The sequence below is a fragment of the Clarias gariepinus genome, chromosome 19, assembly GCF_024256425.1.
Source record: "Clarias gariepinus isolate MV-2021 ecotype Netherlands chromosome 19, CGAR_prim_01v2, whole genome shotgun sequence".
Taxonomy (NCBI): domain Eukaryota; kingdom Metazoa; phylum Chordata; class Actinopteri; order Siluriformes; family Clariidae; genus Clarias; species Clarias gariepinus.
Window position 1 is genome coordinate 3,125,358 of NC_071118.1, and position 72,089 is coordinate 3,197,446.

Consider the following 72,089-nt stretch of genomic DNA (forward strand, 5'->3'; position numbering starts at 1 on the left):
GAACTAAAATGACGATACAAATGTAGAATTTAAATGAAATGAAATCTTATTAGGATAAAATTTAAACAAAATAAATGTTAACACAGTGAGCCTTTAAATTTTATCACGTGTAATTAGAAAAGACGCGTGTAGGGTTTTGTGTCATCTTATATCTTGTGTTCTTTAAATTTATAGTAGATTTATTAACTAAAATAAATGACCATAAAAATTATAACATTGTCAGGACGTTCTACTGCATCAGCTGATGTCGGTCATTCAGCCCCGCTTGTGTTTGTGCGTTATGATAAGAATGAAATGCAGTAGACTGTTATGATCTGTAAACGGGTTCGACCCATGTTGCATGGGCGGCACCATAAAGCACGGACACGAGGCGAGGTCTTACGGGAAAAGGGTAATTTATTTAGGCAAAATGGGGAAGGAAAGTGTTGAAGGAGGGAGAAAGGAAAGAATGGGATAAAGGTTGTGCATGTGCAGTTCCGGGGGCTGTGCCACACTGGCATGCGGGCACACAGCTGATGCTAAGTGTTGGTGCGAGTGGCAGAACTGAGCACGCGGAGGCAGCGCTCCTGCACGCTCCCTCGTGACGGCGCTTCTCCCGCTGTCGATGGCCGGCGCGAGTTCTCGCTGACGCAAAAACCTAACCACACTTTTCCTCTTCGGCAGCGGGGCTGCGAGGGCGGGCACGGTGCGGGAGTGAAGGTGCCGCGGGAGCTCGCGCAGCTCTTTCTCGCGCTGTCCTCAGCGCGGAGATCAAAGGGCGGAATTCTAGTGTCCTTGTTTAAAGTCCCTCGGGCGCGTCACATCTCCCCACTGACATGCTTTTTTTATATTCTCCATTACATCACGTACTTCCCAGACCTCAGACAAACCTCCGCGCCTTGCTTTTATAATGCGGAGCAAGCCCGAGATCATATTAACGTTAATTATCGCCAGCCGGCACAAATAGGCGGCTCCGTCCCCTTTGCCGCCTATTCAGGGAGCCTACGGAGTGAGGGAGTAGTTAAAGTAGATTTGGGCGTACACCCATCACACGCGCACGCCGTGGCAGATCATCATAATTGTCCTAAACTTGTATTTCATAAGGTTTTCCGAGCGGTGGTACAGCGCAACGGGGGTCATTATTTACTATTAAACATTAAACGAATTTACAAAACTTAATGCGTGCAAATAAGCGCTGATTCTACGTAGGAAAGTAAAGAAGAAGATCCTGATGCTCAACATTCCGGAGACCAAACCCCATTTAAATTAAATTAACAAATATTGCATGTAAATAACAATAGCCCACGTTTAAAAAAGCATTTTTATTTAGATTATAAAACAATAATCCTGCATCTGTTTTAGGTGTTCCAGCTGCCACTGTTCTAGAATTCAAATTAAATCAAATCTTCTTAGGATCAAATTTAAGCACAATAAATGTTAACACAGTGAGACTTTGGATTTTATCACTTGTAATTAGAAAAAAAGCGTGTATGGATTTGTGTCATCTTATTTCTTGTGTTCTTTAAATTTATAGTAGATTTATTAACTGAAATAAATGACCATAAAATTAAAACAGTGTTAGGACGTTCTACTGCGTCAGCAGATGTCGGTCTTTCAGCCCCGCTTGTGTTTTTGCGTTATTATAAGAATGAAATGCAGTAGACTGTTATGATTTGTAACGGGTTAGACCCATGTTACTCAAACAACTCAGTTCAGGTGTAAGTAAATGTCTGTGCTGTTTGGGGGAGGGACGTGCTAATGATTTGGTCGGCTCTGTGTGTGTGTGTGTGTGTGTGTGTGAGAGAGAGAGGGTGTCGCGGTCGTTTTCAGTAAAACAAAGGCTCAGCTGAAAAATGTTAGGCACATCAGTCACTTAACCCCCAATAAAAGGTATTTGAGTGTTATGATAGTTGTAATATAACAGATGCGCACTGAATACTAAACCTAAACCAGGCACGGAGATTATTGAACCAAGATAGCCCCCATACCCGTTAAAAAAAAATAATAATACCAAAGAATATTATTGTGTATAGACTGATGACTAAAAACAATGCAATTTATGCTATCATAAGGAAAATCTCAAATTCTTCCATTCCAATGATTAAAAAAGGTAACAATGTTAACTTTAGAATCTAGAATCCAGGAGATTAAAATTACACAAATTGAAATCACTGAAAGTCTTCAGAAGAGCCTCAGATTCAAGAGGTTTTTAAAGTGGGGAGAAGTGCATTTGAGTTCCTCTGAATGTATAGGTGAGAACAGCCGATTCACACCTAGGGAGGGTGAATAATTTGTATTTGAATGTTGTCTGGCATTGTAAAGCACTATAGTGACACTAAAAGAACAACCCAGGATTAATAGGAATTCTTATACTGCATAAACATTATTTAGCACAAAAAAATTCCTCGCGCTCGGGAAAACTATGCGTGCGGTTGAGCGCTGGTTAGACTATAGGAAATTAAATCGGAGGGTTTTTATTTAGACTATTAAAAAAATAACCTGCGTCTATTTTTAGGCGTGCCAGCTGCCACTTTTTAGTTAGAAGTTTTCAATACAAAGCTTATAATGCCCACATGACATGACGGAATAAGGCACGGCTGGTGATGATTGGGGTTTGTTGGGTTACAGTGGATTTTACTACGCGGTGTGAGTGCAATGGCCATCCGTCTGCTCGCGCTGACTCTGCTCTCCGCGGATGGCCGTACCGCCCCCCTCCCACCTCTCGCTCCTTTGAAGTTACTGGGGCGCGTTCCATTTGCCGCACTTCCGCGTTGTTGCACGCGCGCTGCATACACAGCGCGTAGTAAAATCCACTGTAGCCCAACAAACCCCGAGTATTTTAAAGCGCGGGGTGCAAGCCCGGGCAACGATAGCAACGATAGCTCACCAGTCATGTGTAATTCTGCGGTCCCGCTGCTTCGCATGTCTGAAGGGAAGGCCGCCTAACTAGTGAGCGAGGAGCGATATTGATTTGGGCGCACGCCGTGACAGGCTGAAAAAACTGTGTCAGATTAATGTGCAAAAACTATATAATAAAACTATATAAGACTACATGCCTTTATAAGACTCAACTTTTATTTAAGCGCACTCACAATAACGAAAACGTTGTGATTTTGTAAGTGTTGTGATTTTGTTAGTGTTGTAAGCTGCGCTGTTCTGTATTGTTTTTGGTGAACTTGAGCGCGTCAGAAAATGAACGCAAACGTTTTTTTAAATGGTCAGAGACAGTCTGCTTGCTGTTTTCCCGACGCGTTCATATTCATTAGTCTACTTCTGCCGGTGCGCTCTTAAAAACTTCATGCATGCGGCTGAGCGCTGATTAAAACTATGGAGTAAATTAAAGAGGAGAATCACGATGCCGAGTCGAAGTCCTGAGCCCAAACCTCATTTAAATTAAATCAACAAATATTATAAGTAAAAAAAACAATAGCCCACGTTTAGAAACCGTTTATAAATTCTTTTCGACATGAGTTGGCCCGGTGTTATGCGCAGAGCGCCGGGAGATTTCCTGAAGCTCCGAAATCACTGGGCATGTTTTCTAAATAGCCGCTATCTTTAATAACTGATGGAGGTTTTAAGCTGTATACACACGCATTCCTGCCTATACAACTCTTAAAACTACACCTGTAACACAATAAACAGTAATATTTCAAACATTCTGCAGGCTGATATTTGGAGAAAGGAAAGAATAATGAATAAACCAGTTGTTGGGTCAAAATAACCCAACCAGGTGTTCACTTGTAAACTACATCTCATAAGAGCCAACATGAGCAACCCAACAATGTGTTTAAAGTACCTGAAATAATCCAGAACTTAAATAACAATAAACCGATACAGAGATACGCTGTATAACGGTCACTGTTGTATTTACGGCAACGAGCGAAAATGTCACTTTGCGCCACCTGGCGGCCATTTTACGAATGACTTTGAAATGCAACTGATTTATTTTGGCCGCTGACCTTTTTACGCGGCGGTGAGCGCGACGGTAATAACCATTCCAATTGATCAACTACTGTAAGGTGCATTAATGAACACTGTTAACAATTTAATGTGCCTTAATGAGGTTAAAATTGTGTCAGATTTAAGGTGCATTAAAGAGGTAGAACAATGCTATCAAATAACATGAAGATGAAAATATTGCCTCTATGTACATGTGCATGATGTCTAATTGCAGTTCTCTATGATGGTTAACAGTGTGTGTAACATCCTTCTCTCCACTACAAGCTCCAAACATTACAAGGGAGTGCAAGAAAAAGAAGTAGAGTCTGCTCTGTCCATTTCTGTAGACAGCATCTTTGTTGCATTTCCAGTCCAATCTGTTGTCAATGTGAACAGTGTGAAGATTGGAAGGTTCTCCACCACCTCCACCTCCTCACCCAGAATGTAGACTATGTTCGAGGTAGACTTCGTCGTCCCCAGATCCAACACCATCTCCTTGGTCTTAATCACATTCCGGATGAGTTGGTTCCTTTCACACCAATATACAAAGCTGTCCACTAGGCCTTTGTACCCTGTTACCTGACTACCATTAACACCCCCCACAACTACAGTCATTGAAGACTTTGTCAAGTGACAGGTTTCTGAGTTGTACTGAAAGTCAGAAGTGTATAACGTAATAAGTAAATGAGTGAGTACTGTCCCCTGTGGTGCTCCAGTACTGCTGATCACTTTTTGGGTGTCCTTGTCTAAGAAAGAAAGGCAGAGGCTATAATTAGTTTGAGACAAATAATAAATAGTTTGCAAATTTTTGTATTATGTATTATATAGAAGGATGGAGGTTAACCACCACAAATTCCCAAAGGCGCTCTAAGTGAAGATCATCTCAGTGGACTACAGGTGGACTGGAAGCACCGGCACCTTCTCCAGGTTCTACAAACTTATTATGGGCACCATCTAGTGGAGTGAGCAATTTGTAACTGTAGTGAAATGAACCACCACAGGGTTTTTGTTTTTTTGTCTCACTGGATAAGATTATTGGTTCTTTCATTTGGGGAGGGAAGCCACCTAGGGTTCATAAAACTTTACTGCAGAGATGCAGATTTAGTGGAGGACTTGCATTACCTAATTTTCTAGCTTATTACTGGGCTGCTCACATCCATAAACTTTGCTACTGGCTAAAATCTTCTGGATCCTCTTGGTGTTAATTGGAGCTATCATCCTGTAAGAGATCTTTTATACCGGCTCTGCTCTATTCCTCTTTACCCATAAAACTCCTTTGTGTACTGATAGTCACAAACACGCTCAAGATCTGGTTTCAGTTTAGACGGCACTTTAAATTTGTAATGGCATCTTCCTCTGGTCCTCTAAATGACAACCATTTGTTTCCCCCATCACTCCTGGACTCGACATTCTCAGTGTAGTGCGACAAGGGTATAAAGCGATGTAAATATTTATATGTGGATGGTGTCTTCGATAGTTTTGGCAATTTGTCATCTTGTTATGGTCTCCCCATTACATTTATCTAAGTCTAGACTTTCTGAATTGTATCCGGAAGTGGAAAACAAATGTGATAAATGCCATGGCTCTCCCTGTCACCTTAGCCACATGTTTTTTCTGTGTCCTGAGCTGGAAGGTTTCTGGACAGGGTATTTTGCCATTATGTCAACTGTTCTTGGGGTAACTCTCCAACCTTGTCCTCTGACTGTTATATTTGGGATTCCTGATTGCCCACTTACACTTAATTCTACACAAAAGGATATCATAGCTTTCACATCCGTATTAGCGAGACGTCTAATATTGTTGCATTGGACGTCTGCTAATTATATCTCCCAGTGGCTTAAAGATTTCATGTTTTTTTTTAAACTTAAAAAACCTAAATACATGTTGAGAGGATGTAAAGCCAATTTTTTCCACAATTAGCAACCCTTTATTTCCTATTTTACTAGTTTAGAGGTATTGCCTGATAAAATGTATACCTGTTACTGTTATGTTTATGTAACATGTTTGTTGGCTGTGATGAGCCATGTGGGACGGGGGGTGTTCTTTGTTTATTACAGTAGGTAGACAACCAGAATGTGTATTACCGTCGCGCTCACCGCCGTAGGAAAACGGCAGCAGCCAAAAATAAATCAGTTGCGTTTCCAAAGTCAGTAATGATTATTGATTAATGATTTATGCACGCATAGTTAAAAAATGGGTTGGAGGAAAAACAGCAAGGAGACTGACACTAAACAAGTGAAGATTGAAGATTCAAGATGGCGCCGGTGAGGTCGGCTGCCGTCACGACTGCTCCGACCACCCTTTCTTTGTTTTTGTTCTTTAAGTTAGTTTACAGCGTTTTAAAACCGGCAAAATTACCACCATGGGGTACATTAGTTATGATAGAGACACTCTTGTTTCTATTGGTATACAATGTACTCACAATTCGACGTTTTTAACTCCGGATCCGAGCTGGCCGAGTGAGATCCTGAGGGACAACAAAGGACGCGACGCGAAGCGGCGGCCTCGAGGGAAACGAGCCGGCGTCAGGAACAGGCTGAGAGCCCGTGCACACCGCACACCTCTGCCTAGCATCCTGCTCGCAAACGTCCAGTCACTGGAAAACAAGCTCGATGACCTCAGGGCCAGGATAAAGTTCCAGAGAGACATTCGGGACTGCAATCTCCTCTGCTTCACCGAGACATGGCTGAACCCAGCGGTGCCGGACCACGCCATTCAGCCGGCCGAGTTCTTCTCGGTTCACCGCATGGACAGGACGCGGGACTCGGGGAAGTCAAGGGGAGGCGGCGTGTGTTTAATGGTGAACAGCAGCTGGTGCAACAGCGCGAGCGTTGTTCCTCTCACACGCTCCTGCACACCCAACCTGGAACTACTGTCCATCATGTGTCGTCCCTTTTACCTTCCTCGGGAGTTTACATCGGTCATAATCAGCGCCGTTTATATTCCACCACAAGCGGACACGGACACTGCCTTATGCGAGCTGCATGAGGCACTCACACAACAACAAACACAACACCAGGACGCTGCGCTTATTGTGGCGGGGGACTTTAATAGTGCCAACCTCAAACGCGCAGCGCCGAACTTTTATCAGCACATCACCTGCCCCACCAGGGGCGAAAGGACATTGGATCACTGCTATACAACGGTCAAGGACGGCTACAAGGCACAATCTTGTCCACCGTTTGGTAAATCCGACCACGCCGCCATCTTCCTCATGCCAAAATACAAACAAAGGCTGAAACAGGAAGTTCCGGTTCAGAGGGAGGTCGCGTGCTGGACGGACCAATCGGTGGCCGCGTTACAGGACGCACTCGATGACGCAGACTGGGACATGTTCAGAAACAGCTCCGATGGTGACGTCAGCGTGTTTACGGAAGCGGTTGTGGGATTCATCGGGAAACTAGCGGACGATACCGTAGAAAAAAAGACTATCAAAACGTTTCCCAACCAGAAGCCGTGGGTGGATAAAACCATCCGCGATGCTCTGAGATCTCGCACCGCTGCCTACAACACGGGACTCGCGTCGGGGGACATGGAACCATACAAGGCTGCGTCATACAGCGTCCGGAAGGCGGTGAAAGAGGCGAAGCAGCGCTACGGGAGAAAACTAGAGTCACAACTCCAACAGAGTGACTCTAGGAGCCTGTGGCGGGGATTAAGAACAATAACGGATTATAAAGCACCAACATCCGGTATGATAAACGCAGACGTGTCACTGGCAGATGAGCTCAACACTTTCTATGCTCGCTTCGAGGCTGCAGCTAAGGACGCTAGCGATGCTAATGCTAGCGGCGCTAACGGCTGCAGACAGGAAGTCACTGCCAGCACCGGAAGCGCGTTCATCATCACCGAGCATGACGTGAGGAGAGCCTTCAAGAGAGTGAACACCAGGAAAGCAGCAGGACCAGACGGCATCTCAGGCCGTATTCTCAGAGCCTGCGCAGACCAGCTAGCACCTGTGTTCACTGAGATATTCAACATCTCTTTATCTCAGTCGGTGATCCCCACATGCTTCAAAGAGTCCATCATTGTTCCTGTCCCAAAGAAACCTCATCCTGCTTCCCTCAATGATTATCGCCCTGTAGCCCTCACTTCAGTAGTGATGAAGTGCTTTGAACGCCTGGTCAGAGACTTCATCATCTCTTCACTACCAGACACACTAGACCCACTACAGTTTGCTTATCGTCCAAACCGTTCCACGGACGATGCAATCTCTCATCTCCTCCATACATCTCTCACTCACCTGGACACTCGGAGGGGGAATTATGTGAAAATGCTCTTCATCGACTACAGTTCTGCATTTAATACCATAATTCCCTCCACACTTACCACCAAGCTGGAGCACCTGGGACTCAGCTCATCAATGTGTCAGTGGATCTCCAATTTTCTGACTGGCAGACCACAGGCAGTAAGGATGGGCGGACATGTCTCAGCCTCCCTCACTCTCAGCACTGGAGCCCCCCAGGGTTGTGTTCTGAGCCCCCTGCTGTACTCTCTGTACACCCACGACTGCGTGGCCACCACCAGCTCCACCACCATCATCAAGTTCGCTGACGACACTGTTGTGGTGGGCCTGATCACGAACAACGATGAGACGGCCTACCTGGAGGAGGTTGGAAATCTGGAGAACTGGTGCCAGAGAAACAATCTCCTCCTGAACGTCAGTAAGACAAAGGAGCTGATAGTGGACTTTAGTACAAAGCAGGTGAGGAACTACCAGACCCCCGTCATCAACAGGAGCCCAGTGGAGAGAGTGGACAGCTTCAGATACCTCGGTGTTCACATCACGCAGGACCTGGCATGGTCCTGTCACATCAACACCGTGGTAAAAAAGGCCCGGCAGCGTCTCTACCACCTCAGACGCTTGAGAGACTTTAGACTGCCCTCCAAGGTGCTCAGGAATTTCTACTCCTGCACCATAGAGAGCATCCTGACGGGAAATATCACGACCTGGTTCGGGAACAGCACCATGCAGGACAGACGAGCTCTACAGAGGGTGGTGCGATCAGCTGAGCGCATCATCCGCATCGAGCTCCCTGACCTGCACTCAATCTACAGCAAGCGGTGCTTGACCAAGGCCAGGAAGATCGTGAAGGACCTCAGTCACCCCAATAACGGACTGTTTACTCTGTTGCGGTCTGGGAAGCGATTCCGCTCCTTGAAGGCCAACACAGAGAGACTGAGGAGGAGCTTCTTCCCGCAGGCGATAAGGTCTCTCAACCACAACCACACCACTATGCAGAACTAACAATCTTTTCATCTTTTTCATAATTGATCAAATCCATCAATCTTCTTACATCCATGAACACTATGGACAATTACATGCTCACCTTCCTTCATATATACACTACATGTCGTTTGCTTACATCCTGGACCATTGCACAAAGTCACTTTAATAACTTTGCACACCTACCTTCACAACTACACTACATTTTACAGTTTTACGTTTACATCCTGGACCAGTGCACAAAGACACTTTAATAACCTCTGCACAAAGTCACTTTATTCCATGCATATTTGCACACACAGCACAGTATATTTCAATTTGTACAGTAGATTTCTATTTTTGCACATCATATTTCTATTTCTATTTTTATTTTTAGTTCTATTTTTCCTAGTTTAATTTAATTTTTATTTAATTTCTATCGTATTTCTTTTATTCATATTTATTTCTTATTTGTAAACTTTAATTCTCTTCTAGGGTCAATGGCAGCCGTAAAATGCATTTCACTACATTTCGTACTGTGTATGTTTGTGTATGTGACAAATAAAATTTGAATTTGAATTTGAATTTGAACATTTAAAAAAATTATTTGATAAATTAGTGATTTCTTTGGCTTCGACTGTAGTAATGCAGGTAATCCTGTAATTTTGTCTCCTCAGCAGTGGATGCGCATATAATTCACTTTTCATATGAATTACATAATCTAAAATGTATTTTCCAAGTTTAAAAGCAGATATTTTGCTTTCTATAAGTATATATTTTTTCACGTCTGTGAGGCGAGTATTCACAGTGTTCAAGTTCACCGAAAAACAATACAGAACAGCGCACCCTGTTTACTTTAATTATTTTACAAAATCATCATTCAAAATCATTTTTCATCATTGTGACGCCTAAAAAATAAATGCAGGATTATTTTATATAGCCTAAATAAAACTGCTTTTCTAAACATGGGCTATTGTTGTTTATCTCCTCCTCTTTACTTTTATACGTTGATCAGCGCTCAATCGCACGCATAAAGTTTTCCCGAGCGCGGAGGAATTTTGTTGTACTTAATAATATTTATGCCGTATCTTCCAACCAAGATGGTGGCGCGTGTACACGCTGCAGCTTCTCTCTCCCCCAACACAACTGTGTTTTCGTGTTTTTTGTCTTGTAAGTCGCAGTGTTTTTGTATGTCTTTAACTCGTCCATCTGTCTTAAAATGCACATACAGTCAAGAGTTTCTGTTAGTTGTCTGTAAATCCACAGTTTTAAAGTTAAACTCTACGACAATAAACTGGACCACATTCACTACATCTCTGTAAACTACATCTCATAAGAGCCAACATGAGCAACCCAACAATGTGTTTAAAGTACCTGAAATAATCCAGAACTTAAATAACAATAAACCGATACAGAGATACGCTGTATAACGGTCACTGTTGTATTTACGGCAACGAGCGAAAATGTCACTTTGCGCCACCTGGCGGCCATTTTACGAATGACTTTGAAATGCAACTGATTTATTTTGGCCGCTGACCTTTTTACGCGGCGGTGAGCGCGACGGTAATAACCATTCCAATTGATCAACTACTGTAAGGTGCATTAATAAACACTGTTAACAATTTAAGGTGCATAAATAAGGTAAAAATTGGGTCAAACTTAAGGTGCATTAAAGAGGTAAAAAAATTCTATCAAATAACATAAAAATATGAAAATACTGCTTCTATGTACATGTGCATGATGTCTAATTGCAGTTCTCTATGATGGTTAACAGTGTGTGTAACATCCTTCTCTCCACTACAAGCTCCAAACATTACAAGGGAGTGCAAGAAAAAGAAGTAGAGTCTGCTCTGTCCATTTCTGTAGACAGCATCTTTGTTGCATTTCCAGTCCAATCTGTTGTCAATGTGAACAGTGTGAAGATTGGAAGGTTCTCCACCACCTCCACCTCCTCACCCAGAATGTAGACTATGTTCGAGGTAGACTTCGTCGTCCCCAGATCCAACACCATCTCCTTGGTCTTAATCACATTCCGGATGAGTTGGTTCCTTTCACACCAATATACAAAGCTGTCCACTAGGCCTTTGTACCCTGTTACCTGACTACCATTAACACCCCCCACAACTACAGTCATTGAAGACTTTGTCAAGTGACAGGTTTCTGAGTTGTACTGAAAGTCAGAAGTGTATAACGTAATAAGTAAATGAGTGAGTACTGTCCCCTGTGGTGCTCCAGTACTGCTGATCACTTTTTGGGTGTCCTTGTCTAAGAAAGAAAGGCAGAGGCTATAATTAGTTTGAGACAAATAATAAATAGTTTGCAAATTTTTGTATTATGTATTATATAGAAGGATGGAGGTTAACCACCACAAATTCCCAAAGGCGCTCTAAGTGAAGATCATCTCAGTGGACTACAGGTGGACTGGAAGCACCGGCACCTTCTCCAGGTTCTACAAACTTATTATGGGCACCATCTAGTGGAGTGAGCAATTTGTAACTGTAGTGAAATGAACCACCACAGGGTTTTTGTTTTTTTGTCTCACTGGATAAGATTATTGGTTCTTTCATTTGGGGAGGGAAGCCACCTAGGGTTCATAAAACTTTACTGCAGAGATGCAGATTTAGTGGAGGACTTGCATTACCTAATTTTCTAGCTTATTACTGGGCTGCTCACATCCATAAACTTTGCTACTGGCTAAAATCTTCTGGATCCTCTTGGTGTTAATTGGAGCTATCATCCTGTAAGAGATCTTTTATACCGGCTCTGCTCTATTCCTCTTTACCCATAAAACTCCTTTGTGTACTGATAGTCACAAACACGCTCAAGATCTGGTTTCAGTTTAGACGGCACTTTAAATTTGTAATGGCATCTTCCTCTGGTCCTCTAAATGACAACCATTTGTTTCCCCCATCACTCCTGGACTCGACATTCTCAGTGTAGTGCGACAAGGGTATAAAGCGATGTAAATATTTATATGTGGATGGTGTCTTCGATAGTTTTGGCAATTTGTCATCTTGTTATGGTCTCCCCATTACATTTATCTAAGTCTAGACTTTCTGAATTGTATCCGGAAGTGGAAAACAAATGTGATAAATGCCATGGCTCTCCCTGTCACCTTAGCCACATGTTTTTTCTGTGTCCTGAGCTGGAAGGTTTCTGGACAGGGTATTTTGCCATTATGTCAACTGTTCTTGGGGTAACTCTCCAACCTTGTCCTCTGACTGTTATATTTGGGATTCCTGATTGCCCACTTACACTTAATTCTACACAAAAGGATATCATAGCTTTCACATCCGTATTAGCGAGACGTCTAATATTGTTGCATTGGACGTCTGCTAATTATATCTCCCAGTGGCTTAAAGATTTCATGTTTTTTTTTAAACTTAAAAAACCTAAATACATGTTGAGAGGATGTAAAGCCAATTTTTTCCACAATTAGCAACCCTTTATTTCCTATTTTACTAGTTTAGAGGTATTGCCTGATAAAATGTATACCTGTTACTGTTATGTTTATGTAACATGTTTGTTGGCTGTGATGAGCCATGTGGGACGGGGGGTGTTCTTTGTTTATTACAGTAGGTAGACAACCAGAATGTGTATTACCGTCGCGCTCACCGCCGTAGGAAAACGGCAGCAGCCAAAAATAAATCAGTTGCGTTTCCAAAGTCAGTAATGATTATTGATTAATGATTTATGCACGCATAGTTAAAAAATGGGTTGGAGGAAAAACAGCAAGGAGACTGACACTAAACAAGTGAAGATTGAAGATTCAAGATGGCGCCGGTGAGGTCGGCTGCCGTCACGACTGCTCCGACCACCCTTTCTTTGTTTTTGTTCTTTAAGTTAGTTTACAGCGTTTTAAAACCGGCAAAATTACCACCATGGGGTACATTAGTTATGATAGAGACACTCTTGTTTCTATTGGTATACAATGTACTCACAATTCGACGTTTTTAACTCCGGATCCGAGCTGGCCGAGTGAGATCCTGAGGGACAACAAAGGACGCGACGCGAAGCGGCGGCCTCGAGGGAAACGAGCCGGCGTCAGGAACAGGCTGAGAGCCCGTGCACACCGCACACCTCTGCCTAGCATCCTGCTCGCAAACGTCCAGTCACTGGAAAACAAGCTCGATGACCTCAGGGCCAGGATAAAGTTCCAGAGAGACATTCGGGACTGCAATCTCCTCTGCTTCACCGAGACATGGCTGAACCCAGCGGTGCCGGACCACGCCATTCAGCCGGCCGAGTTCTTCTCGGTTCACCGCATGGACAGGACGCGGGACTCGGGGAAGTCAAGGGGAGGCGGCGTGTGTTTAATGGTGAACAGCAGCTGGTGCAACAGCGCGAGCGTTGTTCCTCTCACACGCTCCTGCACACCCAACCTGGAACTACTGTCCATCATGTGTCGTCCCTTTTACCTTCCTCGGGAGTTTACATCGGTCATAATCAGCGCCGTTTATATTCCACCACAAGCGGACACGGACACTGCCTTATGCGAGCTGCATGAGGCACTCACACAGCAACAAACACAACACCAGGACGCTGCGCTTATTGTGGCGGGGGACTTTAATAGTGCCAACCTCAAACGCGCAGCGCCGAACTTTTATCAGCACATCACCTGCCCCACCAGGGGCGAAAGGACATTGGATCACTGCTATACAACGGTCAAGGACGGCTACAAGGCACAATCTTGTCCACCGTTTGGTAAATCCGACCACGCCGCCATCTTCCTCATGCCAAAATACAAACAAAGGCTGAAACAGGAAGTTCCGGTTCAGAGGGAGGTCGCGTGCTGGACGGACCAATCGGTGGCCGCGTTACAGGACGCACTCGATGACGCAGACTGGGACATGTTCAGAAACAGCTCCGATGGTGACGTCAGCGTGTTTACGGAAGCGGTTGTGGGATTCATCGGGAAACTAGCGGACGATACCGTAGAAAAAAAGACTATCAAAACGTTTCCCAACCAGAAGCCGTGGGTGGATAAAACCATCCGCGATGCTCTGAGATCTCGCACCGCTGCCTACAACACGGGACTCGCGTCGGGGGACATGGAACCATACAAGGCTGCGTCATACAGCGTCCGGAAGGCGGTGAAAGAGGCGAAGCAGCGCTACGGGAGAAAACTAGAGTCACAACTCCAACAGAGTGACTCTAGGAGCCTGTGGCGGGGATTAAGAACAATAACGGATTATAAAGCACCAACATCCGGTATGATAAACGCAGACGTGTCACTGGCAGATGAGCTCAACACTTTCTATGCTCGCTTCGAGGCTGCAGCTAAGGACGCTAGCGATGCTAATGCTAGCGGCGCTAACGGCTGCAGACAGGAAGTCACTGCCAGCACCGGAAGCGCGTTCATCATCACCGAGCATGACGTGAGGAGAGCCTTCAAGAGAGTGAACACCAGGAAAGCAGCAGGACCAGACGGCATCTCAGGCCGTATTCTCAGAGCCTGCGCAGACCAGCTAGCACCTGTGTTCACTGAGATATTCAACATCTCTTTATCTCAGTCGGTGATCCCCACATGCTTCAAAGAGTCCATCATTGTTCCTGTCCCAAAGAAACCTCATCCTGCTTCCCTCAATGATTATCGCCCTGTAGCCCTCACTTCAGTAGTGATGAAGTGCTTTGAACGCCTGGTCAGAGACTTCATCATCTCTTCACTACCAGACACACTAGACCCACTACAGTTTGCTTATCGTCCAAACCGTTCCACGGACGATGCAATCTCTCATCTCCTCCATACATCTCTCACTCACCTGGACACTCGGAGGGGGAATTATGTGAAAATGCTCTTCATCGACTACAGTTCTGCATTTAATACCATAATTCCCTCCACACTTACCACCAAGCTGGAGCACCTGGGACTCAGCTCATCAATGTGTCAGTGGATCTCCAATTTTCTGACTGGCAGACCACAGGCAGTAAGGATGGGCGGACATGTCTCAGCCTCCCTCACTCTCAGCACTGGAGCCCCCCAGGGTTGTGTTCTGAGCCCCCTGCTGTACTCTCTGTACACCCACGACTGCGTGGCCACCACCAGCTCCACCACCATCATCAAGTTCGCTGACGACACTGTTGTGGTGGGCCTGATCACGAACAACGATGAGACGGCCTACCTGGAGGAGGTTGGAAATCTGGAGAACTGGTGCCAGAGAAACAATCTCCTCCTGAACGTCAGTAAGACAAAGGAGCTGATAGTGGACTTTAGTACAAAGCAGGTGAGGAACTACCAGACCCCCGTCATCAACAGGAGCCCAGTGGAGAGAGTGGACAGCTTCAGATACCTCGGTGTTCACATCACGCAGGACCTGGCATGGTCCTGTCACATCAACACCGTGGTAAAAAAGGCCCGGCAGCGTCTCTACCACCTCAGACGCTTGAGAGACTTTAGACTGCCCTCCAAGGTGCTCAGGAATTTCTACTCCTGCACCATAGAGAGCATCCTGACGGGAAATATCACGACCTGGTTCGGGAACAGCACCATGCAGGACAGACGAGCTCTACAGAGGGTGGTGCGATCAGCTGAGCGCATCATCCGCATCGAGCTCCCTGACCTGCACTCAATCTACAGCAAGCGGTGCTTGACCAAGGCCAGGAAGATCGTGAAGGACCTCAGTCACCCCAATAACGGACTGTTTACTCTGTTGCGGTCTGGGAAGCGATTCCGCTCCTTGAAGGCCAACACAGAGAGACTGAGGAGGAGCTTCTTCCCGCAGGCGATAAGGTCTCTCAACCACAACCACACCACTATGCAGAACTAACAATCTTTTCATCTTTTTCATAATTGATCAAATCCATCAATCTTCTTACATCCATGAACACTATGGACAATTACATGCTCACCTTCCTTCATATATACACTACATGTCGTTTGCTTACATCCTGGACCATTGCACAAAGTCACTTTAATAACTTTGCACACCTACCTTCACAACTACACTACATTTTACAGTTTTACGTTTACATCCTGGACCAGTGCACAAAGACACTTTAATAACCTCTGCACAAAGTCACTTTATTCCATGCATATTTGCACACACAGCACAGTATATTTCAATTTGTACAGTAGATTTCTATTTTTGCACATCATATTTCTATTTCTATTTTTATTTTTAGTTCTATTTTTCCTAGTTTAATTTAATTTTTATTTAATTTCTATCGTATTTCTTTTATTCATATTTATTTCTTATTTGTAAACTTTAATTCTCTTCTAGGGTCAATGGCAGCCGTAAAATGCATTTCACTACATTTCGTACTGTGTATGTTTGTGTATGTGACAAATAAAATTTGAATTTGAATTTGAATTTGAACATTTAAAAAAATTATTTGATAAATTAGTGATTTCTTTGGCTTCGACTGTAGTAATGCAGGTAATCCTGTAATTTTGTCTCCGCAGCAGTGGATGCGCATATAATTCACTTTTCATACGAATTACATAATCTAAAATGTATTTTTCATAAGTTTAAAAGCAGATATTTCGCTTTCTATAAGTTTATGTTTTTTCATGTTTGTGAGGCGAGTATTCACAGTGTTCAAGTTCACCGAAAAACAATACAGAACAGCGCACCCTGTTTACTTTAATTATTTTACAAAATCATCATTCAAAATCATTTTTCATCATTGTGACGCCTAAAAAATAAATGCAGGATTATTTCATATAGCCTAAATAAAACTGCTTTTCTAAACATGGGCTATTGTTGTTTATCTCCTCCTCTTTACTTTTATACGTTGATCAGCGCTCAATCGCACGCATAAAGTTTTCCCGAGCGCGGAGGAATTTTGTTGTACTTAATAATATTTATGCCGTATCTTCCAACCAAGATGGTGGCGCGTGTACACGCTGCAGCTTCTCTCTCCCCCAACACAACTGTGTTTTCGTGTTTTTTGTCTTGTAAGTCGCAGTGTTTTTGTATGTCTTTAACTCGTCCATCTGTCTTAAAATGCACATACAGTCAAGAGTTTCTGTTAGTTGTCTGTAAATCCACAGTTTTAAAGTTAAACTCTACGACAATAAACTGGACCACATTCAACTAGTTTACACAACCCTAAGGACTGTAAGAGACTGTTGTATTCTTGTATTTACTAAAACATGGCTCAACAATAGCATCAAGGATAGTGCCGTTCAGCTCGACCAGCTAACATGCTACCGTGCGGACAGAGCTCTCGTTGAGAGCAGTAAGACCTGTGGCGGTGGACTTTGTATTTACATTAGTGATACGTGGTGCCGCGACACAGTGGTGGTCTGTAAGTACTGCTCTTCTTTGGTGGAGATTATGATCATTGAGTGTCGACTGTTCTACCCTACTGAGGGAATATATAGCCATTTTAATCCGGGCTGTAAATGTACCCCCCAACTCCAACAACAACAGGAGTGAGGCACTAAATTAACTGAATCAGCTCATCAGTGAGCAGCAGACAGCTTACCCAGATGCTTTTCTCATCTTGGCTGGGGACTTTAATCATGCAGACCTAAAAAGCATGTTTCTAAAAATACAACAGCACATAGATTTTTCCACACGAGGAAACAATACACTGGACTTGTTTACACTACTCAAAAGCTTACAAAGTCCTAGCCCTCCCCCACCTCGGTGCCTCAGACCACATCACTATCATGCTAATGCCTGTATACAGACCACTGGTTAAAGTCACCAAACCAGTCTGCAAACAGATACAAGTGTGGCCGGAAGGGTCTTCTGAGGCACTCCAGTACTGCTTCAGCACCACTGACTGGGATGTAGGCAGGCTGCCACTCACAACAACTTCACAGACCTACAGGAGTACACAGTGACTGTCACTGCCTACATCAACAAGTGCATTGATGATGTAATGGTAACAAAGGCCATCACTGTCCGAGCAAACCAGAAACCGTGGCTAACAGGGGAGGTCTACAGACTACTGAAAATACGAAACAGGCAAAGAGACAGTACTCCAAGAGAGTTGTCCATCGCTTCAGTGACAGCAGAGACACACAGAGTCTGTGGCATGGGATACAGACCCACACTGATTACAAGCCCCCACAGCGGACATGTGACAGCTCTATCTCTCTGCTGAATAAGCTGAATGCATTCTTTGCCCGTTTTGACACTCACAACAGCAGACTCACAACACAGAAACACCCACCTCAGCCCGGCAACCAGGTGAGGCTTTCCCCAGACAGTGTGAGAAGATCCTTCCGCAGGATTAACGCACGCAAGTCCATGGGACCTTACAACATTCCTGACCGAGTATTGAGAGACTGTGCAGGGGAACTAATGGATGTCGTTACGTTTTAACATCTCTTTTAGGTCAGGCTATTATCCCCACATGCTTCAAAACCACCACCATAATCCCAGTACCTAAGAAAACATCTCCCTCCTGTTTTAACCCTCTGAGGTCCGGGGTGATTTTGGGGCCCTTGAGATGTTTGGACATGCCCTGATATTTGTGCTTTTTTTCTGCTACTTATAATATATTATTGACCAACCTGTATTTTTCTTGTAATCAGCAAAAACTGTTCTACAATAATACATGACCAAAATTAATGTATGTGTTTGCATTTTTTAGGAAAAAATATTATGCGTGGTTAGTAGGTTTTGTGAAAATAAAAGTAGCTTAAATAAGGCGAACATTTGTTCACAAGACTTTTTGAGAACCGGGCTGGTGGACTAGTGTTTTTGCTTCAAAATGATGTGAAAATGATCTTTTTTACTTGCTCACAGAAAACAATATAGTGATTTTTTAAGTCACTTTTTCAGTTTAAAGGCTCTATGCGAGAAGGCGTGACCTATCATTACTAATGCAGTGATTCACACCTGAGAACAAAAAGGCCTGCATACTGATCTGCATAATGAGCCATCAGACAGGTATGTGACTGAGAGAGGAGAGTTACAAGAAAGAATCTGAGGACAAAATAAGGTGTATATTTTCAGTGTTTAGGTTATTTGAGAATGTATTTGACACAAAAAAAACTTAAGATTTACTTGTGAGTTCAGTTAAACAGTTTATTAGGCCTAAACAATTAAAGTTGACTTTTTAGCTGCATTACTGCAGTCACTCTAACAGAAAATATAGCTGTTATAACTAATTACACATAAATTACATGTTAAAATATAAAAGTGTAAGAACAGTGCCAAAAAACACTGATGACGCCAATAAGAACTTAAATTACACTTTCAGTTTTAATCGTACAGATAAGATCTATATATTAATCGAATCTGTAAAGTGTCTACTTTTATTTGTATGCACACATGTTAAAAATAAAACTTTGAGCATTAATACTGTAAAATAAAGAAAATAAACCGGGTGCGCTGTCTGTTGCTTTGGTCTGTGTGAACTGCAGGGAGAAACACGTCATTAAAATGAACTGAAACTCAGCAAATACTCCACAGAGAGACACAAAATACATATCTATAGGAAGCTTGAATTGTCTACTTTTACATTTACCAATTCAACTCAAAAACAAATCATCTGTTTTTATGTTTTTTTTGTTTCATTACAGCTAACGTGACCCAGCCTCCCTGTGCGTGCACTGTTGATGAAAGGTTCATTTCCATATAAACAGTGCGCGCACGGGGAGGCGGGATCACATTAGCTGTAATGAGCCGATACAGGAGAATCTGTACCACTCCTTACTTTCATACAGATTACATAAAAACAGATTATTTGTTTCCGAGTTGAATTGGTAAATGTAAAAGTAGACAGTTCAAGCTTTCTATAGATCAGTATTTTGTGTCTCTCTGTGGAGTATTTGCTGAGTTTCAGTTCATTTTAATGACGTGTTTCTCCCTACAGTTCACACAGACCAAAATGACAGACAGCGCACCCTGTTTATTTTCTTTATTTTATTAATGCTCAAAGTTTTATTTTTAACATGTGGCATACAACAAAAGTAGACACTTTACATATTTTATTAATATATAGATCTTGTTTGTACGATCAAAACTTAAAGTGTAATTTAAGTTCTTTTAAGTTCAGGGGAAAACGCCTTAAAACGCATATATGCGTGCGCGGACCTCAGAGGGTTAATGACTTCCGCCCATTTGCACTTACTCCCATCATTATGAAGTGCTATGAACGGCTAGTCATGCAGCAGATCAAGACTGCCCTCCCCCCCTCCCTGAACCCCTTCCAGTTTGCTTATCGGTCCAATCGCTCAACCGATGATGCCATTGCTACGGCCCTCCACTCAGCGCCCACCCACTTGGAAAACAAAGACTCTTATGTTAGAATGCTGTTTATCGACTTTAGCTCAGCGTTCAACACAATCATCCCACAACAGCTCCCTCATAAAATAATTCAACTGGGGATCAGCACCCCACTGTGCAACTGGCTGCTGTTATAAAAATCCAATATTCATGTAATTCTCAAATTTTGGCCACGACTGTAAATATATATATATACACTCACCTAAAGGATTACTAGGAACACGATACTAATATGGTGTTTGACCCCCTTTCGCCTTCTGAACTGCCTTAATTCTACGTGGCATTGATTCAACAAGGTGCTAAAAGCATTCTTTAGAAATGTTGGCCCATATTGATAGGATAGCATCTTGCAGTTGATTGAGATTTGTGGGATGCACATCCAGGGCATGAAGCTCCCCTTCCACCACATCCCAAAGGTGCTCTATTGGGTTGAAATCTGATGACTGTCGGGGCCATTTTATTACAGTGAACGCATTGTCATGTTCAAGACACCAATTTGAAATGATTCAAGCTTTGTGACATGGTGCATTATCCTGCTGGAAGTAGCCATCAGAGGATGGGTACATGGTGGTCATAAAAGGATGGACATGGTCAGAAACAATGCTCAGGTAGCCGGTGGCATTTAAACGATGCCCAATTGGCACTAAGAAATTCTGTTGGCCTAACTTAATGTTCTTAGGTTCATTTAAATTATTTACTACAGCTGCATCCAACATAATTTAATAATGTTAACATTGGTACAACAAATTTTTCAGTTGTAAATTAAATTGATCCAACTCAAGTAAATTTAAATTTTAAGCCCTGGTCAACAGAATTCTGTAAAGAAGAAAGGAAGCATAAGACAAACAAAATAAAACAGATTTTTATTTTACACCAGCAGCAACTTACAAATGAGGTCTCAATTTAAAAAGATGTACAAAACATAAACACCACAAATAAGTATTAATCATAGAAAAAAAATTAAACACCAACAGAAATGTTTTGTACTTTATTTAAGCGTTATGACTTAAATATGGCCGTTAGATACGATTGGTCAGGAAACTCTTGAAGTCAGGTGCAGACAGAACACTTTTCAGTCACAAACTGCTGTGAAAAAAATACAGAGATAGATACTCAATTAAAATTCATGATATTTAAAATAGTGTTAGAGTTATTTCTACTCTCGTGCTCTCTTCCTCATAGATCTGATATTAACATGTTAAATCTTTCCTGTTGCTATCTTTCTGTCTCCTCTTGCATCTGCTCCTTAAGGTGTGAACGCTCCCATGCTCACCTTCCCATTCTCTCTTCATGTCTCTCTCCCCCTCTCTCTCTCTCCCCCTCTCTCTCTCTCCCCCCCTGTCTCCTTCCCCCTCTCCCCCTAACTCGAGCCAACATCTTGTGATCTGTCTCTGGACGGACACCTCTCTATCTTCCTCTCCTTTGATTCTTCAGGATCTCACCAGGACATTTACAGTGGTTCATGTTGTTTGTAGTAACATATGTCTATGGCACAGGCGTTTGGTCAAACATATATAAACCCCATCTTTTGCTGTTAATAAACAGAGACCTTTCTGACAGACAACGTGTGTGTGTGTTTGATTGAGTCTCTCCTGGCGCCAGAAAAGCTTACCGAAGCACAGCGGACAGACCGAGCAACTCGCCTCTCCTACTACGTAACTTTAGAAAAACTTTACAATCTGGGGGCTCGTCAAACCTTTTCTCTCCAGGAAGGTAAGTTAGGCATTATTTTTGCTATTGTATTTCCTTCCTTGGTCAGAAAAGTTTTTAAACCGATAGTTAATTTTACGTAGTAAATTGGCGTATATTTGGGGTATATTTTGGAAAAAGATGCTTTATGCGTGTTAATTTGTTTTTGTCTCGCATTGTTTTTGGCAATACTCGCGTTGATTTATTGATTAAAATTACAGCGGCTTTAGCGATTGTGGTTAATTGAAAGATATAGATAAAACTAGGTGTTTAACTGAAACTGAACCGGTGTTGTTAGCAATAAGCTAAAAACATACACAGCGCTGTCGTCGCGAGTACCTACGTCATCAAACCACGTCCCGTTAGAGGAGACACGCTAGTTCGGGTCTGTTTTAAAAAGTTCTACGTTCACTAACGTCTGTTGTTGATGTAATTTATGCATTACAATATTAGTAATTTAGTGAGGCATTTGTAGCGTGCACTTTGTGTATAAGCTGGCCCTGGCGTAGAGGCGCGTGGTTCGAAAATAAATAAATAAATTGGTTATAGCCATATTCCTTAGAGTGTTCTTTGGAACAGGGAGCGGCGTGCAGTTGCAGTTATACACGAGTTTATTGTCTCCCTGACGTAGAGGCGTGTGGACTCAGCCCGGCGCACCTGAGGTTCATTTTTCTGAGAGTGTTCTCAGAAACAGGGTAGATTGGCCGAATGCCTTATTAATTCACTATATTGGTATTTGATAAATGTGTGGATAATCTCCAAAGGTGTAGAGGGACGTGAGATTTGAAATAGAATCCATATTTCTGGTAGTGTTGTCAGGAACGCGGAGATATTGCACATTTTGATAATACACTTATAAATTACAGTATTCTTCAGTTTTAAATAGATTCTGATACACTTTGTTCGAACGTCACACCACCCGTAATTTAAAAAAAAAAAAAAAAGCTTAAAGTGTCCGCTTAACTTCGATAAGCTTGGTTTGTTTACTAACTGTAACCTACTAACAAAATGGGTAATGGTCGTTCCAAACAGTCTCTTACTCCTAATGATTGGATGTATAATCAAGGATTTGGAATTTTTGTTCAACCTTTCGTTAACAATTTGGCTGGATGGACGGAGGCTTCTTTTCAGTGGAGACATTATCCAAGAAAAGGTTCATTTGACAATGCTGACATTATCACTGCTGATCTTTAAATTAATCAAGGTTATGGTGATCCACAGTGGGACAGTCAATATATGAAAAAAGCACTTACTACATGGCGTGATTTAAAACCGAAGTGGGATGGTGAGTGCTCTAAAAATGTGATAGCTAAAAATCGTAAAGATAATATTCGTAAGTGTAAACTGACCACCAACTCCAAACCACTCATACATGCTTTTCCTGTTCTCACTACTAAGGTGGAATCACCTATTGTCTCTGTTTCCCCCATTTTCAACCACGGAGACACATAGCTCTCAAGGTGGGGGCCATGGTATGGTAAAATCAAAAGGTGTTGCCTCTAATGTGGCAGATAAGTCATTACAAAGGCCAAAGAACACTGATAGTACACCTAATTATGCATATCCCTTTGTTACATGTGGAGAAAAGAGATGGAATATTTCACCTCCAACTCTATCTGATATCCACAGCATTGTTTCTAGCCTTCCCAAACCATCTGATGTTCACTTATTTTGTGACCAACTTAAAAGCACAACACGTTATTCACAGCTGACTGGTCCTGATTTTAGGTGCATCTTAACACGTGTTCTAGGAGCAGAGGTGACGGATTCCTCACTACAGGAAGACGTGCCCTCTCTTCATCACAAACATGATATACCTATAGATGATGAGGTTGATGCTAATGGGGACACATGGAGTGCTTATTATTCATGGGCAGATTACAAACATGTTGATAACATGTTCATTAAACTTAAAGCTTTTATTGTAAAGAAATATCACTCTTCATGTGATCTCTCACAGGTGGCATCTATCAGACAGGAACCAGGTGAATCAGCAACTGCCTTTTTTAACAGGTTTAAAACTGCATGGTCTGAACACGGAGGACTTCTCTTTGGTCATAATATTCCTCCACATTTCACACAGCTATTTCAAACTACGTTTGTTAATAATATTGTAATCCAATTCAGCACTAGCTTGAACTGGAGCACATTTCACACCCTTCTGCCTGGCGATGAGCGGTTCACAGTTCCACAAGCCGTGGGAAACAGTGGAGCCGCTGTCCCTCAGGCCTGAGAACGTTAAAGCGGTAGTCCGGCTGTCCCTCAGGCCTGAGAACGTTGCAGTGGTAGTCCGGCGGTCCCTGGCCTCGGCGTCGTCGCGGAATCTCGGAAGCGGTGTCGAGGCCTAGCGGCGACGGGTAGCCCTGTTCCCGGCTAGGTTCACCTACCAAGCGCCACTGAGCTGCGGGCGGTCGCTCGGCTCTTTCGCCGTGATGTGCCGCCATTATGGGCTCAGCGCGCTCGACCTCGCGCAGTGCCTCCTTATGGTCACCCGCGCCGTCGCCCTGCCGCGAAACGTCGGATGAGCTGCTCGTTGCCTAGCCGCGACGGGTAGCCCTGTCCCCGGCTAGGTTCACGAACCGAGCGCCACTGAGCTGCGGGCGGTCGCTCGGCTCTTCCGCCGCGATGTGCCGCCGATATGGGCTCAGCGCGCTCAGCCTCGCGCAGCGGCAGGTCGCTTTGCCGGCCAACGGCGCACGGAGCTGTATCTTGCTCCGGCGCTTGCGCAGCGCCAGCCTCCGCCCCGAGATCCAGCGCCGGGATTTTCTGCTTCCCGCTCCGCGTTGGTTGACGTGGTGTGCTCGCGCTAGCTCCGCCAGGAAAGCGCTTCTTCTGCGCGAGTAGTCGCTCCGCTACTCGGCGGCCCGCTTGGATTTTTAGAAGATCCTCCTTTGTGCGCTCGAACCCGTTATTCTCCATCCCACTTCTGACACCAAATGTAGCGTTTTTACGCCGGGAAGAATGCTGGAGAGACGAGTGAGCTTATTTGCTACCCAATGCAATGGCTGGGAGTACTTTATTAAGCACACAGCATGTAAGGCATGAGCAGCACCTTCACTCAGGAGCCTACATCCAATTCAGCACTAGCTTGAACTGGAGCACATTTCACACGTCACACACCCCCTCAAACACAACAGGGCCGAAGCCACTTACCCAAACACCTTTCCCCATCATGGTGAACACACCGACATCCCCGCAAGGCATGCTGGTCGTCAGCCGCCGCCCCGCCCACGCCACAATATGAACACTGACTCTGCCAAAACTCTCAAAATTTTTCTAGCAGGAACCAGAAATGAACCTGACATTCAAATCCTGGGACGGATGGTGCGCGATCTGGATGCTGCAGGTGCCTTTATCGCCACCTGCAGCGGAAACTCTAATCAAACTCTTGCCGCTGTCTATGATCATGGTTCACGACAACATGCCAGGTGCAAACGCTGTAATAAACTAGGGCACTGGGAACGGCAATGCAAACAAACAATATGCAATTATTGCAAGGCAGAAGGACATTGGGCACGTGACTGTAGACAAAAAAAGAACGATATGGAAAATGGGTATGTCTCTTCTACTTCACAGGCTCACCAAATGCATCAGACCACCCCATCAGGTACTATGGGCCCAACCAGGCCTACACATGTTAAAACACAATAGGAATTTCGCCCATAGGGCTGCCCACAGAGCAAGAACCCCACAGTGAGTATGTTGACCTTGGTACTGAATTAGGATCCACAAAACCTACCCATTTTAATGTTAAATGTTAATGGTACTCCTTATCCTTTTATGGTAAATACTGGAGCTACATGCTTTTCTTTTAGTGGTTCTCAGTACCGTGGACCTGTTTCAGCATCGACTATCAGCTCTGTAGGGATTGATGGGGTCCCGAATTTCATGCCCTAAAACTTTTCAACTTCCTGTAACTAGCCCAGATGATCCAAATTTGCATTTCCGTCATCGATTTGTTGTGATACCCTCATCTCCGTTCAATTTACTAGGCCGAGATGTACTGTCTAAATTAGGCTGTTCTATATCTTTTGCAGAGGGCAAAACTGTTTTAAAGACCCCTAATAATCTGACTATGTTCTCTGATGTGATCCCACAGGTTGATTCTACAGGTGAATCTATTGTCATCCCATCCTACTTGTCTTCTGTACCTCCGAGGTTGTGGTCTACTCATGCTAACGAAGTGGGCACAGTTTGCACTACACCATACACAGCAAAACTTATAACACTGACACCTGTGTATTGTAAACAATACCCTCTTTCACCAGATAAAGAGGCTGGCATTGAGAAAGTGATTTTGTCATTAATACAACAAGGTGTCCTAGTTCCTACCCAATCTCCATACAATACACCTGTTAATCCTATACAAAAGGCAGGTGGAAAAGGATGGAGATTTACCCAAGATTTGCGCAAAATTAACGATATTGTAATTCCTGCCAGTCCTATTGTTCCAGACGTCCCATCCATCTTGACGTCAATACCTCCAAATCATTCATATTTTACAGTAGTTGATTTATGTCCCTGTCAGTGAGCAGACGCAGCCTATATTCGCTTTCACCTTCAAAAACCAACAACTGACCTGAACTCATCTTCCTCAAGGGTTCATAGACTCTCCAGCTGTGTTCTCCTCTGTTGTAAGAGATGCCATGGCTTCCCTGACCCTGCCTAAAAACGTCCGCCTTCTGTTATACGCGGACGACATCCTCCTCTCAGCTGAAACTGAGGACTTATGTCGCAAACATTCACTGCGCATGCTGACACATCTGGCTGATGTTGGATTCAAGGCTTCACTCACTAAGCCTAAATTTTGCTTACTGCAGGTCTCCTATCTGGGATTCACAATCGCCCAGGGACAAAGAACATTATCTGCTGATCGCATTCAATTTGTTGTCGAGATTCGTCCACCTGCCACGGAGCAAGCAATGATGAGCTTTCTTGGACTTATAAACTATTGTAGGCAGTTCATTCCTGACTGTTCCTACTATGACAAGACATTGCGACAGTCATGCTCCTCCACTCAACCAGACAAAATCACATGGACATCTGAGATGAAGGACTCTTTTTGTTACCTCAAGCAATCTCTAAGTTCAGCTCCAGCATTGGGTCTACCTGATTATGGCAAGGCATTTCACCTATATGTCTCTGAAGGCTGGAGGGGGTGGCAGCGGGGGTCTTAGCCCAAGATCACGGCGGGTCTTATCGGCCAGTTGCATACTTATCTAAAACCCTAGATCCTGTAGCATCAGGACTTCCTGCTTGTCTGCGAGCGGTGGCTGCCTCTGCTCTCATTGTCACAGATGCTGAAAAGATTGTTCTCTCGTACCCCTTAGTATTACACTCTTCTCACCAAGTTATAACGATCCTTAATAATATTTAAACACAGCACATGACAGCTCAACGTCGTTCAGGATATAAAGCTATTCTTTGTGCCACACATAATCTAACTATTAAACCAATATCAACACCCAACACTCCGGCTGTACTCTTACACCGCCTCATGACACTCTGTGGCCCCGATCAGACCCAACCAGACTGGGCTGATCATGTTTACATGAGATCACCACTACCTCGGCAGTACGCTCCGATTTATCTATCACTTCTTTAGAGCATGGCACCCATATTTATGTTGATGGCTCTTGTTCGAGGCCTAATGATAATGTGACATATTGCGGCTATTCTATCTGTCAACTGCCCAATATTGTATTAGAAGCTTATTCGTTGCCCTTTCTTTCAGCGCAAGCTGCTGAACTTACCGCTCTTACTCGTGCATGCCTCCTATTTAAAAATCAACCAGTTACTATCTTTACGGATTCGCGTTATGCTTATGGTGTCGCACATGATTTCGGAAGGATTTGGGCTTCGCAAGGTTTTAAATCAGCCGATGGAAAGCCTATTTCACATGCTACTCTTGTAACTGATCTTTTACAAGCTAGTTTGCTTCCCTCACAATTGGCTATAGTGAAGGTCAAAGGTCATGCATCTGGTGAGGTTTTGGGTAACTGTTTAGCTGATGAAGTTGCCAAATGGGCCGCTAAAGAAGCACCTTTGTCCCCACAGGCTTGTAGGGATACAGTATTCTCTCTGACGTCCCATGCCTCCGTCCCAAGTTTGTCATCTGACATTGACATAAACCCATTCTTGCAAACCCATTCATCACCCGAAGATCTACATTTTTGGTCCTCCCGTAAGTGTTCACCTGGCAGCGATATGCTAATTCGGGATGAGACTGGCCGTATAGCTCTTCCAGCATCTGTCCTACCGTTATTAGTGCGACATTTTCATGGTATTTCACATGTCGCAAAACGGGGGGTAATCCGTATGATCGAGGACAGATTCTGCATTCGCAATATCAAACAGGCTACATTTGTTCTATTAGATTCCTGTTTGATCTGTGTTCGCGCAAATACACAAGGACAACAGGTTAAACATGATGCCTTGCTAATGCCTATTGCACCATTTCAATGTTTACAAATTGACTTTACACACATGCCACCTGTCAGAAATCTTAAATACCTGCTTGTAATTGTGGACAGATTTTCTAAATGGGTAGAAGCATTTCCATGCTCAAAAGAAAATGCAACAATAGTAGTTAAAGTGGCTAAAGAAATCATTCCTAGATATGGTATTCCAACATCCATTGACAGTGATAATGGCACGCCCTTCGTCTCCAAATTTCACATCCCCTACCATCCCCAAAGTTCTGGTGTGGTAGAAAGGATGAACAGAACAATCAAAGATAGGTTGACCAAAGCCATGATGGATACAGGTAAGAACTGGGTTGACCTGTTACCATCTGTGCTTTGTGAAATTAGAATGACACCCAACTCTACAACCAAACTTTCACCATTTAAGATTATAATAGGACGACCATTCCCCACCATTAAAAGGTAACCCTGGTGTTTACCTTACAGGTGATCTGGACGTGATTTTTCGGCGATTACACGCAAGCACTTATTGAAAAACTGAACAGTGTTCATGGTAATGTCTCTGCTTCTCTCCCTCTGCCTACAGACAAGCCTACTCATTCTTTCATCCCAGGTGATACAGTGCTGGTGAAAAGTTTGAATCCCAGGAAGGTGGGGGACGCTGCCTACAGTATACCCACAACTGTAATTGCAGTGACTCGCACAGCTGTTCTCACAGATTCACAGCCACAGTGGATTCACGCCAGCCGTGTGAAGAAGGCACCGCAGACGACTCTGACTGCTTGAGATAATCGACCACTACATCACAAGATCTCCTAGCCCGCACCGAGGGGCTAGTGGAGCGACACATGTCCTAAAGACACCTCAAAAGGGGGCTCTCGTTGCTTCTCACCTTTTTCACATACACATATAGGTTCAACTTTGTATTAGCTCTTTTTCCACATTTTATTTTATTTTGTGCCAACGCCTGATGACCTATTTACTGTTAATTTCATTTCTAATTGTGATTCTAGAAGTGATTTAATCCTGATCTTCTCTATAACTGTTTTATCTATTCTATCTATACTCTTTATCATCCTTCTTATCATCTTTGCTGACTTTACCAATTATGAATCTCTGCTTCTTCACGTTAATATCTCTTGCTATGTTAACTAATTGACATTCACAAATTCTTTTAGAATTTAAGGGGCAACTGAGAATTTTTTATATAAAAAGGAGTTATTTCTACTCTCTTGCTCTCTTCCTCATAGATCTGATATTAACGTGTTAAATCTTTCCTGTTGCTATCTTCCTGTCTCCTCTTGCATCTGCTCCTTAAGGTGTGAACGCTCCCATGCTCACCTTCCCATTCTCTCTTCATGTCTCTCTCCCCCTCTCTCTCTCTCCCCCTCTGTCTCTTTCCCCCTCTCCCCCTAACTCGAGCCAACATCTTGTGATCTGTCTCTGGACGGACACCTCTCTATCTTCCTCTCCTTTGATTCTTCAGGATCTCACCAGGACATTTACAGTGGTTCATGTTGTTTGTAGTAACATATGTCTATGGCACAGGCGTTTGGTCAAACATATATAAACCCCATCTTTTGCTGTTAATAAACAGAGACCTTTCTGACAGACAACGTGTGTTTGACTGAGTCTCTCCTGGCACCAGAAAAGCTTACCGAAGCACAGCGGACAGACCGAGCAACTCGCCTCTCCTACTACGTAACTTTAGAAAAACTTTACAACTAGCAAATGAAAAATATTTATACTTTGTTCCTCTCGCTTCACAACTCATAACAGAACTGATACCAGAACTGAACTGCAGATTAAGCACGCACATATAACCGTTAGTATTTTAAAGATGATAAAAAATACAAGAAATAGCTTAAACCAAAATAACGTGACTAAACATCGCTAAACAGCAGGTGACATTCATGTTCAGTATTTTATTTCTATTTAGAAATATGGGAATTAATTCCTACTTACCTTTTCCACACACCCGCCAAACGCTTGTCTTCTCAACAAACTGTTCTCTTATCGCGATATTGTTACGGAATCGAGGTGTGGACATGACATGGGGCATAGTGGCAAAGGTGATTTGCTAGAATGAGTCTTTAATAAGGAAACCAGAGCATAAACAGACACCAAACAATACTATCCTGGCCTAGCAAATTTTGGGGTTAACCTTAATAAGGAACTAAACATAACTTTACCAAAACTTAAACACAACAGAATAAGAGTTAACATAACAGGCTAGGAGCCAACTTAACATAAGTACCACAGACCAGGAGACACAGAGCATTGCATGACGCAGGAACATACCAAAGATAACTCAACAAGGGTAACTTCAACAAATTCACAAGGGAGAAATCAAACAAGACTATTTATAACAAACATAATTAGCTACCCTGAATCAGGTGAGCACTCCAATCACCTGACCAAGGTGCACATTGGGAAATTGAGTTCAACTTAACAAAAAACAAAGGAAACACAAAATGGAGTCTCTGCGTGTGGCGCCCTCTGCTGGCGTTCCGTAACAGATATCTCCTCGCGATGTTTCCGGTTTTCATAGGTGACAAGATCTCTTTGGTTTATCTCAACATGAGTGAATCTAATACATGTTAAGTTGTTGAATTTCATGCAAATACAACATAATTTATTCATGTTCATCTTGGAAACATAAAATTATTATGTACAAAAAAGTCAGTCAAAACAGTTTTTTTGAGTGTGCTGTTGTAGCCCACCCACCTCAAGGTTGTGCGTGTTGTGGCTTCACAAATGCTTTGCTGCATACCTCGGTTGTAATTCAGTCAAAGTTGCTCTTCTATCAGCTTGAATCAGTCGGCCCATTCTAGCATCAACAAGGCATTTTCGCCCACAGGACTGCCGCATACTGGATGTTTTGGACTCAGTTTGGAGTTCAGGAGATTGTCTTGACCAGGACCACAACCCTAAATGCATTGAAGCAACTGCCATGTGACTGGTTGATTAGATAATTGCAGAATAGAAAAGGATGGTCCTTTCCATGAGTATTTTTTTATTAGTAGGACAAAAGTAATATTGTTTTGTTATTATAAGCCTGTTCGAGACTTTGATTAATGAAAAGTGTTTTAAAATGCCATTATTTATAAATTATATAATTATATTGCCATTATATGCCATTATTGCCATTATTATAAAATGGGTTTTCATGCCATTATTATTATTAGTAGTAATAGTAGTAGTAATATTGTTTTTTTCAAGCGTTACCTGTATTATCCTAAGATGAATTTCTTAAAGATTTAAATAGCAGTATAGATGAGACTGTAATTGAACCAGTTTGTAAAATGTGTAAAAATTTGTCTTGCATGTAACATAAGCATAATTAGGTAAAGCCAGTGTAAAACCAAATGACTTTGTTCCTTAAAGTGTTGCATAGTCCTAAGTCAGTTTGGTGTATAAAACTGCTTTTGTATTAACTTTATTACTGCCTTGACATCCACATATAACATAAATAGCTATATGGATCTGCATTTTTTTTTGCCAGAACTGAATAAAATCTTTCCCACAAAATAAATCTGAGATATTTGTATGATTTCTCTTTACAGCTCTTGCATAAGAAGGAGACATCTGAATTTGAGCAACTCATCCCGTTTGGGGATGACCACAAATTTAGACATGGTTCGTTTCAAGGCAACAATGTCACAGGTTCTTTTCAATATATACATCTTCAGTTTCCAAGTCAGTGCGTTTTCATTAACAAACTGCACCGTCTCGGGTGCTCCAAACATTCAGGTGGTAAAAGTTCTTTGCTATAAGATGGGCTTTTATACGGTTCCTTCCCTAATACCCAGAAATGCCAGACTCATAGACATGTCCTTCAACTTCTTTTCAAACATCAGGGGGGTATTCCATGAAAGTAGCTAAATAAAGCCAGACTTCCGCGCAAAAGTAAGACTCAACTTAGAGACATCTCCAAATTAAGCCTCATGTTGTTCCACAAACGTAGCTCAGCTGTATCTAATCGAGGCTTATTCGAGGCAGGTTTGCATAATCTCACTTTGTGCACGCGCCCGCGATATTTAAAAAGCCCAAATGAATGGATAAACGAAACATAGATCCGAAATAAGCCAGACAGGTAAAACGCAGACAGTTTTTTTCTCCGCTGCTGAGAAAACGCTGCTCATGGAGTTGTATGAGGAACACATAGACACAATAAATAAAAAATGGAACACCGTTGCTATAAATAAAGCCAGGGAAAAGACTTGGCAAAAGATTGCGGACAGACCTAATGCGTAAGTTATGTAAACGTTACAAGTGTATCATGGTTACAGTGTGACGGTATGCCCATCTATGCAGTGAGAGGAGATGATGTAATTCTGCTTGATCCCCCAGCTACATTTGTGCAAGACACTCTGGACCCATGTGTAAGTTAGTCATGGTTTTGGTTTACAGGCTATTCTGTCATACTATCTTCTCTTGCTTTAACAGATTTAGTTTTCCCCATTTTGCAGTTTAATGGCCCCAGTACATCCAGGGCTGTTGATAAAGAGACAGTGTCTGTAGACACTGATCTTCAGGAGGTAAGCCCAAATGTAAAATGGTTTGCATATGTGTGCAATCTGAAGAATTAATCCTGCTTCGTGGAATACCCCTCAGAGCTGGAGACTTTGAGGACCTTTGGAACTTAAGAGATTTCAACTTATTTAACAGTAACATCTCACAGATACAAGACGGGACTGCAAAGCATTTTCCCAACTTGATCAAACTTAATCTGGCCTTCAACAAGTGTAGTGTCAAGAGGTCTACTGGATGGTCTTGTCAACCTTCAAATTCTGCGTCCTGATGGAAATTTAATTGAAAGCATTGGCAAATATGCTTTTAACACTCTTCGAAGTTTAACCATCCTGAACCTTACGGAAAATAACCTCAGACAGATTGCCAACGTCAAACCAGTGCTTTTGCCACCAAGCTTAAAAGAATTGTTCATCGGAAGCAATCAAATCATACGAACTGTCAAGGACGACTTTGTCACTAAAAAAAAATACATTTGTCTGACAATCCATTGACCAAGTTCCAAATCACTGAGAACATCTTTCCAAATCTGAATTATCTTGATTTATCACACTGTGGTCGAAATGGGAGTATGCTATGGAATATTACTAATGAGGCTTTTCTGAATTCAGTAAAATCACTAAATCTAACCGGAGTACACATGCCACAGGAGGACCACACTGCAGTACTTCAGAACATCTCTTGGGCCTCCTTGTTTAAACTTAGATTAAGCGAACTGAAATGGATGAAGCCAGAGACTCTTTTACAGTCTGGATGCTTGCCTGGACTCAAGGTGCTACGCATGCGGCGCAACAGAATCTCAAAACTGACAGCTCATATGCTCGATCCCTGCTCTAACTTGACAGAGCTAGACTTTGGAGATAACGAAATATCTACTATTTCTGCACCCATACTTAATGAAATAACAGAGCTCAAGAAACTCCACCTACAAGATAATAAACTCACTAAGGTCAAGAATTAGTTTCAAAATCTTCTGATGCTTGAGTATCTAGATCTGAGTAGAAACAGTATTAGTACATTAACCTGTTCAGACTTTGCCAATTTAACACAGTTAAATACGCTATATTTGTACAGCAACAAAATTTCGAAACTTTTACCATGTGTGTTTAAGGATTTTAATAATCTTGAAAAGTTTAAGCTGGGGACAAATTAATTATTGACGATCGACGTTGCTTTTCAAGGCCTTCCTTCCCTGAAGTATTTGCAATTGACATAAAATAAGTTAAGCAGGATTCGTAAGGAGAGCTTTAAGAGTTTGTCTAGTCTTAGTACCCTTGATCTTGGGGACAATCAGATTTTTGAGATTGAACCACATGCATTTTCAGGGCTAAAAAATCTAACAGACATTTTACTTTACTTTAACATGATAAGGGGTAAAACTTTAAAAGATCCAGCTGTGTTCTCAGGCATGCATAACCTGAAAACCCTAGAACTGCGTAGCAATATCATTCATTATGACGATGATACGCTGCAAAATCCCTGTTTTTTATTTAAATTCACTGAACATTTTGTCCATTCACAGTCAAAGACAAGGTTTTGGTAAATTCCCCTCAAATCTGCCTTAAGGTTTAATTTCCTTAATAAAGTTATATGGTGGACGCATTAATCTGAATAATCTCCATCCTGATACGTTTAAGTCCACTCCTAAGCTTCGGGTTTTAGACCTTTCAAAGAATATGTACACAGGTGATGACTCCATAACCGCAGAAGTTTTTCACCCAGTTTCAAAGCTGAGGATGCTTACCATCAGAACCACTCAGATTAATTCTCTGAATTTCTTAATTAATGCAAATCTTTCTAGGCTTTCAGCCTTGGGATCATCTGAGAATAAGTTAGACATCATCAGTCAAACGTTGATTCAGTCACTTCCTCATCTGACATATCTCGACTTGCAGAAAAACACCTTCACTTGTGACTGCAACAATGCTTTTTTTATCAACTGGGCTTTAACCAGTTACACCCAGGTCCTGTACCTAAATGGATATACTTGTGGCTATCCTTTATCTCTGAGAGGTAAAAGCATTTTAGACATAAATGTAGAGTCGTGCAACGTGAATATGGACTTCATCATGTCTGTACTCAGCTCTGTCGTGGTTATGCAGACTCTTCTGGGGTCATTTATTTATAAGTTCTTGCACTGGCAGGTTTTGTATGCATACTACCTATTGCTTGCCTTCCTGTATGACAGCAAACAGAAACAGAGGCACCAGAAACATGTTTTCAAATACGATGCCTTTATTTCCTACAGTGCAAATCCTACAATGCAAATCCGGTGAGGTCGGCTGCCGTCACGACTGCTCTGATCACCTTTTCTTTGTTTTTGTTTTTAAGTTAGTTATTAGCGTTTTAAAACCAATCAAATTACCACCATTGAGTACATTAGTTATGATAGAGACACCCTTGTTTCTATTGGTGTACAATGTACTCACAATTCAACGTTTTTAACTCAGGATCCGAGCTGGCCGAGTGAGATCCTAAGGGGGAAACAATGGATGTGACGTGAAGCGGCGGCATGGACAGGACACGGGACTCGGGGAAGTCAAGGGGAGGCGGCGTGTGTTTAATGGTGAACAGCAGCTGGTGCAACAGCACGAGCGTTGTTCCTCTTGCACACTCCTGCACACCAAATCTGGAACTACTGTCCATTATGTGTCGTCTTTTTTATCTACCTCGGGAGTTTACATTGGTCATAATCAGCGCCGTTTATATTCCACCACAAGCAGACAAGGACACTGCCTTATGCGAGCTGCATGAGGCATTCACACAGCAACAGACACAACACCGGAAACGCGCAGCGCCGAACTTTTATCAGCATATCACCTGCCCCACCAGGAGTGAAAGAACACTAGATCATTGTTATACAACGGTCAAGGACGGCTAAAAGGCACAATCTCGCCCTCCGTTTGGTAAATCTGACTACGCTGACATCTTCCTCATGCCAAAATACAAACAAAGGCTGAAACAGGAAGTTCCGTCTCAGAGGGAGGTCGCGCGCTGGACGGACCAATCAGTGGCCGCGTTACAGGACGCACTCGATGACGAAGACTATCAGAATGTTTCCCAACCAGAAGTCGTGGGTGGATAAAACCATCCGCAACGCTCTGAGATCTCGCACCGCTGCCTTGGGTGGGGGACATGGAACCATACAAGGCTGCGTCGTATAACATCCGGAAGGCGAAGCAGCGCTACGGGAGAAAACTCCAACAGAGTGACTCTAGGAGGCTGTGGCAGGGACTAAGGACAGTTACGGATTATAAAGCAACAACAACCGGTATGACTGCAGCTAAAGACGCTAGCAATGCTAATGCTAGCAGGGCTAAAGGCTGCAGACAGGAAGACACTGCCAGCACCGAAAGGGCGTTCATCATCACCGAGCACGACGTGAGGAGAGCCTTCAAGAGAGTGAATACCAGGAAAGCAGCAGGACCAGACGGCATCTCAGGTCATATACTCAGAGCCTGCGCAGACCAGTTAGCACCTGTGTTCACTGAGAAATTCAACATCTCTTTATCTCAGTCGGTGATCCCCACATGCTTCAAAAAGTCCATCATTGTTCCTGTTCCGAAGAAACCTCATCCTGCTTCCCTCAAGGATTATCGCCCTGTAGCCCTCACCTCAGTAGTGATGAAGTGCTTTGAATGCCCGATCAGAGACTTCATCATTTCTTCACTACCAAACACACTGGACCCACTACAGTTCGCTTACTGTCCAAACCGCTTTACGGATGACGCTATCTCTCATCTCCTTCATATATCTCTCACTCACCTGCAGGGGGAATTATGTAAAAATGCTCTTCATCGACTACAACTCTGCATTTAATACCATAATTCCCTCCACACTCACCACCAAGCTAGAGCACCTGGGACTCAGCTCATCAATGTGTCAGTGGATCTCCAATTTTCTGACTGGCAAACCACAGGCAGTAAGTATGGGCGGACATGTCTCAGCCTCCCTCACTCTCAGCACTGGAGCCCCCCAGGGTTGTGTTCTGAGCCCCCTGCTGTACTCTCTGTACACCTATGACTGCGTGGCCACTACCAACTCCACCACCATCATCAAGTTTGCTGACGACACTGTCGTGGTGGGCCTGATCACAAATAACAAAGAGTCGGCCTACCTAGAGGAGATTGGAAATCTGGATAACTGGTGCCAGAGGAACAATCTCCTCCTGAATTTCAGCAAGACAAAGGAGCTGATAGTGGACTTTTGTACAAAGCAGGAGAGGAACTACCAGACCCCCGTCATCAACAGGAGCCCAGTGGAGAGAGTGAACAGCTTTCGATACCTCGGTGTTCACATCACGCAGGACCTGTCATGGTCCTGTCACATCAACACCATAGAGAGCATCCTGACGGGAAACATCACTACCTGGTTTGGAAACAGCACCTTGCAGGACAGACGAGCTCTACAGAGGGTGGTGCGATCAGCTGAGCGCACCATCCGTACCGAGCTCCCTGACCTGCACTCAATCTACAGCAAGCAGTGCTGGATCAAAGCCAGGAAGATATGAAGGACCTCAGCTATCCCAACAATGGACTGTTCTCTTTGTTGCGGTCTGGGAAGCGATTCCGCTCCCTGAAGGCCAACACAGAGAGACTGAGGAGGAGCTTCTTCCCGCAGGCTATAAGGTCTCTTAACCACAACACAACACAGGACTAACTACCATCTTTTTGTAACTCCACGGCACAAATCACTTTAAATAAGACACTTTACAAAGTCACTTTTTATGCATACTTGCACACCACAGCCATTTAAAAATTCTAAATTTGTTTTTGACAAATTTCTATTTTTATATTCTTTTCTATATTTTTATATTTGATATATTGATATTTTGCTTTTTTTTATAGATATCTTGTTCTTATTTGTAAAGTATATTTTACTTTTACTTTGTACAGTACATTTGCACTAGTTAATTTTATTTTTCTAACGTATTTGTCTTATTTCAGTATATTTTACTTTGTACAGCATATTTTACTAGTTAATTTTATTTTAAAGTATTTCTTCCATTCCTATTATTTCTTATGTATAAGCTTTTACAATTTTTTTCTTTTGGCAGTCTTATAAGCATTTCTCAGCATATCGTACTGTGTATGACTGTGTATGTGACAAATAAAATTTGACGAACCTTGGGTTGTCGAAGAACTGATTCCTAATTTGGAAGGCAAACAGGGCTGGAGACTCCGTTTACATCATAGAGACTTTGAGCCAGGAAGATCCATCATAGACAACATCATGGATGGGATATAGAGCAGTCGTAAGACCATATGCTTGATCACACATAATTATTTGAGAAGCACGTGGTGCTCCAAGGAAATCCAGCTGGCTAATTTTAGACTGTTTGATGAAAAGAAAGATGTATTAATCCTGATATTCCTGGAGGACATTCCTACCTATCAGCTGTCTCCATACCATCGGATGCGTCAGCTGGTAAAAAAGAAGACTTACCTTAAATGGCCCAAACATGGAGAAGACATACGAGTATTTTGGCAGAAACTGAGAAAGAACATAGGGGAACATGAGCTTCTATATAGTGTTTCATTTATGCATTTTTTTTAATAAAGGAATTTATTTTCGTTGCATTCCACTCTTAAACACTTAAGTAAAGTAATGAAGAGATACAGGAGCTCAAATTTGAAGGGAAATAGGCACAGTACATGCTGACTTAGTCTTTATTTTTCTAAATAGTGCTGATATTTGTGCAATAATATGGATATATATACGAATAAATATGAATAACTTAACAGCTGGATGGAGATGCAGAGAGTGTATCTATACACAAATATATACATATATTAATATACATATATTAGTGTACTGTCTATGTGCAGATTATACAAGTGAATGGACAGGGAATATTTACAGAGATATTATATAGGGTTGTTGGGTTATCCGTGATGATAATAACAGAGACACAACTTCTTTGTGTCTTCTCGTTTGGTGAGAAAGGGGACGCTGAGATGCTGTATTTTCCGAGCTCCGCCAGACTGACCAATTTTTCAATTTTTTCGTCCCCTTACGAAGAGTGAACATATAACAGATAAGTAATTTATACTATCTTATAATATATTCACTCGAAATGCATGTTATATGAGTAAGTTTTACAGTAATTGTTTTGCAGCACACCACTTTTAGCTGGCATCGCTAGCCCTTTAGCCCGGCTATCACAAGTTTGTTTTCGCTTCTTTACACCGATTATTTCCATTTTTGGACACCATGTCGGTTGTGTCTCTGCCTCTGTGTGCAGGTGAGCATACATTGGAGCTGCACTCGGTGAATTTGGAGCTGGAGGCCGTAGAGAAGCTGATCCGCGACCTACAGGTGAAGCTGGCCCGGCCACAGCAGCGGAAAGCCACGCTGGAATCGTCTTGGACCGACGCTCACCTGTCCCAAGTAAATTCTCTGCGTGAGAATTCTCCTACAACCTCAAGCTTAAGTGTTTCTCTGCCCAGGTCCAACGCACCAAGGACGCAGCCCGCCCAGGTTTCCAACACCCCGGCGCCGGGATACCATGAAGCCTGGATACTGCAGCCGCGGAAGACGCGCGCCATTCCCCGGACGAGGATCTCTCCCCCACCGCCGCCACCCGTCTTCGAAATCTCGACCCGAAACCGCTTCGCTCCTCTCCGCGAGACGGCACACGGCGTGCTGGTGATCGGAGACTCCATCGTGTGTGCTACCACGGCTAAATTTAAATTTGTTAAATTTGCCCCAAACAATCTGATAACCAGAAAACCAGAAAAAGGCCAAATAAGGCCTAATAATCAAAATCTACCTTTGGACTTCTCAACATTAGATCTCTTGCGCCTAAAGCACTTATTGTTAATGAAATTATCTCAAATTATTGCCTTGACGCATTATGCCTCACCAAAACCTGATTTAAAACAAATGAATATATTGGTCCAAATGGTTTACTCCGTCAGGATATTTCTATAAGCATGAACCCCGTCTAACTGGTTGCGGTGGTGGTGTTGCCACTATCCACAATGATTTACTCACTGTTACTCAGAAAATAAGGCCCAGGTTTAACTCATTTGAAGTGCTTATCATTAATATTGCTCTCCGTAAAATACATAATAAACCCGCGCTATATTTTACCCTGGTCACCGTGTACAGACCCCCAGGGCCATATGTCGATTTTCTTAAAGAATTTGGACATCTGCTATCAGACCTATTGTTTAACTCTGACAAATGTTGATAGTAGGAGACTTTAACATTCATGTAGATGATGCTAACGACGCTTTGGAATTCATAGATTTACTAAATTCCTTTGGGTTAAACAAAATATAAAGGGAGAAACTCACCGCTTTAATCATACACTAGATTTAATTATATCCCATGGTAGAAATATAGAAATATGAATCTGACTACTAAAGACAGATTCACAAGTTATCTGCCGGATCTGGACTTCTTTAATGGAAAAATCAATAGTATCATGAAGAAAATAATGAAGGTTCAACCTCTAATAGTATCTCACGATCCAGTTCAGCCTATAGCTTCACATTTAGATTTTCAGTGCTTTACAGGTATAGGACAGGAAGAGCTGTATAAACTTATCACCTCAGCTAAATCAACAACGTGCCTGTTAGACCCAATCCCAACCAGATTTTTGAAAGAAGTGATGCTTACGGTTGGAGAGCCACTTTTAAACATTATTAATTCTTCATTATATCTAGGTCACGTCCCTAAACCTTTCAAGTTGGCAGTTATTAAGCCGCTTCTTAAAAAATCTAATTTGGACGCAAATGAAATAACAAATTATAGACCGATTTCAAACCTCCCCTTTATATAAAAAATATTAGAAAAGTAGTATCAGCTCAAATATGCACATTCTTGCAAGAAAACAACATCCTTGAAGAATTTCAGTCAGGTTTCAGGCCCCATCATAGTACAAAAACTGCACTAGTTAAGATTGCAAACCACTTGTTTTTAGCTTTGGACCAAGGCTGCATCTCAATACTAGTCTTGCTTGATCTTAGTGCTGCATTCGACACTATAGATCATAATATTCTCATAGATCGTTTACAAAATCACATAGGTATTCAGGAAAAGGCATTAAAATGGTTTAGATCATACCTGTCTAATCGATACCATTTTGTAGATCTAAATGGAGAACCATCTGGTGTAATGCCAGTGAAATATGGGGTCCCACAAGGGTCAGTTTTAGGACCTCTGCTGTTCTCAATATACATGCTTCCCTTGGGTAACATCATTAGAAGACATAGGATTAGTTTCCATTGTTATGCTGATGATACCCAATTATATATCTCAACAAAACCAGACGAAATACCTAAGTTGTCTAGATTAACCGAGTGTGTGCAGGACATAAAAGATTGGATGACCAATAACTATCTTTTACTAATCTCAGACAAGACAGAGGTATTACTCATTGGCCCAAAAACCCGCACACAACAGCTTTCACAATTCAGCCTGCGTACTGTTACTACTAGCAAAAAGTAAAAGACCTGGGCGTAATATTAGACAGTAACTTGTCCTTTGAAAATCATATTTCCAATATCACAAAAACAGCCTTTTTCCATCTTAGAAATATCGCCAAACTTAGGAGCATCTTATCCGTATCTGATGCAAAAAATTTAGTTAATGCATTCATGACCTCCAGACTGGACTATTGTAATGCATTACTAGGTGGTTGTCCTGCATCCTCAATAAACAAGCTTCAGTTAGTCCAAAATGCAGCCGCCAGGGTTCTCACTGGATCCAGAAAATATGATCATATAACCCCAATATTATTATCCCTGCACTGTTCAGTTTAGAATTGATCACAAAATAGTATTACTTACATACAAGGCTTTAAATGGTGTTCGGGGCTCAGACACAGTTTCCCAGTTTAAAAGTATAAGACGCATCTCTTTTATCTGGCATACGCGTAACTCATCCCATAACTTTATACCTAAGTACCTCTATCCTGAATGGCAACTACGCTAATTCTCTCTATCTGTTCTGTACTTTTCTACCCATTCCGAGGCACCTGGAGATTGTACAAGCTTCAGTAGACAAAGGCCAGCCCTGCGAGGATCCTGAGGCATCCAGAGAAGGACCAGCTCCAGCTGGATTCTGCTTTATGATGGTTAGAGCTACACATCCTGCTCCTGTGCTCCCAGTGATCCAGACCCCATCTGCCCTCTGCACCTGCTGACTCATCCCTATGTTGAACTGGACTTCATGTTAATTTGAAGAATTTCTGTTATATTGTACTTTCAGCTGCATAACACACATGATGTTATATCATCTCTATCTGTTATCACCCAAATATGAATGGGTTCCCTGGTAAGTCTGGTTCCCCTCAAGGTTTCCACCTACTGCCATCTCAGGGGGTTTTTCCTTGCCACTGTCACGGTTACCCTTGGCTTGCTCATTAGAGACAATTCATTCATTCGTCTCATTATTATCTAGACACATTTTCCTCACACATATACAATTTGCTATTATTATTGGTATTATTATTATTATTATTATTATTATTATTTTATGAATTTTATTCATTTTTGTGAAGCTACTTTGAGACAATGACCATTGTTAAAAGCGCTATATAAATAAAATTGAATTGAATTGAATTAGCACTGGTGGTCAAGCAGCACTCTACTATGCTACTGTAATGGCTCTGTATGCCCTCTAGTGAAAAAAAAAACAAATGGAAAAAATGGAATTTAAGGTATTCTTAAGTCAACAAAGTACTACTATTGTTCTGTTGTCTTTTGGTGAGTGCAGTTTAAGCTACAACATTAAATCCTCATACAGTTTGTAAAGGTAGTTCACATAACATGGCTTTTATTTACAATTAAAAGTAAGTGTATAGATAGTACTGTATGTTATTAAGGATTCATTACTAGTGTACATACACTTAACAGTGTACAGTATCGTTGTTCTCACTGAATGTATCAGACACCTTTTTAATTTTTTTCACCTCTGGTCTCCATAAGATTCAGTCTAGTTTCTATGTATGTACAATATTAGAGCCAGCCTAAAAGAGATACATGGCCAACTATTTGGTCACTCTAAACACTGTAGATCAATTAGTTACATATCACAATTTTTTGTATGGAGATTAATGTATCACCACACTATATATATACTAAAAACCCTAAAACACCCTAAAAAATACTGGGTTAAAAACAACCCAGTTTTCTGGGAATCATATCTTGCCTCAATACTGTAATAGTTTCACATCCGAATCGTGATATAGGCTAGACATAGACGTAGTTTGACAATCATCTGGGCAGAATGGCAGCATCTGGTTATATAACCGTAAACGCTCTATTGCTCTATTTGGGTTGTTTTTAACCCAGCTGCTGGGTGAATATTGGACTAACTACATGCTGAGTTAATTTAACCCTGCAAAATGGGTTATTTGTTTAACCCAGCAAGATGGGTTAAAAATTCAACCCAAATACTAGGTCATATTTAACTATAATGCTGGGTTAATTCTACCACATAAATTGGTCAAATGTTCTACCCAGATGTTGGTTCATTTTAACTGGAATGTTGGGTTAATTCTGCCTCACAAATAGGTTATTATTATTTTCATGTTTTACAGTGAATCTGTAAAAAAAACTACCCAAGTCTATTAAACAGTTAAATTACTTTGATATACTGGTCTATTACAAAAAAAAACTTCCAAGTCTTGCAAACCATACATATATGCAATAAACAACATCCTATTGAATGTTCATAGAAAAAACTTTTTTTTTTTTTTTAAAGCGCAAGAACAGATAATCAACAGTGATATCATTACTATAACAAAGACAGAATGGAGTAATTGCACAAATAGGCTGAGGCAGCTTTTAAAGAGCAGGATCTCTCTGTGACATTAGATATCTTTTCCGAAGAACAAAACTATCCAGCCCTGGTCTCATTTTAACACACAAACACTGTCTATGACTTTTCAAGTAGGCCTCGCTATTTCATAGCAACATTACAAAAAGTCCTCTACAGGAGCACACTGCTTTGGATAGTTAATGTCAAAAATATAAAATGCCTTAAAGCACACATCAACCGCCCCAAGTAGTGTGCATTGCTCCAGAGCCAGTCCCACCAGAATAACGAATCCCTGACAGCAGCGCTGGTCATAATCTCCCAACGTCAGGATGTAGGGGTACGGCCTTGACACTTCAGCCTGCTGGAGGTATTCCACCATGTTGGTTCCAACCTTAGGAAGAAAGAAATGAAAGAAAGTAAAAATTAGTTGAATAGCAAATATTTAAACTTAATAAGACTATCAATTTAGTGTGTAATAGGATTGATAATAAATAAAAAATGACAAAGCTGTCCATTAAGACAAGGTATAGATAACCAGAAACAAAAACATGAAGACAGCTACTACCAAAAATAAATCAATAAAGGATAAAGCTCCTTAATATATTTTTTTAAGTCAGACTAGTTAATATGGTTGCTAACGCTAGCAACCTAGCTAAATGCCTGCGTCATGCTAGCCCTATAGCTAACAGTTAAATTCATCACTTCACCATCTTTGTCCACCCTGCAAGCTAAAAAGCTCAGACATCTTAGCCGTTTCTTTCACACACAGGTGGGATTCTTTGGCTATCTAGCAGCTATTGTCAGCTAAAATATCATACCACAGCTACCAGCCTGAAAGTTTGTGTGTAACCTTAACACAGTAACAGTAATAAATGTTACATATAGTGATAATTTTTCTTTGATATGTGACTTAGGTGAGTGAACATGTATTTAACGTCATTTTCCCTTAAATGCACAAGGTGGATGAACCGTCATTAGCGCTCAAAAGAGTAGACACGAAGCTGACAGCCGCTGAATATACACTTTGGGGGAGGAGCCAACCAAACTTCAACCGGGCAGCTTCATTACACAAAAACTACCCAACTTTCTGTAAATAACCCAGAAAAATTACCCAACAGAGGCAACCCAGCGTTTGGGTAGAAAAAACAACCCAGCAATTTTTTTGTGTGTGTATATATAAATATATATATATACAGGTGGGCCACTCTAAACTATATTGGGTATTGTATATGTATTGTATAAGGTCGTATATGTTACAGTATGCAAGTTAGTGTGTGACTTTTGTGTCATACGTGAATCACACCATGCACAGACAGGGGGCGCTACATTATGTATTTTTTATAGCTGCAGATTATTATTTCACTCCACCCTAGATAGAAAATCATTTAGTGTGTTGCAAAAGGTCTGGGCACACCCCCTGATCAGTCAAAGCTCTGTCACGAACAGAAATGTGTCCTTGTCTAAGAAAGAAAAGCAAAGGCTATAATCAGTTTGCAACAAATAATAATTAGTTTGTGAAAATAAAACAAACACTCTTTTCCAACAAAAAAGTATCATTTAGAAGAAAATGTATATATGTATTATACAGACGGAGGTTCACCACCACAAGTTCCCAAAGGCGCTCTAAGTGAAACTACCCTAAATTATCACTTCTGCTCAACTTCTACTTAAGACCGGCAGTAAAAGTAGTAAAGTAGTAAAGATCATCTCAGTGGTCTACAGGTGGACTGGAAGCACCGGCACCTTCCCCAGGTTTTACAAACTTATCATGGGCACCATCTAGTGTTGTGAGTAATTATGTAACTGTAGGGAAATAAACCACCACAGGGTTCTTCTTCTCCAAATGAGAACTTAGTACAAAGGTTCCAGCAAAAGATGACTGCCTGACAGTGGTGGTATTTATTGCAAACTCAAAAATAATGTCATACTTCATTTGACTTTGCTTAAGGTCTCAGTAATTGTGCACACAGAAAATCTTTTTTTGTTTAACTACAATATATTTTTTGTTAAATGCTAACTAGAGTTAGGTTAATATACATCACATATAGTCAATTTTATTTTTGTATTTCCGTTTTTATATGACTAGGCACAAGGTTTTTATATGACTAAGCAAAAAAACAGCCTAACACATGTCACTTACTGTAGTGAAAATGGCCATACTTCTGTATTTTTCTCCTTATATGACATACTTCCTCGTGTCATGGTTAAACAAGCCTTGGGAATCCATTCAAGTGTAGAGGTTTAGGAGAAAAGGAGGTATGGTCTTTTACAAATGTATTTTCTATCAGTAGTAGAAAAGTAATATTGTTTTGTTATCATAAGTCTATTTAAGATTATGATTTAAAAAGAAAGAGCTTTAAAAAAGGTTTTCAGGCCAATGTAGGTAGTATTAGTAGTAGTATTGTTTTTTAATAGTATTACCTGAGTCTGTGGTTTGAACCAATTTGTAAAATGTGTAAAATTTGTCTTGCATGTAACATCAGCATAATTCCGTAAAGCCAGTGTAAAACCAAAATGACTTTATTCCTCAAATCTCCTCCTTATATAATTTAAAAAAACTGTGCTTTTGTATAATAGTGTTGTATAACATTAAATCAGTCTGGTAAATAAAACCTGGTGTCTGGTAAATTAAGTATTAACTTTATTACTGTCTTGATATCCAGATATAACAAAGTCATATAAATCGGCATTTTCTTCTTTTTGCCAGAACTAGATAGAAATCTTTCTTAACAATAAATCTGATATTTGTATAATTTTTCTTTACAGCTCTTGCACAAGAAGGAGAAATCTGAATTTCAACTCATTCTGTTTAGGAATGACCACAAATTTAGACATGATGTGTCTCCAGGCAACAATGTCACTGGCTCTTCTCAGTATATACATCTTCAGTTTTCAAGTCAGTGCGTTTTCATTAACAAACTGCACCGTCTCAGCGGCTCTAAACAACACTCGGGAGTTAAACGTTCTTTGCTATAAGATGGGCTTTTATACGGTTCCTTCTTCGATACCCAGAAATGCCAGATTCATAGACATGTCCTTCAACTACTTTTCAAACATTAGAGCTGGAGACTTTAAGGACCTTTGGAACTTAAGAGTTTTCAACTTATCTAATAATAACATCTTAAATATAGAAGAAGGTACTGCAAAGCATTTTCCCAACTTAATCAAACTTAATCTGGCCTACAACAAGTTGAAAACAGTCTCAAGAGGTCTACTGGACGGTCTTCTCAACCTGCAAGTGCTGCGACTTGATGGGAATTTAATCGAAAGCATTGACGAATATGCTTTTAACACTCTTTGGAGTTTGACCATCCTGAACCTTACGGAAAATAACCTCAGACAGATTGCCAACGTCAGACCAGTGCTTTTATCTCCAAACTTGGAGGAATTGCTCATCGGAAGCAATAAATTTGACGTTTTTAATTCATACGAACTGTCAAGGACGACTTTGTCACTGAAAAAAATTGATTTGTCTTACAATCCATTGACCAAGTTCCAAATCACTGAGAACATTTTCCCAAATCTGTATTGCCTTGATTTATCACACTGTGGTCGAAACAGGACTATGCTATGGAATATTACTGATAAGGCTTTTCTGAATTCAGTAAAAGCACTGAATCTGACCGGAGTACACATCCGAGAGAAGGACCTCACCTCAGTACTTCAGAACATTACCTGGGCTTCCTTGTTTATACTCAAATTAAGCGAACTGAATCAGATACAGCCAGAGACTCTTTTACATTTTGGATGCTTGCCTGGACTCAAGGTGCTACGCATGCGGCGCAACAGAATCTCAAACCTGACGACTCAAATGCTCGATCCCTGCTCTAACTTGACAGAGCTAGACTTTGGAGATAACGAAATATCTACTATTTCTGCGCCCATATTTAAAGAACTAACACAGCTTAAGAAACTCTATCTACAAGTTAATAAACTCACCGAGGTCAACAATTCATTTCAGAATCTTCTGATGCTTGAGTATCTAGATCTTAGTACAAACAGTATAAGTGATTTAACCTGTTTAGACTTTGCCAATTTAACACAGTTAAATACGCTATATTTGTACAGCAACAAAATTTCAAAACTTTTACCATGTGTGTTTAAAGATTTAAATAATCTTGAAATTTTAAAGATGGGGACAAATAAATTATTAAAGATTGACGTTGCTTTTCAACAAGGCCTTCCTTCCCTAAAGTACTTGCAAGTGACACGTAATAAGTTAAGCACAATTTACAAGGAGAGCTTTAAAAATTTGTCTAGTCTTAGAACCCTTGATCTTGGGGACAATCAGATTGTTGAGATTGAACCACATGCATTTTCAGGGCTGACAAATCTAACAGACATGTTACTTAACTCTAACAAGATAACGGGTAAAACAATAAAAGACCCAGCTGTGTTCTTTGGCATGCCTAACCTGAAAACCCTAGAACTGCGAAGCAATGTCATTCATTATGGCGATGATATGTTGCAAAATCCCCCGTTTTTTTATTTAAGTTCACTAAATATTTTGTCTATTCATAGTCAAAGACGAGGTTCTGGGAAATTCCCCTCAAATCTGCTTCAAGGTTTAACTTCCTTAACAACGTTCAATGGTGGAAACATGAACCTGAATAATCTCCATTCTGATACGTTTAAGTCCACTCCTAACCTTCGGGTTTTAGACCTCTCAGAGAACGTGTTTGCAGACGACAACTCTATAACCGCAGAAGTTTTCCACCCGATTCCAAAGCTGAAAAGGCTTATCATCCGAAGCACTCAGATTCATTCTCTGAATTTTTTAATTAATGCAAACCTTTCTAGACTTACGGCCTTGAGAGCATCTGCGAATAAGTTAGACGTCATCAGTCAAACGTTGATTCGGTCACTCCCTCATCTGATATCTCTCGACTTGCAGAAAAACACCTTTACTTGTGACTGCAACAATGCTTTTTTTATCAACTGGGCTTTAAACAGTAATAACACCCAGGTTATTTACCTGAATGGATATACTTGTAGCTATCCTTTATCTCTGAGAGGTAAAAGCATTTTAGACATGAATGTAGAGTCGTGTAACGTGAATATAGACTTCATCATGTTTGTACTCAGCTCTGTCATAGTTATGCTGACTCTTCTGGGGTCATTCATTTATCAGTTCTTGCGCTGGCAGGTTTTGTATGCGTACTACCTATTCCTCGCCTTCCTGTATGACAGCAAACGGAAACAGATGCACCAGCAACATGGATTCAAATACGATGCCTTTATTTCCTACAATGCCCAGGACGAACCTTGGGTTGTCGAAGAACTTATTCCTAATTTGGAAGACGAACAGGGCTGGAGACTCTGTCTACATCATAGAGACTTTGAGCCAGGAAGATCCATCATAGACAACATCATGGACGGGATATACAGCAGTCGTAAGACCATATGCTTGATCACACATAATTATTTGAGAAGCACATGGTGCTCCAAGGAAATCCAGATGGCTAACTTTAGACTGTTTGATGAAAAGAAAGATGTATTAATCCTGATATTTCTGGAGGACATTCCTACCTGTCAGCTGTCTCCTTACTATCGGATGCGTCAGCTGGTAAAAAAGAAGACTTACCTCAAATGGCCCAAACATGGAGAAGACACACGGGTATTTTGGCAGAAACTGAGAATGGCTTTAGAGACCAAGGAAGGCCCAGAAGATGAGAAAGCTTTTCTCAGTGGACATGGGGAATGTGACTTTGTGTAAAGTCTATCATTTATGCATTTCTATTAATAAACAAATTTATTTTCATTGCATTCCACTCTCAAACACTGAGTCATTGATTCAGGAATAAAGGTTGAGTAAAGTGATGAGGATATTCATTAAGTCTTTATTATTCTGAGTTGTGTTGAACAGCACGTCTCTGTGGCTTCTTTTCTTACTTTGTTCCCTAATGTATCCCTCAGCAAGAGTCCTGGCCCCCTAGATATAAGGCCATTATGACCATTTACTCTTTTCATTTCTGTTTTCATTGCTTACATTGAGGCACAGTTTTCAGTTTTTGAGTTCACAAACTTTAAGTTTAATAGAAAATTGTCAAATCAGAGGGCTGCATGCCTATTAGATCCCTCAAATCAATCAATTAATGCTTGTATAAATAAAAAAAATGCTAAGTGTGTGGGGGTGTGTGTGTGTGAGGGGTGCTTGTACTTTAACTATTAAACACAGCTTTAACTTCAACTTTCAATTGTAGTTTTTTTTTTCTACCATGAAACTTTCCTTAATCTGGAAGTGATGATTCAGTACAATCAGGTCATCAGCTGGCTTCATTTTATTGCCACATAATGTTGCTGAGACTAGACCTGAGCAACTGAAACAGCAACACTGCCTCCAAAGGCTTGTACAGTGGCCACTATGCATAATGGGTGCATCACTTCATGCGCTTACCTTCTTACCGTGATGCGCTCATACTGTAGCTCTAAAATAGGCTCAATCTGGATTCATCAGATCACACGATCTTTCTCCATCGCTCCAAAATCCAATCCTTATGATTTCCAGCAAAGTGAAAGTTTTCTTTGCAGTAGTTTTTTTTATAGCCACAGAGTTTTTTAGTACCAATCCTAAGTTCTCATCACAGTGTGTATGGAAATGCTCTTATTTTACTATTGCACATAATTCTGATTTCTCAATAATTAACCCAGTTCATGTAATTTCAAATCACCTTAGTTGGTGGCTTTGCTTGAGTCAGGCCAATCTGCCAATCTTGATATAGACCCCTCTGAGAATGCAATATATACACATCTCAGATAGCAAGGTGACATTGATTCAATCACAAGTTGGTTGATGCTTTAATGTTGATTCAATGATGATTCAATGTTGTTCTTTTATCTGGGATATCCTTTCATACTTCTATGGACAAAAGTATTTGGCTAAACCTACAATGACATTGTATCCAAATACATATATGTCAATATTTGATATTTAATTTCAAAAGTTGGTTTCCCTTTTGCAGCTGAAAGATTTTGAAGATTTTGGATTGTTTCTCTGGGCTTTTTTGGGGGATCTTAACATGCTGAAAAGGTCATGAAAATCTGTAGACAGGTTGGAATCTGCGCCCATTAGGACACCTGAGCAGCTGGTCCCCGAGCTGCCTTTTGCTGCATGGTTCATACACACTTGAATGTATACATGCAAAACCCGGTACAGATTTAGAGCTTATTTAGCTGAACAACTTCCATGTCATGGGCTCTACTCAAAAAGAAGTCAGTTTTTTTTGTGTCATTTGCAAAACACACCCAGTGTAATTTGATACACTCCTATAAGGGATTTATATGAGAGTCACCGAACTGGTCATACAGCATGTGAGTGATCTCAAGGCATTGAGGATACAAAATTACAGAGGAAGGGGTAAATAAAACTAGGAAAGAATAAAATAAAATATAAAAACTAAAGTTAAAAAAATAATAATAAATAACTGTACAAAAAAATACACAATATAGAAAATATTTGAAGAATGTTTGAAGAAATATATAACAATAAGAGCAGCTGAACGGGTAGGTATATATTTATGTAATTTTTGTGTGGAATGAAGTTAGAATAAATGGTAATGAAAGAATGGTAATGTCCAACGTTTGTGCAATCCACATAAGTGTCTAGTGCAGTGCAAAATATGCTTAAAAGTGATTTATTTAAAGTGACTTGTGACAGAGTGATATGATGACCACCGGGTGTAGTTGTGCAGTGGCCACTAGTGTAAACGAATGTAGCATCAGCATTAGCATCGCTAGCGTCTTTAGCTGCAGCCTCGAAGCGAGCATAGAAAGTGTTCAGCTCGTCTGCCAGAGTCACGGCCGCGTTCGTCATTGTGTCCCTGCCACAGGTTCCTAGAGTCACTCTGTTGGAGTTGTGACTCTAGTTTTTCTACCGTAGCGCTGCTTTGCCTCTTTCACCGCCTTTCGGACGTTGTATGACGCAGCCTTGTACGGTTCCATGTCCCCCGACGCATGGTGGGGCAGGTGATGTGTTGATGAAAGTTAGGCGCTGCGCGTTTGAGGCACTGTTAAAGTTCCGGTGTTTGAATTATTTTAGTGGCTCAGTTATTTAAATCTTGTTCATCAAAATGAGCAAATCTTCTTTTAAGTAATTTAGTTTATTTCGTTCTTTTAAACAGAAATAAAATAAAATGTTACATTTTCAATAAACAGACCCCCAAATTTTGGCTATAGTTTCAGTAATGAAAATATTACAATGCCACTGAGGACATACTGTATTATGATAAACAGAATGAGTAGCTCACCTCCTATATGTTGTGGTATGAATAATTCGTTCTTCGTTGAATCTATTGAACAGCATAGCGTCTATGGGAGTCGCGTGACAAAAGAACGAACGACTTGAGACTGGAAGACTTGTTGAGAACCGTTCAATTCTGTTTTCTGTGTACTGCACTGCATAGCGTCTATAGGAGTCCTGTGACAAAAGAACAAAAGTAACTACACTGGAACCCTGAATTACGAGCATAATTCATTCCGGAAGCGGAATTCCAAAACACTCGTAATTTTTCCATAAGAAATAATGAAAACTCAAATTATCCGTTCCACAGCCCAAAAAAATAAATGCATAAAAATAATTAATACAAAATATAAAGTAAAAATAAAACAAATTAAATGCACTTTACTTTAAAAAAGTACAAATAAATCCTGACAGATAAGTGTTTCCAGTTATGCGCGCAGGCGCTGTGTGTGTGAAGCTAGTCACACACACACACACACACACACACACACACACACATAAATGGAAAGACTGTTTTGTCGGAAAAATTAGCAAGGAACATCGCTATGACACTTCTTACACACACACATACACAAACACACACACACTCATGAGTATGCGCTGTGGGAGTAGTTTCTATTTGGTTTTATGTGATTTTACTTACTTTTAAGGAACAAAAGTTACCCAACTAAATATAATCGACATTTTCTGTAGTAGATTTGAGATGTGCTTGCCTAGGAATAGGATGGGGAATCTTACGTGCAAAAGCTGACCACATAAGGCATCCTGGAACATGCTTGCCCAGGAAGTTGAGATATACATAGAACAGGGGAATTTAAGGGAACCCAGCTGTTGTTGTGACATCACTGTATACTGAATAAGCTCCATTTTATAGGGAAGTATTTAAACAGAAAGCATGATATTCGGCCGTTATTGCATGAAAAATAAAGGTTGTAATCTTCTGAAACCAAAGTCCTCAATTAATTTCCACGACAACACTCACATGTGTGTGTTTTAGAAGCACCCCCTCTCTCACACACAAACTAAAGGCGAGAGAGATAGGGTGTGCGTAAATCGGCACAATGTCAAATTACGCCCGCACACATACATAACTACAGGCTGATGGAGAACATGAATTTTTAACCTCCTAATGAGACTTTCTTTTGCTTTACATGCACGCACACACGTTTTATAAGAAACAATACACGTGCGCTGTACACACGCGCTTACAAACACAAAATAAATGTTTTACAAACAGACACTTGGTTATACTGTTATATTAAACAGTACACGCGTGCACTGATGTTGATTATACCAGTGAGAGACGCGCACTATTCCGCAGCAGAAGAGAGAGAAAAACTGTTGAACCATGTTACTCGCAATCCGAGGTTTCACTGTACTTATTTCATCTCCAGTACATAACATACGGAGGTTTTGCGAGTATCTGGGCTCCCAGGGTCGTGTAGTGTGCGCAACAGTCCCCCAAGCGCTAGGAATCATAGAGCCAGGGCTGCATCCGTACATTTTATATATTTTTGGCATCCTGAAACACGGCAGGATGGAACCGAACACCTAACATTTTGCTGGAGACCGCTGCTCCCCGAAACACCAGTGGTGGCAGAGATTGAACCACAGCCTCCCTGAAGCGGACTGCGAGGCACAATCTACGAGGGGGTGCTCAGCTCGGCACACCCTTTGCGCTTTACGCCTGGCGAGAACCGGACCTGGTCAGGACTGGGAGGCCGACAGTCCCGACCCCTAAGCACGGCGGGGAGAAACCACACAAAAGCCTGCTCATAGAGCTTTTAAATGGGAACACCTATATCAGGGGTCGGCAACTGGCGGACATTAAATGCCTGTAATGCGGACATTGAATGGACATCAATGCGTGCATTGAAGACAACAGAAAGTGAAAGCGGCGCGTAGACAGATGGGTGAAAAAAATGTCACTTTCAAAAATGTTTAAAGTTGATTTGGGGTAAAAAAAAAGCATACATTCTTCCTGCATCGAACTGTATGAGACCTGTGTGTCTTTTTTGCTTGTACTCTGTTGTGGTTGTCAAATGTGGACACATTAAACACCATTACGAAGCTAAACACAGACACTGAAGAAACAGCATGTGCTGTGCGTGGGCTTTGGAAGAGGCATAATAGCAGAGGTGAATTACTTGGAAAGAGTCTTTTTTTATTATATTTTTATTGATATTTAACAACAACAAAAAAGCAGAGCCAGATCAATATACAATCGACACCCACAGCAAACATTTAAACAAAAACAATAATTTGTTAATATAAGAGTAAACATGGAAACACCCAAGGGCAAAACAGTTCAGTAAAAGAAAACATAACAGAAAGACAGAGTCGTGAACGTTCAAGTAGATCCCACAAAGGGGCCCATATCCGCCAGAATAGTTCAGATTTGTTATGTAAGTTTTTCCAATGGTAGAAGATTACCCACTTGTGCCAAACACATGTTAACAGTTGGTACACGAGATGATGAACATAAGATAAGTATACATTTTTTTGCCAAATAAGTAATGAACAGGGGTGAGATATGTTCTATATATGAATTTCAAGTTTTGCTTATGCACAGAAACTAAAGTTGATTTGTGAAAAACCTTCTCACATATAGAGAGCCATTCATCACCAGTGAATGATCGGCCTATATCCTTTTCCCAAACTTTTCTTAAAGGATTCAAAGGTGAAGAGGTTTCTGATAAAAGGGAGCCATACAGATAGGAAATCTGACCCTTCAATGCCCCTGGAAGAAGGAGATGATTTTCAACATCAGACAATTCAAAGCGAATTTTGCCCTGTCTTATTTCCGATTGAGTCTTTTTTTTTTTTTTTTTTTTAAACATTCTCTTTATTAAGTTTTTTTTATATTGGCACAACATTTCAATACACCTCTTACAAATTGTATTGATCTCAAATAGTACAAAAAAAATTTAAACAGACAAAAAAAGAAAAAAAAGAAGGGGGAAGGTTGGGGTTCCACATCTGCTCTTTTATAGAAAAAAAAATTAATAAAAGGCTTCCATGCTGCATAAAATTTTTCAGTCTTTTTTTTTTGTGAGAATCTGATCTTTTTCCATTGTAGGTGAAGCATAACATCTTTAATGAGAGTTGAATGTTGTGGTGGATTTTTTTCTTTCCAGTTGAGCAAAATTGGCCTACGTGCTAAGAGTACCACAGTTTTAAGCATTTCTAAAACTTTATCACTACCCACACCAAAAATAGCTAGTATTGAGTCTGAATCCAAAGATTTTTCCAACACCTCTGACAATAATTGAAAAACCAAAATCCAATAGTTACTGATGTTGGGACAATTCCAAAACATATGACCTAGTGATGCTGGAGCTTGACCACACCTGTCACATTGCGGATCCACTGAGGGAAACATTTTAGAGAGCTTTAGTTTGGATATGTGAAGTCTATGTAAGATCTTAAATTGTATGAACCATGCCTAATACACACTGAAACTGAATAAACCTTTTCTTGTGCTTCATCCCACTGCTTTTCTGTAATGTCTATTCCAAGGTCTTATCTCTTCCAATGCCTTAATGTTAAATGTCTCTTAAATGTTATAATGAAACATCACATTGTAGCTGTGATAGTTTGTTATATATAATGGATATTCCTCCTTTAGTAAATGGATTGGCAGTTAGGGGGCTTAAAATAGAGCATGCCTGCCACTTAAAATGCTTTCGTATCTGTTTCCAAATTTTAAATGAATTAGAAACCAATGGATTATTCAGCTCTTCTATTGGAGCAGGGGCAGACAAAGCCGAGTAAATTAATGCTGGCCAAGAGGAAGGTGAACATGATTTATTTCCCACACCATGTCACACCATTCTATTGACCTCTTCTTTATTCCAAATGAAAGTGCTCTTATATTACATGCCCAATATTACAGTTAAAAATTAGGTAAACCCATCCCTCCTTTCGGCTTAATCCTTTGTAAGTACATCTTCTTAATTCTAGGGTTCTTTTTGTTTTAAATATATTGAGTTATTAATCTGTCCAAATTCCTAAAAAATGATTTATTAATAAAGACTGGTATACACTGAAAAAGAAATAAATATTTGGGCAAAATACTCATTTTCACCGTATTAATACGGCCCGCCAAAGAAACAGGGAGATTGGATCACTTTTTGAGAATATGTTGAGTATATTCATATAGCTTCAATAAATTTTCTTTAAAAAGTGTAGAAAAACATTTAGTTATAGTGATCCCCAGTTATTTAAATGAGCATACTGCTTTAAATGGAAAAGCGGAAAGAGTTTGAATCTTAGGGTTGATTGGAAATGTAATACTTTTATCACAGTTAATCTTGTATCCTGATATTTTCCAAAATTTACCTAAAATTGACATAATGTTTGGTATTGATTGTAGAGAGTTGGAAACATATTGTGGCGTAGGCGGGGCGGCAGCTGACGACCGTCATGCATTGCGGAGGGTTTGCAATGTGTTCACCCTGTTGGGGAAAGTTGTTTGGGCTGGGGGCTTCGGCCATGTTTGTTTGTGGAGTGTGTGTGTGACCTGTTAAATGTGCTCCGGTTTATGCTAACGCTAAATTGGATGTGGTTCTCCTGTGAATGTGCTGCTCATGCTATACATGCTGTGTGTTAAATAAAGCGCTCCCAGCCATTGCATTGAACAGCAATTAAGCTTACTTGTCTGTTGGTAAAACGCTACATTGGTGTCAGAAGTGGGATGGAGAGTTACGAGTTGGAGCACACTATTGAGGACCTAAAAAAGATCCAAGCAGGCCGCCGAGTAGCGGAGCAGTTAAGGAAGGTGAAAGAGCTGCGCCTTCCTTCCTACGACAGCACCGCCGAACCCTACGCATTCCTCGCCCAAGTAGAGCTACCGTCCGGGTAGCACTCTCACTGAAGGGCGTGAGTAAAACTCTGCGGCGTTTGCGCGCTCGTTTTTACATTTACATTTAAGCATTTGGCAGACGCTCTTATCCAGAGCGACTTACATTTTTATCGTATTACACATCTGAGCAGTTGAGGATTAAGGGCCTTGCTCAAGGGCCCAACAGTGGCAACTTGGTGGTTGTGGGGTTTGAACCTGGGATCTTCCGAACTGTAGTCCAATGCCTTAACCACTGAGCTACCCCTGGCCCCAGTTTTTACTGGCCGGGCTGTCATACCGACAGTAAACTCTTTATCCACTGATGCGACCTCTGCTCGGCAAAGACGGGCCCCCCAGCTAGCGCTCGCAGGCACCGCTGCAGGACTTTCGGGTGGGGGCACCTATGGAGCGTATGGGCATGGACACACCGGCGAAACGTCAAACTCTGCGGAGGCTGGACCGCATCAGGACAATGTTTGCGCTCCTCTCTCAACCACAAAAAGACCACGGCGTTCCCAGCGCCGACCGCCTTCACGCCTCCAAGACTGAGAGAGTCATGGTGACGGGGGACGGTCACAGCTTGGGTGGGGGAGGTGTGGCGTAGGCGGGGCGGCAGCTGACGACCATCATGCATTGCCGGGGGATTTGGTAAAAGACTACAATATACTAAAAGGTCATCAGCATATAACGATACTTTATGTTCTTTTCCCCCTCTCATTATTCCACAATAGGTTGTAGATTCATGTAAAGAAATTGCCAAGGGCTCTATGACTAAAGCAAAAAGCAGGGGTGAGAGAGGACAACCCCGTCTCAACATAAACACTCATACAAGGGAACTAAGGAACAGTAACACTGGAACTACAGATGGGGCAGTTAAAAATAAGAGGTTTTTTTCTGCAGCATGACGCAATTCTTCCCGCCAACTGCCACACTTCTCTGGGAGTCCGCACCTTGCAATTTACATTCAAGTGTTGTACTTCACAGAATTCCCACCAGGTGGCACATGGAAGAACTCTGCCAGAGCACATTATATGTATAATCATTCAAAGTCTCCAATGTATAGTATAGTTTGGTCTAATTGCACATGTAACTAAGTGATTGTGTGAAAACAGCTACAATAAATTCTGAACAAATAGTCTCTTATTGTATTTATATATATTGTATTATATACAGTACAGGCCAAAAGTTTGGACACACCTTCTCATCTATCTGTCAATGTGTATTTATTATTTTCATGACCATTTACATTGGTAGATTCTCACTGAAGGCATCGAAACTAGGAATGAACACATGTTATGTACATAACAAAAAAAGGTCTCCACAGTCACCGGACCTGAACCCAATCGAGATGGTTTGGGGTGAGCTGGACCGCAGACTGTTGGAAAACCATTTCAGGTGACTACCTCTTGGAGCTCATCGAGAGAATGCCAAGAGTGTGCAAAGCAGTAATCAGAGCAAAGGGTGGCTATTTTGAAGAAACTAGAATATAAAACATGTTTTCAGCTATTTCACCTTTTTTTGTTAAGTACATAACACCACATGTGTTCATTCATAGTTTTGATGCCTCCAGTGAGAATCTACCAATGTAAATGGTCATGAAAATGAAGAAAACACATTGAATGTGTAGGTGTGTCCAAACTTTTGGCCTGTACTGTATATATAAGAACTGTGTCTATTTGTTCAGAATTTGTTTAAAGTTTCTTCTTATATTTATATATTATGCTATATAGTATATACTAACACCATGAGTAAAAATGAGTTAAAACATGAGTAAAAATAGTAGGCATTATTGTGTATAAATGAATGTATTAATAAAAATGCCTCTTTGGCATATGACTTAATCTTTATATTGCATGAGTATTAATAATAAGTCAATATTTTTAACTTTATTTTGGATATCTTACAATAGTGTTGACTTTATTATTTAAATATTACTGTTAAATCATGCATTATAATGACTTTAAACGACTTTAATGACTAAACGACTTTAAACTCTAAAAAACACATTTGAAAAAAACTAAATGAGGAAATCAGGCAGTTAGTCTTCAACAAGGTACAGTAGAAGAGCCATCTTATCATTCACAATGTCCGAGTTTCGTGAAAAAGAATGGTTGTTGTAAATACACAAATTTGTTCCAAAATATCAAGTGTAATTATGTATTTATAAGTGTATTTAAGTTGTAATTAAATTGTACAAAAGCACAATTTTAAGTGTATTAAGTATACGTTTATGTGCTAAAGTGGAACAACTTTAAGTATACTTAGTACACTTAAAATATATGGCTGTGTGTGTACTAATGTACATACTTGACAGTAATTTATGAAATGTAATTATATATTTAATGCATTATAAGTACATTACTGCTATTTTTACTGTATTACAAATACATGATTAATATAAATATGAATATATTGTTGCAGCAGTAGCATGCTGTTATACTTCTGTCCAATTACAAATACTAAAAAAGTACACTTTGTGGTTAATACAAATATACTTTATTGTATCATACAGTACACACAACCTTCTATACTATAACTATTGAGGATTTCAATATATTTGTGATACACTAAAGTGTATTTTTTCCACTGGGGAAACATTTTTGTGTTTTGTTAAATGCTTTTGTCTTTCGGAAAATGTGTTTAAGAAATGTTTTTGCATTGTGAAATGTGGTTGTGTTTTGTACTTTAAGGCCCTTACATTTTGTACTAACATTTAACTATTTGGCAGATCCTCCTTACAACTGGGTTACTAAGTTACTAACCAGGTACCATCAGTCAAACACTTTTTTTTTTTTAACTAAATGCAAATACTAAGGTTGGGACAGTAAAATGATTACTTTCCCTCTAGTTTCTAGTAGATCTAATTAATCTGCCAGGCTATTGTTTTTTCTCCTAATTTCATTCAAATATTTAGATCAACTCTGAAATTAGAGCAAGGAAGGGAATCATATCTTGCCTCAATACTGTGATAGTTTCACATCCGAATCCTGATATAGGCTAGACACAGTTTGATGATCATCAGGGCAGAATGGCAGCATCTGTGACTCCAAACGCTCGATTGCATTAGCACTGGCGGTCACGCAGCACCCTCAGAGATGCCACTGTAATGGCTCTGTATGCCCTCTAGTGAAAAAAAAACAAATGGCATTTAAGGTGTTCCTAAGTCAACAGAGTACTACTATTGTTCTGTTGTCTTTTGGTCAGTGCAGTTTAAGCTACAACATTAAATCACAATACCGTTTGTGAGGGTAGTTCATATAACAGGGCTTTTATTTACAATTAAAAGTAAATGTATAGATAGAATGTTATTAAGGATTCATTACTAGTGTACATACAATTAACTTTGTATCATTGTTCTCTAGTAATGGGGCCTCACTAAATGCATCAGGAAGGTAATCCGGCGTAAAACCTGTGCCAAGTTGTTGTGCGGACTGGGTATTCCGCTGTGGCGACCCCTTGCCAGGAGCAGCTGAAAGACCAACAACATGGATAGAAAATCATTTAGTGTGTTGCAAAAGGTCTGGTTGTTGCACACCCCCTGATCAGTCAAGGCTCTGTCACGAACAGAAATGTGTCCTTGTCTAAGAAAGAAAGGCAGAGGTTATAATTAGTTTGCAACAAATAATAATTAGTTTGCGAAAACAAATAGTTAGAATATATGTATTATACAGAAGTGTGCTGGTTCACCATCACAAGTTCCCAAAGGCGCTCTAAGTGAAACTGCCTCAAATGATCACTTCTGCTCAACTTCTACTCAAGACTGGCAGTCTTGACAAGTAGTGAAGATCACCTCAGTGGCCTACAGGTGGACTGGAAGCACCGGCACCTTCTCCAGGTTCTACAAACTTATCATGGGCTCAAGCTAGTGTTGTGAGTGATGTGTAACTGTAGGGAAATAAACCACCACAGGGTTCTTTTTTTCTCAAATGAGACCTCAGTGATTGTGCACACAGAAAATCTTTTTTTGCTTAACTACAATATATTTTTTGTTAAATGCTAACTACAGTTAGGTTATTATACATCATATATAGTACATTTTATTTTTGTATTTCTACAATATGGTATTTCTACAAAATTGTATTTCTACTACAGTATATACTGTATAACTAGGCACAAGGTTTTCATATGACAAGGGCGCAAGAACAGCCTAACACACTGTGACTTATCTGTGGTGACATTGGTTATCCTTCCTCATATTATGGTTAAACAAGCCTTGGGAATCCATTTAGGTGTGGAGATTTAGGAGAAAAGGAGGTATGGTCTTTTTCATATGTATTTTCTATTGGTAGGACAAAAGTAATATTGTTTTGTTATCATAAGTCTATTTGAGATTATGACTTAAAAAGAAAGAACTTTAAAATGTTTTAGGTCATTGTTAGTAGTAGTACAGCAGTAGTATTGTTTTTAAATAGTATAACCTGAGACTGTGATTCGAACCAATTTGTAAAATGTCTCTTGCATGTAACATCAGCATAATTCCGTAGAGCCATTGTAAAACCAAAATGACTTTATTCCTCAAATTTCCTCCTTATGTAATTAAAAAAGACTGTGTTTTTGTATAATAGTGTTGTATAACCCTAAGTCAGTCTAATGAATGAACTTGCTTTTGTATTAACTTTATTACTGACTTGATATCCAGATATAACAAGGTTATATGCAACTGCATTTTTTTTTTTTGCCAGAACTTGATGGAATTTTTTCCAAAAAATAAATCTGAGAGATTTGTATGATTTTTTTTTACAGCTCTTGCACAAGAAGGAGACATCTGAATTTGAGCAATTCATCCTGTTTAGGAAAGACCACAAATTTAGACATGATGTTTATCACGGCAACAATGTCACTGGCTCTTCTCAGTACAGTATATACATCTTATGTAAAATGTATCATTTATGCATTTCTTCTCATAAAGGAATTTATTTTCATTGCATTCCACTCTCAAACACTGTGTCATTGATTCAGAAATAAAGGTTGGGCAAAGTGATGAAGAGATAGAGGAGCTCATTTAAATTTGGACATAAGTAGGCACAGGACATACTGACTAAGTCTTCATTATTCTGCGTAGTGTTGAACAGCACGTCTCTGTGGCTTCTTTCCTTATTTTGTTCCCTATTGTATCCCTCAGCAGGAGTCCCGGCCCCCTAGATACAAGGCTGTTACTCTTTTCATTTCTCTTTTCATTGCTTACACTGAGGCACAGTTTTCAGTTTTTGAGTTCACAAACTTTGAGTTTAATAGAAAATTGTCAAATCAGAGGGCTGCATGCCTATTCCTATTAGATCCCTCAAATCAATCAATTAATGCTTGTATAATTAAAAAAACTGCTAAGTGTGTGTTTGTGTGTGTGTGTGTGTGTGTGTGTGTGTGTGTGTGTGTGTGTGTGTGTTTGTGTGTGTGTGAGGGGTGCTTTTACTTTAACTATTAAACACAGTTTTAACTTCAACTTTTAGTTGTAGTTTTTTTTTTTTTTTTACCCAGCAACTTCACTTAGTCTGTGATTATTCAGTACATTCAGGTCATCAGCTGACTTCATTTTATTGCCACATAACGTTGCTGAGTCTAGACCTGAGCAACTGAAACAGCCCCAGGTCATAACACTGCCTCCAAAGGCTTGTACAGTGGCCACTCTGCATAATGGCTGCATTACTTCATACGCTTACCTTCTTACCCTAATGTGCTCATACTGTAGCTCTGGAATAGGCTCAATCTGGATTCCTCAGATCCAGATTTTGCAGTAGTTTTCTTATAGCCACACAGTTGTTTAGTCCCAATCCTGAGTTCTCATCACATTGTGTGTGTACAGTCTGCAAATGCTCTTATTTTACTATTGCACATATTTCGGATTTCTCCTATCAATTTTTTTGTTTTTTTTGTTTGCTACATCAAGCAATTAAGTGATCTCTGAGCATGCTCTTTTATTGTGTACTATAATAATATGACAATAATTAACCCAATTCATGTAATCTTCTTCAAATCTCCTTAGGTGATGGTTTTGCTCGAGTCAGGTCAATCTGCCAATCTTGATATAGACCCCTCTGAGAATGCAATATAGACACATATACTTTCATACTTCCATTGACAAAAGTTTTTGGCCAAACCTACAATGACATTGTATCCAAATAAATATATGTCAATATTTGATATTTAATATTATAAGTTGGTTTCCCTTTTGCAGCTGTAACAACACCCACTTTTCTTGGAAAGATTTTAAAGATTTTGGAGTGTTTCTCTGGGCTTTTTTGGGGTCTTAACATGCTAAAAAGGTCATGAAAATCTGTAGACAGGTTGGAATCCGCTGCCATTAGGACACCTGAGCAGCTGGTGCCCAAGCTGCCTTTTGCTGCATGGTTCATACACACTTGAATGTGTACATGAGAAACCCGGTGCAGATTTTGAGCTCATTTACCTGAACAACTTCCATGTCATGGGCATGTTTTGGTATCTCAAATGGGTCGGCCGTAACGAGCCCAAAAAACTTTGAATGACAATCCATTATATGTGTTAAATCCCAGTCTAGGGTTGGGCTGTACAGCAAAAGAATGGATTGGGGGTTCTATTTTAAACTGTATGGAAAAGATGGAACATAATGCTGTTATATAGCAGAAAGAACTAGATGAAAACGTTAGCTTAAAAATGTGAGGTTTGTATTGCTTTACACAACACAGTCACAACCCCACTACCGGTGTGTGCACAAACATACAGTATATGTTTATACATACAGAATACACAGTCCAAAATTAAAAAGTCACAATCGCAAAAACTCTCTCTCCAACCCTACAATTTTCTAGGCCTCTCTTTTATGAGTGGTCGCTGGTTGATGACGTCTCTCTCAGGGTGGACGCAACCATGTGGAAGGTGAGGTAGATGCCCGGGTAAGCGATAGTCGAAAATCCTGCAGTGGAGTAGTGATGGGAAATTTGAATCATTTTAGTGGCTCTTTATATCTCGTTTAGCAAATTGAGCAAATCTTTTTTTGTACACACGCGCTTACAAACACAAAATAAAATGTTTTACACACACACAAGGTCACAGTGTTATACTAAACAGTACATGCATGCACAGATGTTGATTATAGCAGTGAGAGATCGCACTAAGACACAGCAGGGAAGACGATTACCCACAATTCCGCAGCACAAGAGAGAAAAAAACCTTGGCTCAGTTGTTATCACGTGACGCTCGGCGTCAAAACAAGAAGAGTATTGCGTGATACATGATACCCCGTGCTCATATACCAAGACTTGAAAGTCTTTGCTTGTCTTGCGGAACACTTGCGAACCGCGTTACTTGCAATCCAAGGTTTCACTGTACTTATTTCTGTTTCCTGTACATAACCTATGGAGGTTTTGCGATGCGTTGCGCATGCGCACCCAGTAGATAATGAACGAATCACTCTCCAAGACTACTCGTTCTTCAGTCATGAAGTCATGTTAAAGATTCGTTCAAAAAGAAAGAATAGTTTATGAACGACACGTCACTCTAGTGGAGTCTGGAGCGGCGCGCGACCTGGACACAATACACACGCATGTGACAAAGCACAGCAATACCCACAAACAAAACATATATTAGGGGTCACCAACTGGCGGACATTAAATGCCTTTAATGCGGACATTGAATGGACATTAATGCGTGCATTGAAGACAGCAGAAAGCGATAGCAGCACGCAGACAGATGGGTGAAAAAAAAAGTAACTTTCAAAAATTTGAAAAGTTGACTCGGTGTGAAAAGAAAGCATGTGCTCTTTCTGCATAGAACTGTATGAGGCCTGTGTGTCTTATTTGATTGTACTATGGGGTTGTCAAATGTGGACACATTAAACGCAGACACTTTGAAGAAACTTACCCTTAGCATATGATATTTGTGACGAATTAATGAATATGAATGATATTTGTTGTTGTTATTTTACCAATGCAACTTGAAGAGAGCAGTGTTCAACATTAGCTACATTTAGTTAATTAGGGACACTAGATGTGAATGAAGATAAAATACAATATGAGATTTATGATTTTTTTGAACCAGGGAGGTTTGCATTCATTGATTTTGATAATCACAATAATATTAGTTCAACAGAAAAAAGCACTTTAGTTTTCCTTTTAAATTGTTAATGTTGAAATAAATTTATGTTCTGTGCAGGTTTAGAGATGAAGGCATTTTGCACTGTTTCCTTCTTTATATTTTTTGTTAGACATTGTTACTGAAGAATTAAATACTTTGTACCAGAGCAACATTAATGACAGAACAGAGCAGCATTAAAATATGATCCATTTTGTGAAGGATGTGAAGTTATATCTGTTTATACATACGAAAAGACATGTTTATCCATAAAAGAACATATTATATTTTGCTCAATATAAAATGTTATCTACACTCAAAGCATCAGTGCATGTTTTGAGTTGTCTGGACCTTAGCTGGTGAAGAATGTCTGATACAAGACCTCAAGCAATTCTAGTTGAAGACAGCGGCCAACATCTTGCAGGTCGTAACATATATCAAATGTGATGACATATTTAGTGACATCATAATTGGTATTTCCCATTTAAATGCATGTGTCCACTGTCTCTCAAGGTTTTTCGTCACCTTGAGGAAACTCCAACATCGTGGCACTCAGCAGGGGACTTGTGAGTATTCCCACACCTATGGTGCCTTACAGGGTGTGCATAGAGGTAACCCCCACCAGATCTAACTAATAATGCTCCATCTCCCATACAAGCTCTGGCTCCTTGCCCCACAGAAAAATGATGTTCCACGTCCCCAGAGCCATCTTCTGCTGCTTCTACCCTCAGCCTTCACTGCCACCCAAATGACAGCGCTTCAGACCCTATTGGCTCCTCTTGCATGTGGTGGGTCCACGACATGATTATTATTATTATTATTATTATTATTATTATTATTATTATTATTATTGAGTTTATAACAAGGCTATTCAGCTCTGCTCTATACAACCAAGCCAATGAGCTAGATTCAAAAACAGGCTAGGATACTCAAGCATAATGTTAGGAAAAAAAATATATATATATTTCTCTTGTCACCTGACTGAGGCGCCCTATGGGAAATGAAGTCCCACTGAAACTAAAACAAAATAAACATAATCAGTGGGCGTTTTGGCGCCCTCTAGGGGTTAACCCTTACACATATTTTCTTTTCAAAACTGTTATTCTTTTATTAGTTATAACATGTCCCTTGTAATGTACACTGGGTCTTGCTTTGTCGATAGAAGTAAAATGAATTTTAGTTCTATTTAATAATATATAATATAGTTATATAATTATTATATAATATAATAAGTAATATAGTTGGAAGCAACAATGAGCGGGCCCAAGCACCCTGCGTCACTCAATATGATGTTCCACAGAAGGTTCTTAGCCACTTTTCGGTGTATGTTTAACGCATCGTCACAGCTTACCAGTTTAAGATATTAAAAATCTCTCTGCAATTTTGCATCCTCAATGTCTTTAGATCACACAGGCTTGGTTCGATGTCAATTGCATAATGAGTGTATTAAATTCCTTCGGGTATGTTTTGGCAGACGAGTTGAGCCCATGACATTTAGCTTAATGAGGTGTCATTCGTGCAAGTGTGTATGAGCTATGCAGCAAATTCTCGTGTGACTTTCTGCCATCCCAATGGCAGCAGATTTCAATGTCTGCCAATTTTCATAAGTTTTTAAACATGTTGGTATCCCCAATAAGCCCAAAATGTTGAAAAAATAATAATTCCTAGGAAAACAATAGGGCTCTTTACACACTATGCTGACATAGTGCTGATGTCATAGTGCTTGGGCTCTAATAAGATACATATGTATACAAAAAGTCTGGTCTTTTGCCAGTTTCCCAGAGTCCTGGTGGTCTGATCCTGATCTGTACTGGATCCAACTGTTTGTGGCAGCGAGATAAAAGCAACATAGGATGGTGCAGAAAGTCCATTTCCTTGTGCGGCTTGACATTGGATAGAGGCTGATCATGTGGTCCACTCCGTGGATGTTTTTATTAAACTCTGTTACGACAACAGGTATAGATCCAGTAACATGGCCCTTGTCATTTTATGACAAGATGGGCAGATATCCTGAGGCTCCATGCCACGGATGGAAGATGCCAAAGAAGCTTTCTTGTTGTCCAGTCATTTTGTTATAGCAATCTCTGAAAGTTTCCTGACTATAATCTCTGATGCACCTCTCTCCTATTCATTGTTACTGGACATTTAAGACTTAAAGATCTAAAAAAAAAAAAAAAGATAAAGATTCTATTCTACATAATAGTCCCTGTTGCCAGGAGAGCATTTTCCTTTAAGTGATCTAGCACTTTGAAAGAGGTGAAATACCAGTGTAGGTATAGGTGGGATCCTCCTGGTAGTGACCCTGCCATGCAAACAACAGCATTTCTTCCAATCCCCACCTGCTTGTCTTGAAATGTGTTTTGACTCCTGTAGACGTAAAAATTAAGCACCAAACTACTGGGACTGGCAAACACAAAGGCCCTGCGACCTGTGAGTTTTGGTTTTCACTGGCTCACACTGGCCTGTAAAAGGAATCATTTGCTCATCTTTGCCAGCTTTGAGGGATCTTGATCAATTGGGTCAGACTTGTTGACCGTTGGTCTCTGTTTAAAAAAGAACTGCACTGTAAAAAATAAATTGTACATTTTACAGTAAAAAAAAAATGGCAGCTGTGGTTGCCAGAATTCTACTCTAAAAAATACGGTAGCACCGTTATTGCACTGTAAAAAAAATAAATAAATACAGTAGGTGGACAACCAGATGGCTTATTACCGTTGCGCTCACCGCCGTGGGAAAACGGCAGAAGCCAAAATAAATCAGTTGCATTTTAAAGTCATTTGTGAAATGACCGCCAGGTAGCGCAAAGTGACATTTTTCACTCTACGCAGTTTAAAATATAATTGAGGTCAATAAAAAAAGTCTTAACAATATGTTGTGTCGAAGAAATACTACAGTGATTGTAATCTCCACATCTGAGAACTTTATACAAAAAAAATCTGAACCAGAGATATTGATATTTATTGTATAATAATGAGTCAAAAAAAACAAACATTGGTTAAATGTTGTTTTGACAGACGATCAAGTTCACTAGCTGATCATTTTATTTGTACAAAGAATGAACTGTTATATAGCCTATCTCTGTTCATATCTGTTTATTATTATGTTAAAAAATGAATTTAAAAATACATCAAACTTTAAATATAGAAATAACTGGTAAAATAGACTTTCAGAATGAAACTTTACAATAACTCAAAAAAGACGCACTAAAATGCTGTGTTGTTTCTGTAAACACATCGTTGAGTTGTTTATGCTGGGTCAAAATTCGGGGTTATTTCGCGTACTTTAAACACATTGTTGTGTTGCTCATGTTGGGTCATATGAGATGTAGTAAGTCATTTACAAATGAACACCTGGTTGGGTTATTTTGACTCAACAACTGGTTTATTCTTTATTCTCTGGTTTCTCCAAACGGCAGCCTGCAATGTGTTTGAAATATTACTGTTATTGTGTCACAGGTGTAGTTTTCGGAGATTTGAACTTCAGTACATCTTCCGGTGCTCTGCGCATAACACCGGCCCAATCCAGCCTCGGAAAGAATTTCTAAACGTCGGCTATTGTTGTTTACTTACAATATTTGTTAATTTAATTTAAATGAGGTTTGGGCTCGGGATTTGGTTTCTGTAACGGGTTCGAGCCTATTTGCACGGGCGGCACCATGAAGCACGGACACGAGAAGAGGTCTTAAAGGAAAAGGGATAATTTATTTAGGTAAAATAGGGAAGGAAAGGGTTAAAGAAGGTAGGACGGCAACAAACGGGGAGGGGATGAAATGCACGTGCAGGTCCGGGGGCTGTGCCATACTGGCGTGCAGGCACACAGCTGGCGAAAGGTGGCAGTGGGCAGAGTGGAAGAACAGAGCACGCAGAGGCAGCGTGCCTGCACAGAGTGAAGGCGCCGCGAGAGCGCCAGGATCAAAGGGCGGAATTCCAGTGTCCTGTTTAAATTCCCACTGCGGTAAAGTCCGTTTGATGTTAGACGTTCGTTTGATATTCAGCTTTTGCCGCCCCTCTACATGCAACAGGAAAGTTTGGAACGAATATTGGGTCTTGTAATATGTTCACCTATTTGCCTTGTATGTATGTCAAGTAGGAACTTTCACATTTCGACATGTTTGAATTCGATATAAACAAAAATATATATTCGGGGAGGCGCATAAACCTGTTAACGGCGGGGCTGCGCTGTGTCCGTGTAAAAATTACATGCACTCTGTAAAAACGTAGAAAACTGAAAGTACAGACAATCATTAAGGGATATTGGCAGATGTCACTTACACAGCTGTACTGCAGCTGAAGTATATGCATTTTTTTTTTTTACAATAATTAATTAAAGAATAAATCCATTCCACTTTTTCCCATAATTCCTCTTGTGATATGCATCACTCTATCCCAGCTGCATGTCACAAGAGCTTTTTCCCCAGTTAAACCCCTCTATTTACAGTTATATTCATTTATTGTCATTTTAATCAATTATTGGTACAGTAATCAATTAAACAGCAAATCTGTTTGTATGTTTCCCATAATTCCTCTTGTGATATGCCTCACTCTATCCCAGTTGCATGTCACTAGAGCTTTTCCCCCAGTTAAACCCCTCCATTTAGAGTTATATTCATTTTAATGAGTTATTGGTACAGTAATCAATTAAACAGCAAATCCCATAATTCATACAGCTGGGGGATTCGTCCTCAACATTCCCAAATTAGTCTGCTGAATAAGGGGGCCATTAATTAGTGGATTATTTTACTCAGGAGTTTTGTGAGCAGAGAAACTATGAGCATGTAGGAAAGATTGTGTTGAAATGGAGGTCTAAGGCAGAGCAATTGGTGCTGAGGGGAGCAGACACAAGCCTCTCCTCAGGGCCTTTCTTTCTCTCAAACTTCGTAGTTCATTGGCTTTTCGAGACTGGAACAGGGCAGCTTGCACCAGGCAGGTTTGCCTCTCAGGGAAAATAAAAAAGGCCATACAAGTCGGCACGTCGCTGAGAAGATGCAAACTCGAATCGATCACGGACCCTGGAGTTGCAAAGCGAAAATGCTAACCACTACACAACTGTGCCACACCCTCTGATATTCTGAGTCTGAAACGGATTTAAGCATTTCTTTCCACACTCACCAGTCGGTTGCTCTTCCGGCACGTTGGCTTTTCAAACCTGGACCAGGGCAAATTGCTCCAGGCAGGTCTGCCTATCAGTTGTTTTGAGACTCTGAAACTGATACAGAATACAGCTGGGGGATTCGTCTTCAACATTCCCAAATTAGACTTCCAAATAAGGGGGCCATTAATTAGTGGATTATCTTACTCAAGTGTTTTGTGAGCAGAGAAACTATGAGCATGTAGGAAAGATTGTGTTAAAATGGAGGTCTAAGGCAGAGCAATTGGTGCTGAGGGGAGCAGACACAAGCCTCGGGACCTGAACGGGTCACGGCAAAGTGCAAAACATCTCCCCGTCGGGGAATTGAAAAATTGCTCCAGGCAGGTCTGCCTCTCGGTTGTATTGAGACTGTGGAACTGATACAGAATACAGCTGGGGGACTCCTTGGCCTGTTTGCGTGGGGGATTCGTTCCGCGCGCTGATTGGTCGAACCTGAGTGAGACAGACGGACGCTGTGCGCCTGCGCGACACAGAGACCCCGCTGATCGGTAAGTTTTTTTTCTTTTATTATTATTAATTTTAACTTGAACAAGACACTAACAGATGAACATACCTTTTCTTGGCTCTTTTTATACATTTCTCGCCGCCATCGCTGTAATCTTTTTGTTTTTGCAAAGTTTATCGTCTGCGTTAACCTTCATCATTCACTGACCGCTCGTGCTCACGTCTAAACACACTGAACACGTCATTCATTCATTCATTCATTCATTTAGTTGGAGGACATTTAGATGAAGTAGCAACCAGACAAAAACGCTAAATTTTTAATTTAAAAAAACGCTAAATTTCATTCTGATACATCTAACTCTAATATGTTTTTTCCATAAGAAATGTTATATAGTATATTTATCCACTTTGGGTGAATTTCATGGTACTTACTTCAGTTCAGCAGGTACCTAATATGGTATTTTTGTTCATACAGTACCACAGTAGATATGTCTGTACACAATGCTGGTGTGGTAAAGCACAGGCAGTATCATATTAAATACCCACTGTAGTACCATGGTCTTCACAGAATTATCCTTTGGAGGGAACCATAACATAACCATAACTGTTTGTACTGTTTGTGTAACAGAAAGTTAAACTGTATTGTGAAAAATGTATAGTTTTTGTGAAAGCTCCTATGTATCCGAGGGATTTTCATGGCAGTGTCAGGCCTTTGCCAGCATTACGGATAATGTGTGTTTGTTTAATTTGTGTAGAAGGAAACCCAGACAGTTAGAATTAGATAGTACACACAGTAAAAGTACCTGTACTGATATTTAATCTTTATAATCCTTGTTGTCCACTGAGCATTTATATAACATATTGTGGCGTGGGTGGGGTTTGAGTAATGACCATCATGCTTTGCGGGAGGGACTGTTATGTGTTCACCGTGTTGGGGAAAGGTGTCTGGGGTAGTGGTTTCGGCCAGGGTGTGTGTGTGTGGATCAGAAGTGTGTCTTGTGTTGTGTGACTGTTATTGAATGTGCCGTTGTGTCAGAGCGAATAAAATACTCCCAGCCATTTGCATTGGGCAGCAAAATAAGCTCACTCGTCTCTCCACAATCCTTACCGGCGTAAAAACGCTACATTGGTGTCAGAAGTGGGATGGAGAGTAGCGGGTTAGAGCGGCGACCGGAGCAAGCTACAGCTCCGTGCCCCGTCCGCCAGCGAAGCGACCTGCAGCTGCGCCTGCCGGCCTACAACGGCGCCGTCGATCCCCACGCGTTCCTCGCCCAGGTAGAGCTAGCCGCCGACTTCGCGGGCTGGTCCTCGGCGGAAACAGCCGTCCGGGTGGCCCTCTCGTTGGAGGGTGACGCGCTGCGGGCGTTGGAAGACCTCCGGGCTGATGAGCGGAAGGACTGGGCGAAGCTGCGGGAGTCGCTCCGTTTCCGGTTCAGCGCAGGTGACCGTAAGGAGGCCGCGTGCGAGGAGCTGGCAACCCGCGTGTGGAGCGCCTCCGAGCCACTGGGGGCGTTCGCCATGGACCTGAGGTATCTCGCGCGCAGAGGCTACCCGGAGTTCGGGTCCGTCCAGCAGGAGGAGCTAGCGTGCCGTGCGTTCCTGCGGGGAATCCGGCCGTGGTGGCTGCGCGAGCACA

General features: G+C 41.0%; 2 protein-coding genes across 2 annotated transcripts; both read left to right on the forward strand.

The window, feature by feature from the left end:
* The first annotated feature begins 32,728 nt into the window (after window positions 1-32,728).
* LOC128507676 (toll-like receptor 13) lies at window positions 32,729-38,516 on the forward strand. The gene is given in 5 exon segments (XM_053478734.1): window positions 32,729-32,812; window positions 32,900-32,968; window positions 33,922-34,436; window positions 34,438-35,214; window positions 38,078-38,516. Coding segments are annotated over 5 exon segments (1,884 nt in total).
* Window positions 38,517-45,898: 7,382 nt separating this feature from the next.
* LOC128507917 (toll-like receptor 13) lies at window positions 45,899-49,888 on the forward strand. The gene is made up of 2 exons (XM_053479065.1): window positions 45,899-45,989; window positions 46,500-49,888. Exon 2 carries the CDS (start codon window positions 46,549-46,551, stop codon window positions 49,447-49,449), a length of 2,901 nt encoding a protein of 966 aa, XP_053335040.1. The 5' UTR covers window positions 45,899-45,989; window positions 46,500-46,548; the 3' UTR covers window positions 49,450-49,888.
* Window positions 49,889-72,089: the final 22,201 nt, after the last annotated feature.

Coding starts and splice junctions, on each gene's coding strand:
- LOC128507917 (XM_053479065.1), top strand. CDS start 46,549: ATGACCACAAATTTAGACATGATGTGTCTCCAGGCAACAATGTCACTG.